At 39.2% G+C, this 69,251-nt stretch overlaps 8 protein-coding genes, 2 non-coding genes and 2 pseudogenes across 15 annotated transcripts in view; 7 read left to right on the forward strand and 5 right to left on the reverse strand.

Moving 5' to 3' along the window:
• Positions 1-380: 380 nt before the first annotated feature.
• Positions 381-4,712, reverse strand: LOC127793494 (uncharacterized). Its single transcript, XM_052324246.1, has 3 exons — positions 4,026-4,712; positions 2,801-3,881; positions 381-919 (listed from the first exon to the last, which is right to left on the reverse strand). The coding sequence occupies exons 1-3, from the start codon at positions 4,433-4,435 to the stop codon at positions 620-622; spliced, it is 1,791 nt and encodes a 596-aa protein (XP_052180206.1). The 5' UTR covers positions 4,436-4,712; the 3' UTR covers positions 381-619.
• Positions 4,713-4,943: 231 nt separating this feature from the next.
• On the forward strand, positions 4,944-5,016 carry TRNAR-CCU (transfer RNA arginine (anticodon CCU)). Its single transcript has one exon. It is a non-coding gene; the product is annotated as a tRNA-Arg (tRNA).
• A 2,622-nt stretch (positions 5,017-7,638) lies between these two features.
• LOC127797753 (protein LIGHT-DEPENDENT SHORT HYPOCOTYLS 6-like) lies at positions 7,639-8,925 on the forward strand. The gene has a single exon (XM_052330894.1). It carries the CDS (start codon positions 8,080-8,082, stop codon positions 8,692-8,694), a length of 615 nt encoding a protein of 204 aa, XP_052186854.1. The 5' UTR covers positions 7,639-8,079; the 3' UTR covers positions 8,695-8,925.
• Positions 8,926-10,315: 1,390 nt separating this feature from the next.
• TRNAS-CGA (transfer RNA serine (anticodon CGA)) lies at positions 10,316-10,397 on the reverse strand. The gene has a single exon. It is a non-coding gene; the product is annotated as a tRNA-Ser (tRNA).
• A 593-nt stretch (positions 10,398-10,990) lies between these two features.
• LOC127792974 (gamma-interferon-responsive lysosomal thiol protein) lies at positions 10,991-22,169 on the reverse strand. The gene is made up of 5 exons (XM_052323683.1): positions 21,728-22,169; positions 21,553-21,618; positions 21,148-21,288; positions 11,936-12,028; positions 10,991-11,692 (listed from the first exon to the last, which is right to left on the reverse strand). Exons 1-5 carry the CDS (start codon positions 21,986-21,988, stop codon positions 11,513-11,515), a joined length of 741 nt encoding a protein of 246 aa, XP_052179643.1. The 5' UTR covers positions 21,989-22,169; the 3' UTR covers positions 10,991-11,512.
• Positions 22,170-23,711: 1,542 nt separating this feature from the next.
• Positions 23,712-28,104, reverse strand: LOC127807804 (cinnamoyl-CoA reductase 1-like; annotated as a pseudogene).
• Positions 28,105-29,587: 1,483 nt separating this feature from the next.
• On the forward strand, positions 29,588-33,086 carry LOC127789589 (40S ribosomal protein S4-like; annotated as a pseudogene).
• A 95-nt stretch (positions 33,087-33,181) lies between these two features.
• Positions 33,182-38,269, reverse strand: LOC127807813 (ferritin-3, chloroplastic-like). 5 transcript variants are annotated; one of them, XR_008024805.1, is made up of 11 exons: positions 37,897-38,269; positions 36,635-36,718; positions 36,476-36,536; positions 36,255-36,342; positions 35,024-35,085; positions 34,800-34,865; positions 34,527-34,590; positions 34,242-34,346; positions 33,943-34,033; positions 33,615-33,676; positions 33,182-33,525 (listed from the first exon to the last, which is right to left on the reverse strand). XR_008024805.1 is itself a non-coding variant. In XM_052345936.1 (8 exons), the coding sequence occupies exons 1-8, from the start codon at positions 38,214-38,216 to the stop codon at positions 34,297-34,299; spliced, it is 795 nt and encodes a 264-aa protein (XP_052201896.1). In that variant the 5' UTR covers positions 38,217-38,269; the 3' UTR covers positions 33,706-34,296. The 5 variants fall into 5 exon arrangements, 1 of the variants encoding a protein (XP_052201896.1); XR_008024804.1 differs by having other exon boundaries at positions 33,943-34,346; XR_008024806.1 differs by lacking the exons at positions 33,615-33,676; positions 33,943-34,033 and having other exon boundaries at positions 33,184-33,525.
• A 2,053-nt stretch (positions 38,270-40,322) lies between these two features.
• Positions 40,323-46,495, forward strand: LOC127807797 (glucan endo-1,3-beta-glucosidase 9). The gene is made up of 2 exons (XM_052345914.1): positions 40,323-40,800; positions 45,048-46,495. Exons 1-2 carry the CDS (start codon positions 40,454-40,456, stop codon positions 46,141-46,143), a joined length of 1,443 nt encoding a protein of 480 aa, XP_052201874.1. The 5' UTR covers positions 40,323-40,453; the 3' UTR covers positions 46,144-46,495.
• A 3,829-nt stretch (positions 46,496-50,324) lies between these two features.
• Positions 50,325-51,413, forward strand: LOC127812182 (LOB domain-containing protein 12). The gene is made up of 2 exons (XM_052352538.1): positions 50,325-50,540; positions 50,756-51,413. Exons 1-2 carry the CDS (start codon positions 50,385-50,387, stop codon positions 51,122-51,124), a joined length of 525 nt encoding a protein of 174 aa, XP_052208498.1. The 5' UTR covers positions 50,325-50,384; the 3' UTR covers positions 51,125-51,413.
• Positions 51,414-53,246: 1,833 nt separating this feature from the next.
• Positions 53,247-54,526, forward strand: LOC127811333 (zinc finger protein CONSTANS-LIKE 16). Its single transcript, XM_052351089.1, has 3 exons — positions 53,247-53,876; positions 54,106-54,255; positions 54,345-54,526. Exons 1-3 carry the CDS (start codon positions 53,337-53,339, stop codon positions 54,384-54,386), a joined length of 732 nt encoding a protein of 243 aa, XP_052207049.1. The 5' UTR covers positions 53,247-53,336; the 3' UTR covers positions 54,387-54,526.
• A 4,341-nt stretch (positions 54,527-58,867) lies between these two features.
• The window catches only part of LOC127790358 (uncharacterized mitochondrial carrier C8C9.12c-like), a 16,297-nt gene continuing 5,913 nt past the window's right edge, over positions 58,868-69,251 (forward strand). The window contains exon 1 of one of the 2 annotated variants that reach the window (XM_052319841.1): positions 58,868-59,911. In XM_052319841.1, coding sequence (XP_052175801.1) covers positions 59,135-59,911 — 777 coding nt within the window. In that variant the 5' untranslated portion in view covers positions 58,868-59,134. The remainder of the gene's footprint in view (positions 59,912-69,251) is intronic. The other variant, XM_052319833.1, reaches the window with a different exon arrangement.

Here is a 69,251-nt window from a genome sequence, read left to right on the forward strand (position 1 = left end):
TAATCCAAAGAAATTGACAGTTAAAAGTTTGAAAGATGGGAAAAAGGAGGGGGGGTGTTCCCTAGTTTCTTCTCATCAACGGGGACAACAAAACAAGAGGGGCCCATCAGAGAGCCACAACAGGAACAAATAGACGAGCTGAAAACAGAACACCCTTAGATTACTCAAAACCTGTAGGGCCTTTAAACCACAGAAAAACTTATTTATTTTGCTTTTTCCTCGCTTTCTTCTAGTTTTATGAATGTTTTCTTGATAACCTTGTAGTGTCCAGTTGTCCAAATGGCATGCATACGAGGAAAAACATATAATTGAATTCCCACCAGTCACATCTTCGCCAAACCATGTAATATACGTGTCGGAAAAGAAATTCCAAGATAGAGAAAAAGGAAACAATCATCCTATAATATTCTTCCCACTTTTTTATGTTCTTCTGCACTCCGGTAAGAAAACGATTAAATGGTAATGCTGAAATAGAAGATTTACATCTTCATTTCTGGACAGAAAATAGAAGAGAACTTCTAGATCTACAAATGGGAATGGTAGCACCTAGTTGATAACGGCTCTTTGTACATAACATTTAGTTTTAGTAGATTAGGTTCTACAGAGATCACAAAAACATTTACTTACTATTGTTGCTGTTGTTGTTGGTGCGCAGCAATATGGACAGAATTTCAGTGAACTGAGGACGCTTTGAGGGGCAATTGTTCCAGCACTTCATCATTAGAGCTCTGAGGATTTGCGGGCAGTCCTTGGGGATTTCAGGTCTAAGCCCGCAAGCAGCTATCCCAACTGCAGCCTGTACAGGGGAAAATGCAGAATAGGCTGCCTCACCTGTCAACATCTCCCAGATTACCATCCCAAAACTATAAACATTGCTCATCCACGTTTCTATAACACTCTCTGGATCACCTGCAATAATCTGTTTACAACCAAACAAGACGGAAAACACTTACTACATAAAATTGACTCAAAACTAAAGGAAGAAAGAAATGTATTCATGATAGAGATAGAGAAGGTTTTTACCCTACCCCCACCCCCCAAAAAAGAAAAAAGAAAAAAAAAGGAAAAGAAAGAAAAAAATTGTGTTCAGACTCAAATCGTTATTCCAAGGTAGACAAACATTAGCCTAAAAACTATATCGAGAGAAAAGTTGAAAATTCTTTTTCTGATATATTTGTTTTTGCAAGAGTGACAGAAAATTTAAGAAAATAAAGCTAAAAAAATGATAAAAGTGCTCCTTTGAGCAATCTCAAAATTTCTTCCAAATGCATTTGCTTTGCAAATACACGCACAGTATCAATCATAAAAAGCAAAAGCCAATAAACATTGGAAAGTGTTGTCCAGCCAAAAGCTCAACAAACAAACATGGAAAAGGCTCTGGTTATTTGAGAAAAAAAGACTAAAAAACAAAAACAACTTTCCGTCAACTGTTGAAAGCTCAGATAATAAAACAAGGAAAAGGCTCTGGTGTTTTCATCCTCTTGATGAAGGATACCCTTTAGCACAGTTCTTGGATGATTTACCTTTTCAGCCCTAGCAGAACCTGGGGTTCCTACTTATTCTTTTGTACAGGGTTTCACCATCTTAAGGCGAACTTCTTTATATATATTAATGCTTTCTTATCACATAAAAAAAAAGTTGGTTGGCATTGATTAGAATAATATTATTGAAACAAAACACCTAACAGGAGAGAGATGAAGCTAGCTGCTCAATGGATTGGAGCACGTACAAGTATAGAAATAAAAGTAAACAACCAATCAAGTGTAAAGCACAACAATTATGAAGCATGATAGGCATGCTCAAGTAATGATGTTAGATAAGTGACATAAAGTTCTACCTGAATAAGACTGGACTCAGAAGCTCTGTTCAGTGTTCACATACATTGTATCCAACTAATGTACTCAAATATGTAGTAAAACTATAATACCTGAAGGAAACTTATTATTGAAATAGCTTCATTTACACAATGATGAAGTAATAAACCTTGATAGAGCAACTAAAGAATGATTCACACACTTTACTATAAGGGCTACAGTAGTTATCATTGCCACAAAATACAGATCACCAGCATGGTAAGTTCAGATTCAATCATGTACTTCTTTTACTTCAATTGCTGAATTGTTAAATTAGTTGACTAAATCATCCATTTATATTTATTTGTACATTATGTATCTAATTTCTAGAAAAGGAAAATCAGAACAACAAAGAAAGGTCTCTGAGGAGTATTAAACACACACCTCTTTCTAAATCTTAAACAACTTCATCTAAATCATAAAATTCTTTTCAGTAATTCTATTAAGTTGAACTATAGCTATTTATTTGACCAAAAAGATATAGAAAAGTAAAAAAACAGTGAAGGTAGACAATATCAATCACAAACTCACGTTAAAACCCAAAAAAAAAAAAAAAATCATGTTTAGCTTTTAGGCAAACCAAAACCAAACAGTTCTGTTTCCTTGCAGGTACCCCCCCCCCCCCCCCTTTTTCCCCTTTAACTTAAATGATATAATGAAACTATGCTAAAACAAATCAACCAATAGTATGCAATTTGACTATCCTTTACAAAAGGAAATCTCATTTCATGCTCTACTGGATTTGAAGAAACAAATCCTCCACAAATTACCAACTTTTAAAAAACTTGTTAGTGCTTACAAAAATGCGTAGGAAACATTTCAAGTAGATGGAAAATGATGGTCAGCCCCTGGCTCATTAATCTCATTGCATCAACAAATTGCTGAATTATTATAAAGCTCAACAAAAATATGCTTTTAAATACTGTAAATGATGTAGGGGAACAAACCTCAGGAGCTAGCCATCTGAATCCATCAGTTTCATACTCCATTGCCTCACCAACACTCTTGCAAGCAGTGATTATGCCCATGTCTCCCAAACAAGCATTCCCATGTCGATCCAACAAGATCCTCTGTGTGTTGAGATCTCTGTATGCTACACCATGGTCGTTCATGAACTTGATCCCTTCTGCAACATCAGCAGCAATCCTTATAACTTCCTTAGTCTGGAGTTTCTTGTTCTTCATCATAAGATCCTGAACTGACCCACCTTCCATGAACTTTGTCACAGCACATAACCCATGAACTTCATCCACACAAACACCATAAAACTGCAAAATATTCCTATGTCCACACGTCATCAGCTCCAGCAAATCTTTTCGAAGCTCAAATTCATATGAATTTCCCTTATCACACCCTTTGAGCTTCTCGATTCCCACCCTCTTGCCCTTATACACTCCCTTGAATGTATTGGGACCAATCTGATCAATAAACTCAAGACTATCAGAGTTCAGCAACCACTTGCCAATCTCATCCCCTCCTGACTGCACTGTCTGCCATTCGTCCACAGAAACAACAAAGGATGAAGAGGGTAAAGGCATCTGAAGCTGAATCTTAGCAGCTAAATTCTCAATCCCATTTCTGTAATTCGGTTCACAGCAATCCTCCTCGATGTCTCCAAGCTCTTTCCATCTAGTATTTTCTTCCTGACACCCACATAAACCAAATGGAAGCTTCATAGTTGTAGATTTAGGCTTCTTCAGGGCAGATTTGAGAGCACTTTCAATCCGGATTTTGAACAATCTCTCTTGCCCAGATTGAACGAGAAGCAGAACAATTCCCAGCGTGAACCCCCTTTTCTCAAAGATTTGAATCTTCTTGCAACAAATCGAAGCGCTATCGAGGGCTCCGGACATGGCTGGCCACGAGATCGATGAGTTACAGGCAAATGTGAGCTTAAAAACAGACCCCTGGACTTCCTCATCGGACACCTCTTGAATCAAAATCGCTGGCTGGTCCTCCACCGACGCCTGTTCTATCAATTTGATATGCACAAACACCTCTTTCATATCAAATCCAGCCTGCGCATAACTGTCAAAAGTAACACCACGAAACAGCATAAGAACCAGCTTAGAAAAAGTAAAATAAGTTGCTGAATCTCTCATGCTGCGTTTGCAAATGTAGACTGATTAGAACAGTTATTAGATTTCGAGTGTGGCCAAAGTAACTACAAACCTGAGTGGCAATGAATCGTAGTGTTTCCGAATATTGGAAACGAGCCTCTCCGGCAGCTGGCTACCGGGATACAGCTGAGTCAAGTTCCGCACAACGCTGCCCCAGACGACCTTCCGACAGCCCTCGGTCCGCGAAGGCGGGGGCGAGTCACGGACCGAGTCGAGATTGAGGGAGTTCTTGAAGGAGGCGATGGCCTCGGACACGTTGCGGCTCAGCCTCTGAAACCGCTTCTGCATGGCCGAGGACTCCTTCAGTCCAGCAGCCGCGGCGGAGGCGGAAGAGGAGGACGAGGAGGAGGTGTCCGGCGGCGGCAAGCCCTCGGATCTGTCGTTGGTGCGCATCAGGACCTGCTCGACCATGTCCTCGTCCGTGCTCGCGCGGCTCGACCAGCATTCGAGCGCCGCAGCCATAGGTCGACAGCGCCGGGCGGACAACCGAAGCGAGGTTGGGTTTGTTAGTTGAGAGCAAATGAATATATGGGGGCGTGGTTTTTATGATCCGCCAGCGTCGTCAGTCGCGTCGCGTGGTTTTCTTCTGGCATGAAAGAGAAGAGAAGAGTGGGGGAGTGATCCGGGGTGATGACGACCAGGATGTGATGGAATGCTCCCTCGCTCTCTACTACTGCACTGCCGTAGCCAGTAGTAGAAGGGATGGACGATGATATGATGATGATGATGACGACGACTTGACGGCGGTGATTGTGATGCGGGTGGCGTTTCTATTGGGTGTTTCCCAGAGCACATTAGGCTTGTTCTTCCGAGAACGCTTGTGGGCCAGCCGGGACTATGATAGTATGATGGGAGGGAGGTGGTGCATGTTGGCCCCACCGGGAATCCCTAGATGCTCTTAGGCCCTTTGGCATGAGCTGACTGGATCATTGTTTATATAATATAATATATACTAATGCACTAAGCGAAGGCGTCTGTAGCTCAGTGGATAGAGCGTCTGTTTCCTAAGCAGAAAGTCGTAGGTTCGACCCCTACCTGACGCGCAGTGACCCTTTTTAACCTTTTCTTCCGCTCCGCCTTCATATTTTCCAATTTTGAACTCTAAATCATTTTATATATGGGTATGGGATGCAACTTTAAGCCTTTGCCCCCCCCCCCCCCCCCCCACCTTTTATTCAGGTAATTAGTGCAGCAACAAATAATAAACTTATAAAGCAACTCGGTATCATGGAGTGCAATTCACCATGCCAGTTTCTTTTCTTTCTTATGCATATTTGAATTGTCTTCGTCGTGCCTCACCTGGCACCAGAAAGCAAAGACACACCCAACTGTAGTGCTCTTTTCCATCTTTTGTTCGTGGGAAAACTAAAGAAGCAAAATAAGGGGGGGAAAAACAAAAAAAAAAAAATCAGAAACAAAAGCTTTGGTTTGGGGAGGAGGAGCTTCGTATTCTGTAAAATCCCAATGTCTCCTCGGGCTTTGGTTTGGGCAAATAAGTTAACAATTCCCGAAGAGACGAGAACAGATGAGTAAAAACAAGGACGTGGCGAGAAAGAGAAGGGGATGAATGGCTGCTTTGGGGCGGACGGACAACCGAACCACCCAGCTCCACCAGCTTTAGGGGGATTCCTTCCCCCCAGTTTCAATTGATTTATGTACAACTTAACTTTCATTTAAATTAATTAATAAATAAATTGTATGACCCCAGCTCGATCGGCATTTAATTTAATAGACCTTAAACATCAATCCAAATTTAAATGGGTGAACTCCCCATTTATAAAATATTAGATAATTATTATACTCGTTAGTAGAAAATATCCATCCATCCATCCTGAGTTCCTATCTAACAGCAATAAAATTAAGTGGTGTTCTAGCCCTTACACCGGCCCGGCCCGGCCCGGCCCAATAGTGGAGTTACCCACAACAACACAATATTATTACACACCTGAAGTAATTTTTACAATAAACCAAATTTGAAGGGTACCCACCCACCCACAACACAATTTTTTGATAAAAATAATATTTAAATTAAGAACAAACAACACCTGTGTGATTAATAATTAAGGATCTGCCTTTAATTTTCCAGGTTCCAAGTTACTACTATTCATGCATGCATCATAAATAGTGAGTTCATTTGATTTAAAACTCATATATATAAATATATATATATATATAGGAATTAGATAAATCAACCACTTTTTTAGTGTAAAGTTAGAGATTTGATTGATGATGAGATTATAATAATAATTAAGATTTTACAAGTAATGAACATATATAGACACTATTAAAACAAATAATTAATTAATTAATTTGATGCACGTACGTATGATGATTTCGGTGACATCCGAACCACCCTTAACTAACAAATTGTATGGAAACGAAATTTTTGTTGCAGTAATTGTTTTGAAAAATAACAATTCTTGTATAAACTTTTTATTTTTATTATTATTATTATTATATATTTTGCAAAGTTGATCCAACGTACAACAAAATAATTGGGTGATTGTTTAATTTGTTTTATGAAATTAGATATTAATTAACTTAATTTAGAATAACGCGTTACGTTGATTGTTGAATGTTAATTTTTATTTTTTTACTATGGCCAATTGTGTTACTCTTTAAGGAAAAAAAAAAATAGATTTGGATCTATCTGGTTTAGATTCATTAATTTGATTTAAATAAATCTATATATATAAGATCACATAATTCAAATATAAATATATATATATATAGATCTAGATTAATTAACCGGATCATCAACAAATAAATCTCGACTTAATGAATTGAAAATCAAATTTAATCCGAATCCAAACTATATATGGAAAGGGTCTAAAATATATATATATATATATATCATAATAATAATAATAATGTCAAAAAAGTGTATGGGAATCTTAAATATTAAACTAATAAAAAGTTGGGAGCTTGCGGAAATGATGAGTGGGCCAGAGTTAGGGGCGTATGGAAAATGGATTGTACGTGCATGAGCATTAGTCTTAAGAAATTAATCGATTCTTAAGTGTGAATGTGGGGACAAATTTAAATGCAACGATTGGTACGTATTTCATTTACAAGACTACTAAACTAACCTGAGATGCGACATTATTATTATTATTATTATTATTATTATTATTATTATTATTATGAGTGGAAGCTGCTGCTGCTGCTTTAAAATACCAATATCCTACCCGACCACCACCACCACTTGTTGTATTGTAGTGTACTCTCGATTACATGGCATTTTAGGTTTTATTTTAACTTAAAAAGTATATATATGATGGACAGTCACTTAAATTGTAATTAATTAATTAAAGCCTAGCTAATATATATAGTTGAAGTCGAGAAAATTTTAATCTGCATTTGAAGCCGCCACTAATTAACATTTTCAAGAGTGAAATTAAAGATTAGTAGGTATTAATATATAATTAAAGTGGGAAGGGAAATTAAGATGAATTAGCAACTTATACGTACCGTGTGATATTGCCCCCACAAATTAAAAGACAAAAAAGATTTGTACGAATGGAGTTGGCATTTGGCATAATAATATGTAAGGCATTATTATTATTATTATGAGGTGAGGTGAGGTGTAGGTAGGTATAATTAATTAATTTTACGTCTCTAAGCTTTTCTTCAAGAATTGGATTTTCCAGATCATCTCTTCACCTCGATCGATCCATTAATTTTCCATATCTTTGGCTTCATTAATTGTCTCTCTAGCTGCAATTCTTTCCTTAATTTGTTCTTTCTTCTGGCAACAGTACGTGCACACTGTAGCTAGGAGGAGGAGGATCTCTACTCTATCTGTTTCATTCATTCATTCAGATATATACGTTTCTTTCTTTCTTTCTTTCCCTCTAATTAATTAGTCTTATGAAAGCGCTCCTCTTAATTCCCAGAGGGTAAAAGAAAGAAACCTGAAATCAAAGATATATCCTCGATCGGCTTCGGATACACTCACTATATATATATATATACCCAGCAACTCGATTGAATTCAGTGAGAGGTTAAGGTTCGAGAACAATAATATTTAAACAAAACCCAAAAAGTAATATATATATATATATATATCTGGGATCCAGACGTACGGAAGAGAAGAGAATTGATCGATGGATTCAATATCAGGAGCCGAAGCACCGGATCCAGATGGCGGGGAGGGTCCATCTTCAGCACAAACAGCCGCCGGAGGCTATGGAGGGTCCAATACTGCAGCGTCGCCACCCAGCAGATACGAGTCGCAGAAGCGCAGGGACTGGACCACTTTCTTGCAGTACCTGAAGAACCACAAGCCGCCATTGACGCTGGCCAGGTGCAGCGGCGCCCACGTGATCGAGTTCCTCAAGTACCTCGACCAATTCGGGAAGACCAAGGTTCATGCCGCCGTTTGCCCTTACTTCGGCGACCCGAATCCGCCGGCGCCTTGTGCATGTCCGCTGAAGCAGGCGTGGGGCAGCCTGGACGCCCTCATCGGCCGACTCCGCGCCGCCTACGAGGAGAACGGCGGCGCCCCGGAATCCAACCCCTTTGGACACAAAGCGGTGAGGATTTACCTGAGGGAGGTGAGAGAAGGCCAGGCCAAGGCCAGAGGGATTGCGTACGAGAAGAAGAAGCGGAAACGGCCTGACACGGTCGCCTCCGCGGAGGTGGAAGCAACCACTGCGGCTGCCGGCGAAGAGAGTAGTGGCTGTGCTGCTACTACCATTCCTACAACTACAGTAGTATAGCTCCTACTACTGATGATGATCTTTAATCAAGTTCAGAATCTGTTCTTAACAAGCTACGATTAGGAGATCATTGAAATGTCGATCGATGCTCTGCTTGTGTACGTAATTGGATCAATCCTCTTGCTTCTTGTTTAGTTATTATACATACTCTGTCTCTGTCAATATACATACATACATATATATATATAAATAGAGCGAGGCAGAGAGAGAGAGAGAGAGAGAGAGTACTGGAGAGAGCAGACTTGACATGAGATGATGATCAAGATATGTCCGATGTTGTGGATCATAAAAATGAGCAGATTCGATCGAGATTGGGCAGGAGTACGTACTGCTCTTCAACCAAAATTTCTTTCTTTTATTGGCGATGTAATTACTTCAGCAACTCAACTGCAGACAACTCGACCCCACCCCCAGCACAGACAGACAGCGGCCTCTCTAGCATCTTCTTCTTCTTCTTCTTCTCGCCACTTGCATTTAATTTACTAATAATTAATATGTAGAAAAAAAAATATCCCCACTTAATGGCATTATTATTATTAATTAATTAATTGATGAGGGTTTGATTTGTTATTCTAGCTAGAATAAAGGGCTCATTTTACTTTCTATTACATATGATTATTACTACTCTTAATCATACAACAAGGTAGACTAGCTAGCTAGATTATTTTAATTTTTATTATAAAATAATGTATAAGGCTAAGATCAAGTTAAATAAAAACTTGATCCCGGTGAGGTGAAGAAATATTTGAGTGTGAAATCATTGTCCTCTATAGAAAAGAAAAGATGGCTCCCTGCCCTTGATATTATGTATGTATGTATTTTGTGCAACCACCATCACCATCACCATCACCTCACCTTGAAAAGGACATGGCAGCAAACCCTTCAAATCCATTCTATAATATATTCTCATTAATTAATCAGTCATAATAATTACATTTCACTTTGGTGCTTTGCCTTCAATTATTATACCCATCGCCCACCCACCATTTCCAAGGCCCATTTGGATTTAGGTACCACAATTTCAAACCAAATCTAAAAGATATATCATTTAAATGGTTTGCTTTCTTATTAGCATTTGTTTGTCGTGGTTTGAAGCAAATTTATGAATATTTTTAACAAGTTTCTTTAACAATAATTGGTACAATAATAATATTATTAAAAGTTATTTATTAATAAACTAAATTTTTACTTAAAAATAACTAATAATTTTATAAAATGTGTTGTTAATTTTTTTTTTAAATATTTATAATTTCTAAATGTTAAAACGCAATATTAAAATAACGTTTACAAATAAGATTATAGAAAAAATTATTGTGGACGGATGGCGTTGAAAGGAACGTAGGCCGTTGAATTTAGCACGTGCTAAATTGGGTCTGCTGTCAATCTTACAACTGCAGGCTGCAGCAGTGGTAGCAGGGTGGTGCCAAATAGCCAAAGGACACTTTGGAAAGCATGCCCGAGTCTACAGGAACGTTCAGGTAACTGGAGAACACGGTAACACGTGGGGGATGTACATACTGCTCTCTCTCCCCCTTTGCATTTGCATGCGTCATAGTAGTAACTTGTACGACGATGGTGAGGTGAAGGTAAAATGGAGATGCCTATTTAGACAAAAAGCGACCGTCGACAGCAGGATTCGAACCTGCGCAGGCGGAGCCCAACAGATTTCGAGTCTGTCTCCTTAACCACTCGGACATATCGACGTTGCTCCCGAGGTCTCAAAAGAAACAATAAAACAACACAAATTGAAGAAACGGGAAGCGTTCTACTGTACAATTTTACATCTGCTACTTGAAATGGTTGCAAACTTAAAAGGAATAAATAATCAGAACATTTGCCAGGCCAAATAAGTGTCGTTTGGGTGTTTGTGTTTTGGATTCTCGAGTTTCATGTTCGAAATTTGATAAAAAAAAAAAAAAAATTAATAGATAAGAACTATTCTAAAAATTAAAAAATACCAAACCGTTTTTACGTAAGTGAAAAAAAATTAAAGATAAAAATTAACGGTTAGGTTTCCTAATTTATATCTCTTACTAAAATTATAAGACCGAACAGTAAGGAAACGTTCGTGATGATGTGTTAACTTAAAAAAAATAATAATAATCAAAACATTTTGTTAATGCCACGAAAAGCCTAAAGTGGAGCATACGGACACCGTTCAACACGTAAAAATGTTGTTTCCCATTTCAGCTTTGCACCATTACTTTCTTTCTCTCTTCCCCCTTTTTTATGTTAGTGGTGTTCCATTCCCTAGTAATCTTTCTTCGAATTAATAGTCGAAGCTGGGGAGCCAAGATAAAATAAATGTTCCTATACAGAAATAAGTGTACATAAATTACATCATCTCTTTGGTAAAAAAAAACTTTCCTCCAAACATAAGCATACAAATCAATCGTTGCCGCATTAGGCGCCAAATCTTCAATGCTTTTAAAGTTTGCAAACGTTTGCTTCCTTGACTCATTTGCCATGCAGGTACTGCCTTTACCCAAATTCAACAGCAGCTCACATGTTAACTTAATAATGCATGAGTTACTGGTAATGCTAGCTGTACAAATGTACAATTCTAAGGCCTACATAATAAAAAAACATTTTGATCAACTCCTCCTAGCACCACCATGTATACTGTGACCAAAAGTAGCATCCACAAGTTTTAGAGACTCTGCTTAACTAGGACACTAAACATTAAGAAACCAACTACAAAACATTTATTAAACAGCAGGGGAGACAGGACACCACATTGTTTATTTAGTACTACATGAAAGGCATTTGTTTACCATGAAGTTGCAATATCAACTTCGTCCAATCATGACATTATATCTTATTTTATCCTTGACAGGATTGACTTTGATTCTACTACTACTACTTCTTCTTCTCTATAGCAGACCGCAGGAAGAGAAGGGCCAGCCCTACCGATAGTGAGGGTAACTTCACTGCAAGCTTTAGGCACATCCGTGCCTTTATAAGCTTTACAGATGTAGCTCATAAAGTTTTCATAGTCCTGCAAAGCAAGACAGAAGAGTCAATTTATGCACTACCAATTTTCTTCACCATATTTGCAATTATTCGTGCTTGTTGAACTTGGGACAAAGTGACTAATAACATCATTTACTAAAGAATTTAGAGCAAACCATATATATTGCACCAGAAAATTGTAACTTAAATGAGTCCTGACTCGGTGGCAAACACCAGGAAATTGTGAAACAGGTGACACTAGTAGAAGAAAACACCATCAGGAACTAACCTCATAAAGGGGTTGCCCATCAACAACCACCCAAGGTACATATTCGTGGGGAGGCTGAAGGGCATTTGTCTCTGCGGCATACTGTAGTTCAAGCTGCAAAAATGTTAAACTTCACAATCAAAAAGTCTTTACAGAAGAAACATTTTCACTGTTCTAAAAAACCATGCACACAAATAAAGGAAAGATCATCATAGTTGATTTAGATAATTTCATATAGATGTTGTACTAAAAACACAAAATATTGTATCTGCCACCCATGTTCCAAATAATCTAATACCTTGCTTGATCCACATTTTGTCCATATTCAATCACTTGTCACTTTATACTCCATACAACCATTCTCGAGTTAAAGAGAGGCACATACACCAATATATAGGAGATAATATAAATGTGGGAGGTGATACTAGAAACACATCCATCAACATCGATCAACAATTATAGTAGTCACAAGCCAAAAATTGCATGTAACTGCAGCTAGTCTTGGGGGAAAACAGCCAACCGGATATCATGGAACCACATCAGTACCAATAAAGAGGTTTATAGTACTGAAGATTGAACATATTTGTTGATACAAATGCCCTGTTTCTTAGCCACCAGTTCCTTTCTTTATATATGTTTGAACAATTGGCAGTTTCCATGTAGCCGCAAGTATTGTTGTTGAGACTGGATGCCCCCTCTTCTGGGATTGGACTTCATAGTTTTTCCCACCAAATATAACATTTAGTTCTTGAAAGACCATTTTTGGAAGATGGGGTTGTACAAGTGCTCAGTAGTAGAGTAATTACATGTTCTATAGATGCAGGGGCGAATCCAGAAATCTATGTAAGGGGAGGCTGAAATTTTTTTTTGAGGTGTAGAACCGCACATCACAAATTTTGGGATGAATTGTAATTTTTTTTTTTTTACTGAGTTATTATTAAAAAATATTTTTCATATTAAAAATTTTATTTTAATAGTGGGTTGCCCTGGGCTTCAGCCCAGGACAGCTCACATGTGCATCCACCCCTGTATAGATGTATGTGTCTAAATGAAATAAAACAAGCATTGAAAAAGATAAAAGAATGAAATAAGTTTTTACCAAAAGAGATAGAGAAAGAATAAGAAAACTCGGTGAAAGACTCTTAAGTATGATGTGAGTTATACAAGTTTTACAAAAGATAAGGTCATGGATAAAAACGAAAAATTAAAATTCATCTAGTTGGCCCCACATTAGGATTAAGGCTTGAAATGTTATTGTATATTTAATCATTTTTGTTGTGCCATTGAAATTGAGGGAAAAAAAATAATAATAAAATGATGAAGGTTGGCCGCAAGGGCCAGCCCCACCAGCGAAAGCTCGCGGCAAGATAGCCGCGAGCTGGCCACTAGGGCCCACCTCGCGACACCATGCCGTGAGGCGCAGCCTAGTGGCTGCTAGCCGCGAGGCTCGCGGCCGTGTGGCCCGCGAGAAGCAGCCTCGCGGCTGCTAGTCGCGAGAAGGAGGCTCACGGCATGCAACCGCGAGCTGCCTCGCGGCAGCCCTTGCCGCGAGGCCTAGCTACCTCACGGCAGCTCGTAATAATAACCCCCCCCCCCCCATTTTCTGTTAAATCCAACCCCTTTAGTAATCGCCACCTGTCGGCTCCAGACACCCTTGAGAACTATGCCCTATAAATACCCAGCTACAGGACATTGATGGGGACCTCCAACTTCGGTAAATCTTATCACTTTGAATACACTTTTACTATTTTTTCGTGAATATTCATCGGGATTCGGGACTGATTTTGGCATCGGAGGGTCTTCGCGAGGAAGATTCCCGCGAGCCTTCTAACCCATTTTTTAACATTAACAGGGCCGAATCATTGCGGCGAACCTAACGGCGAGAGAAAAGTCTTGCAGCGAACCTAGCGGCGAAGGTAAAGTCTTGCGACGAACCTAGTGGCGAAAGCTAGTGGCAAGACCTAGCGGCGAGAGCTAGTGGCAAGACCTAGCGACGAGAGTTAGTGGCAAGACCTAGCGGCGAGAGCTAGTGGCAAGAGCTAGTGGCGAGAGCTAATGGCAAGACCTTGCGGCAAGAGCTAGTGGCAAAACCTTGTGGCGAGAGCTAGTGGCAAGAGCTAGCGACGAGAGCTAGTGGCAAGAGCTAGCGGCGAGAGCTAGTGGCAAGACCTTGCGGCAAGAGCTAGTGACAAGAGCTAGTGGCAAAACCTTGTGGCGAGAGCTAATGGTGAAAGCTAGTGGCGAGAGCTAGCGGCAAATCCTTGCGGCGAGCATCCTAACGGCAATCTCCCTTGAAGCAACATCTCTTACGGCAACCTAACTTCACCCGACACCGAGTTCGAGTGGACTCCACATCACAAATTTTAATTGTTGTATTTTGGCAACAACAATTTGACGCCATCTGTGGGAAACGCAACAAATAGCCAATTTCAGCACAAAATGCCGAGAGGGACAAGATCAACCAGTTGGACGAGCCTGCCTGACCCCACCCGAAGGAGCACTCGTACCAGGACGGGAGCCACGAAAAGCTCCCACCAGGTGCACTCTACAGTACCAGAATTTTCAGTAGATCACCCTAACAACGAAGTGCGTTCCGGGAACTTCCCTGTACTCGAATGCAACCATACCACCGGACTAGGGGGCATGGAGCATTCAGAGCAAGGAGAAGCACACATAGCTGGATTGAGGAGATACGTGACAGGGCGAGAGGAACAAGTCCCCCATGCAGTGCCCGCCAGTCAGGAACCACGCTCATTTGGACAATCTTCAATTCCAAATGGAAAACTCGCGGAAACTTCAAGAATAGCTCCACCCACGGTCTTACTCTCAGATTATGAACTATTGCGAAAGAATTTTGAGGAGCTGAAGAAACAGAATGACGAACTCAAAATGTCCAATGAGGAGAATATGAGAAGACTACAGGAAGTCATTACTTTGTTACGTGAACTAAGGCCGGACATTCACATGCCCCACATGGGACAAATCGATACAAGGGTAGAACATCGGAGATCCCAAGGCAACCCTTCAAGAGTTCCTCAACAGGGGATAAGAATCAGAACTCCAAGAACGAATAGTCAAGTCCCGGAAGTAACAGAATCAAGAAGAAAAAATAGCAGGAGGGCAAGAAAAGCTCCCATGTATAGAGAGACAACAGAAAATACCTACTCGGGAGCGCCTTATGACCCATCTCTCGGCCAAAAGAAAGGGAAGCAAGAAACACTTAGCGTGTTCGACATTAAATGCCTCATAGAGGAGGTGCTAGAACAGAAACAGGTAATGATGATATCAAAGGTAACTCCCTCGAAAGGGTTCCCTCTATCTGAGGAACTCCAGAGGCGACTCGTGCAACCAGGGTTTGAACTACCATAACTCTCGATATACTCAGGAAAGGAGGACCCCGAGAAACACTTACAACATTTTGTCACAGTGGCCGTGTTACATGGATGGAACGAAGTCACTAGGTGCAGGGCTTTCCCACTCTCCCTGGCAAGACAAGCTCAGCAGTGGTTCACTGAATTACCGACAGGACATATACGATCATTCGAACAGTTGAAGAAAGAATTTCTAGATGCATTCTCCGTCTATCTTCCAAAGAAGAAAAGTGCAATATATCTAATAAGTTTACAGCAGAAGTCGGATGAATCCCTAAAGTAATACATCGAGCGGTTTAGAGTTGCGACGCAGGAAGTAAGGGATCTCCCAATCGGATTGGCAGCGTCAGCCCTGCTAAACGGAACTACCTACGCCCCGCTTAGAAGATCCTTAGCCTTCTTCGAGCCAAATTCAGTGACTGAGTTGTTCTACCGAGCAGAACAGTTTGTCACCCAAATAGAAATTTTGGACGCAGGGGAAGGTAATAGAAGAGGAAGGGAAACTCAGCCCGAAGTGCGAAAGACCTTACAAAATCCAGAAGATGGTAGACACCAACAGGTACACACTACCGACACCACAAAGCAAGGCGATAGGAAAAGCTCGGAACACCGTGCACCTCGAGAGGTACTTCCCAACTTTAGCCCCAAGGGAAAGGACGAAGCACGAGACATAGAGTCAAGCCTATCGTCAAAAGCGTTCCTCGACCCGGTTAGAGGCCGGAATTATCTTTGAATTTTCCATTGTAATGACATCCCCCGATAAATAAAAGAATATATCACATGTATTCCCGTGGAGTAGGCAAAACTATAAGCCGAACCACATAAAATCTACAGGAGCCCATATTATTTGTATGTGTCTTGCAGGTATGGCGGCTCAAGCACAGCTCGCTTCCAATAGGTCAAGTCGCCTAGCTACAATCTGGTGCCGATGACCACGGGATGGCCCGGGATTACCAGAACATCCGACGCCTATGCCCGCAGACTCACCCGAATCCCTCGTTTGAGTTCGGTGCTATGCCTTTTTGGCTACACCCGACTCCTTGGTAGATCTGGCGCCTAGGTCTCCCGGCAAATTCGAATGTCTGGTAGGAATCCCGTGCTGGACCACTGGCCAAACCCAGATTCCCTGAGGTAGACTGGCCCTAGGAAGGCGGAAAAGAAGTGATCACCTAATAGCTCCAGCATAAGACCGCTCCCGAAGGTCAAGTCGCCTAGTGGCAATCTGGTGCCGATAACCACGAGCTGGCCCGGGATCACTAGAGGATCTGATGCCTATGTCCGCAGACTCACCCAGATCCCTCATTTGAGTTCGATGCTATGCCTTTTTGGCTAAACCCGACTCCTTGGTTGATCTGGCGCCTAGGTCTCCCGGCAAACTCGGATGTCCGGTAGGAATCCCGTGCTGGACCACTGGCCAAACCCAGATTCCCTGAGGTAAACTGGTCCAAGGAAGACATGAAAAGACAACAACCCTGTGACAACTCTGTCATGACCCCGCTTATCAGAGTTGAGCCATCCAGGTGGAATCTTGTGCCTATGACCACGAGTTGGCCCGGGATCACTAGAACATCCGATGTCTATGCCCGTAGACTCACCCAGATCCCTCGCTTGAGTTAGGTGCTACGCCCTTTTGGCTAAACCCAACTCCTTGGTAGATCTGGTGCCTAGGTCTCCCGGAAAACTTGGATGTCTGGCCGGAATCTCGTGCCGAACAACTGGCCAAACCTGGATTCCCTGAAATAGGCTAACCCTGAAAGACAGACATGGAGAACACAATAGCCAGAGCGCTATGACCCATTATGGTATCATCGAATGCTCCGGAGACTGTGCCCGTGGGCTCGTTGGGATCCATTAATTGAGTCCGGTGCTATGCTCCCGAGCTAGACCCAACTCCTTAGCTGATCCGACGCCTAGACCTCTCGGCAAGCTCGGACACCCGACTAGAATTCCATAGTGAAGTCTATCTACCAGGGGTATGGTTGCCCAGAGATAATTTGGTACTTCAACCCCTGGTCAAGGTAAGATCTTTTTGGGCATTCTGAAACACTTGGTTGAGTCAAAGTGCCAGACCCGACTCCTTGGCTAATATTTTTTACTCTTCAATTTTGTCTAAAGACAAAACAGAAGAGTGGGGGGCAATTGTTGTGCCATCGAAATTAAGGGAAAAAAATAATAATAAAATTATGAAGGCTGGCCGCAAGGGCTAGCCCCACCAGCGAAAGCTCGCGGCAAGATAGTCGCGAGCTGGCCACTAGGGCCCACCTCGCAGCACCATGCCGCGAGGCGCAGCCTAGCGACTGCTAGCCGCGATGCTCGCGGCCGTGTGGCCCGCAAGAAGCAACCTCGCAGCTGCTAGCCGCGAGAAGGAGGCTCGCGGCATGCAGCCGCGAGCTGCCCCGCGGCAGCATTTGCCACGAGGCACAAGTTGCCTCGCGACAGCCCTTGCCGCGAGGCCCAGCTGCCTCACAGCAGCTTCGTAATAATAACCCCCCCCCCCCCCCATTTTCTATTAAATCCAACCCCTTTAGTAATCGCCACGTGTCAGCTCCAGACACCCTTGAGAACCGTGCCCTATAAATACCCAACTACAGGACATTGATGGGGACCTCCAACTTCGGTAAATCTTATCACTTTGAATACACTTTTACTATTTTTTCGTGAATATTTATCGGGATTCAGGACTGATTTTGTCATCAGAGGGTCTTCGCGGGGAAGATTCCCGCGAGCCTTCTAACCCATTTCTCAGCATTAACAGGGCCGAATCATTGCGGCGAATCTAATGGCGAGGGAAAAGTCTTGCAACGAACCTAGCGGCGAAGGTAAGGTCTTGCGACAAAAGCTAGTGGCAAGACCTTGTGGCGAGAGCTAGCAGCGAGAGCTAGTGGCAAGAGCTAGCGGCGAGAGCTAGTGGCAAGAGCTAACGGCGAGAGTTAATGGCCAGACCTTGCGGTGAGAGCTAGCGACGAGAGCTAGTGGCAAGAGCTAGCGGCGAGAGCTAATGGCAAGACCTTGCGGCGAGAGCTAATGGCAAGACCTTGCGGCAAAACCTTGTGGCGAGAGCTAGTGGCGAGACCTTGTGGCAAGAGCTAGTGGCGAAAGCTAGCGACGAAAGCTAGTGACGAGAGCTAGTGGCGAAAGCTAGTGGCGAGAGCTAGTGGCAAATCCTTGCGGCGAGCATCCTAACGGCAATCTCCCTTGAAGCAACATCTCTTACGGCAACCTAGCTTCACCCGACACCGAGCTTGAGTGGACCCCACATCACAAATTTTAATTGTTGTATTTTGGCAACAACAATTTTATAAAATACACAACATTTTTCATCAAACATATTTTTAGTTTTTATTTTTAAAATTTTGAAAAGCAACAAAACAAATAAAAATGAACACATGAAAATTAATAGCAAAATCGAACAGGCCTCAAGAAAGTGATATCTGATTCTCAAATGACTTTGCAATAGGTAGACAAATTTTGGATGCACTGCTGGTTGCAAATGAATGCTGGGATTGTAATTTGAAAGATAAAATCCCCAAGTCTCATTTGCAAAGTGAATGTTGCAAGAGCTTACTACCATGTTTCTTGGGATTTCTTTCAGATTTTGGAAGGAATGGGGTTTTGAGGTAAACGGAGATCATAGATCAAGTGTAGCATTTCCTAATTATATTTCATTTAGTCAATAGGATTTCTTAAGGTTTTTTCGCATAGTTCTAGAGGTCTTAAGCGAGGTGAGCCCCTATTCCCTTTCCTCTTTATCATAGCTATGAAGGTGCTTAGTTAATTATTCTTAGAATGAAAGATTGGGCTAGTTTAGTGGTTTTAAGGTGGCGTCCAGAGAAGATACCTATATCAAGGTCTCTTCACATTTTAAGTGTTGACAATGCTAATCAAGTGTTAGGCTTTTAGGAGTTATTTTTTATGCTTTGAAGCAGTGTTGGGCCTTAAAATTAAACTAGCTAAGAGCCAGGTTGCCCCAGTGGGTGAGTTTAGTAAAATCCATAGCATAACAGATTTTTTAGATTGTAAGGCAGGTCTTTCACCAAATACTTAGGGCTCGCAATTGGACTCAGCCTTTAAAACCTAACCAGTGTTTGATGGGGTTATTGGGTGTTGAAAGTCTAGAAAGTCTAGAATTGCTTCCTAGAGGAGGTAGTATAGCTAAAGACTACAGAGTGACCCACATAAAGAGCACCCTCTCTAGAATCCCTACTTGCTTCCTCAGTGAGTAGACTTGAGAAATTGCAAAGGGATTTCTTTTGAGGGGCTTGGGACATGATATGAGCTCATGTAGCATCTAGTTGGGTGAAATCAGGTGTGCTCTCCAATACATGGGAATGGTTTGGGAATTAGGAAGTTGTGGGTCTTCATAAGTGGCCATGGAAGTTTGTTTGTGAGTGGATTAGATTTTAGAGGTCAAAGACAGTATCCTCTAAAGGGTGCACAGTCGAAGAGGATTAAGGAATTTTTGGTGATATTCTTTATCTTGTTTAAGGTAGGAAGTGGATAGAGTTTTTGGTTTTAGCTAGAGTGTTGTTATGGCCATCAGACATCGTGTGATTGTTTCTCGACCTCCTTATGTTTTGCAAGTGATAGGTTGGCTTCAATTACTGATTTGCTTTTCAATTTTTCGGGTATAGTTGTTTGGTCCCAACAATTCAGGCGTAATTTTCTGGACTAAAAAATTGAGTCCATAATAGCTTCTTTGACATTCTTCATTCTCAATTTGTCAGTCTAGGATGATGCAGGAGAAAGATAAATGGGTTTGGTGTCTATCAAAAGAACGAACTTTTTTGTTTGATCATTCTGTGGAAGATCTTGTGGAAGTCAAAAGTCTCCCAGGGCGGCTTTTTACTAGACAGTATTGCTTGGTTCTGTGTAGAAATGTGAGAATTTGTGAAAGACACCTCTGCTTGTAACTGAGTGTTGTCTTATGTGTAGAAAAGGGGGATAGTCAGCCCACCATCTTCTTATTCATTGCCCAGTGACCTGCGATATCCAGATAATCGTTTCATCATTTTTAGCATATAGTGAGTAATGCGAACTTCTAGAATGGAGTTTTGGTACTTGCAGGGGTGGGCTTGCTTAAGTAGGATTTGTTATTAGGGCATATTTAGTAGAACAAGGATATTAGAACATTCAAGAGAACCATGCTCATTTCCCATTTTCTTATGGGTGAGCGAGGACTTCCTCTTCTCCCTAGACTTCTTTCTTCCTTTTGTTTTATGATCATTTTTGTAAGTAGTGTCGTGATTTCTTTTATATATGGTTCACTCCACTAACACAATTCTTTCTAAGTAAAAACTCTTGTCAAAAAAAGAATCGTGCATATAAAAAAGGAAAATTTTGCCAATTAGATAAAACTTTCCAGGCAGGAACATATTGGTAGAGAAAAAAATTTGAACAAGCTCAATAAGGTATGCTTAAGCAGATTTGAAAAGCCTCCCTATGTCATGAATGATAATTATAGGGAAAACATTCAAGTACATGCAGAAAGGTTATTCATGAGATCATCAAACAAGAATTATGTTGCAAATTACTAGCTGAAGGAGATGTGCACACATTGGAAGAGGAGGAATATAAAATTCCAGCAAGTGCATAAAGAGGTTAGTCATCAAGAACAAAAAGGGAATTCTATGCAAATTACTTAATGAGGTATCTGCATATTAATTACCGAAAAAAGATATATGCACGTATTTGAACAGTGAAAGTATAATTACAGCAGAATTTGAAAATACTAGGTCATTAGAGGCAATCTGGAAGAAAAAATAACCACAATGCTAAAATTGCTATAATAATATAATATTATACAAGCTAGTATCACTTCTAGTAAACATTGTAAAACCTAAATGTACAAAATAGAGCCGTTACCTCTTTCCCAAGCCCACTATTGCAGCATTCAGCAACTGGAGATAAGTCCAAACCCAATTTGTCAAAACAATCTTCCCACTGGGAAGACATGCGCCTATAGACCAGATCTTCGATGCAAAATATGACCGAGAAGTGCTTGTTCTGCAAAAGAGCTCATGACCTTGTTAAGAGTACTAGGAAATGAACAAACACGCCTTTTTGTCTAGTCTACCTATTCAATTTACTATTTTCCAATACCTAACTACTCGGAGAAAACAAAAAACTCAATCTAACACAGGTTGCAGGTTTCTGAGAAGAATTAATTAGGATATGTCGCTGGAATAGATGTTCAGATATATTGAATGATATCTATAGACAGGCAGATACTATTCCGCGCCCTATATGCACAGGACAAGAGATCATTACCAGATCAGGCCAGGTTTCAATTGCACAGGCCTCGACGGTGTTCAGCAAGCATTCTAACGCGCCGTGCTGCATCAACCATTACAAGCAATTAGCAATGCTACTGATTATAAGGTAATAAGAGTCAAGATACGGTTGAAACCATTTACAAAAAAATAAAAAAAGATACAGTTGAAACCTGGCAAACGAAGGTGTCGTTGCCGCGGATCCTGGCGTTGCCCCAAGGGACGAGGTGGAGACGGACGATGGAAATAATGCCGTTCCGGAAGATATTGAACAGGTGATTGACGATGAAGTTGGCGCTGTAGGGGCAAAGGCTCTCGTAGTAGAGGTCGAGCGCGACTCGATCGGAGGAAGCGGAAGCCGAAGTGGAAGGCGGAGTGAAAGCGGGGCAGAGGAGGAGGAAGAGAGTGATCAGTAGGAGATTGGGAGAAGCCATGGCCGAAGCTTTTGACTTGGGGATTGAATGGAGGTTTCGTGAGTTTGAGAGCAGGAGGTGGAGGAAGGAAGTCCACGGACCACGGAGGTGACGCGGATAGGGAAGCACGTGGCGTGGAAGGATGCGCAGTGGCAGCTTGCTGGAGCTTGAACTTGGCTAGGCTTGACAATTGGGGGACGAAGAAGAAAATAGGGGTTACTTTGGTTAGGCTTTTATTTCTGTAGTTTTTAAATTAGATAGTGTTTAAATTAATAATGTGTCTTTTAAGTTATTAGTTAGTAATTATATGTTTGGTTTGAAATAATTGATAAGCTATTAGACATTGATAAAAAGATAAAAATAAATATGTTATTAAAAAATATATAAAATATTAATTTTATTAATTTATTTTATAAATTAATGTTTAATTGATAAAATTTTACTATTAAAAAATATATACATTAATTTTACTATTATAAATTAACATTGTATTAGCATAATTACTAAAAAATATGTTTTATTAAAATTAATATATATTATATGTTATATACAAAATTATTATACGTGTTATATATATATATATATATATACAATGAAGAATAAGATTGATAACAGAAGAAATAGGCGACGACGAGAGAAAGTAAAGTAGGCAACAAGAGATGCAATGGTGTTAGGTGGCTTGTGGGGACATATCTGGAAGCAGAGGTGGGTGGCGATGGCAGTAGTGGGATTGAAGCGGCCGAATTGGACTTGCGATAACGGTGAAGAAGCCGACTTGCGACGATCAAGCTAGGCAAAAACGACAGTGGTAATGGAGGAAGGGCTACAACAGTTATGGCAAATGCAAAAGATAGGAAAAAGAGATAGTAGGGATAAGGGTGTTGATAGCTTTTTGGAAAAGCAAAAAAGCTGGAGATCAAAAACTTTTCTCAAATATTGTTGTATTAACATTTAAGCTACATAGCTTAAAAGTTATGTAGAATTCTCACGTTATGTAACTTATAATCTACATAGCTAACTTAGACTATCTCCGACAAGGTTTCTTATTTCACTCCCTACTATATTTTAAATAATTCACTCTATATTCTAATTTTTTCTTAAAAATTATGCCTACTCCAACAACAATCCCTATTATCTTTTTTATTTGACTCTCTATTTCATTTCTTTATCAATGAATTTCAATTTTATTTATTTTACTTTACATATATGTTTAACTACTATAAAATTTTATTATTTATTTTATAATTTAATAATCAATATGATGATATTAAATATTAATATTATTTAATATATTTTTAAATCAATTTAATAATTTTTTAAAAATAATTATTTAATAAAATATAATTTAATAACAAAATTAACCATATACAACTTAATAACCAAATACACAACTCAAATAAACAATATACAACATCAATCATATAATAATACAAAATATACAAATTTAATCACAAATCACCAAGAAGACATTGTGAAGAAGACTCCATGAGGAAGACGTTAAAGTTGCTCATTGTTGTTGCTGTTCGTGGTTGTCGTTGCCGAATTTGGTGTGTGCTGCCACATCTCTTGCTGCCATTATTGTCCTATAACTCATCTTCACCTTTCTCTCATCTAGTTCTCTTCTCGTCTTGAGCAATTGGGGGTGAGGGAGATATAACGAGAATAATTCACTTATCAACATTGACGAGGCATTTGAAAATTATCAAATTTTTAGTAAAAAAATATAGCTACAGTGAACCTTACTAGAGCTCATTTTGGATAACATTCTCACTACAAATACCTTTGAGAAGCTAAAATTGACTCTGCTGGAGATAGCCTAAGAGATCAAACCGCATAGCCAAACGGCTATAGGATAGGTTACATGTTGCTATGCTCCGACATTTAGCTCATAAGCTCCACTTACTATCGTCATGTGGGACTAGAATGCATTTTGATTATTATTTTGCTTTTGTGTTTTGAATTTGGTTATCACTTACTCAACCACCATTTTGGGCCTATTCGGGCCCAGTACCATCATTCATTCACAGGGTACCAGTAAGGGCTTTTATTATTTTTTTTTTCTGTGGCTAAATATGAGTAAAGAATTTGTTTTTCTAATTTTCAGTCTGCTTTAATTTGGAAAGAGCTTTTTATTGAATTGGCAGTTGCTTGATTGAATTGCAAAAGTGGTTGACATTCATTAACCCCGTATCACCAACTAACTTGACCGACTATAAAGTGAAAAAGTGAAAAGCCCATTGATGATAGGGTTCTAATTCAAGAAATATATACTCTGCTCTTCAAACTCTCCACGGAATCCTTGATAATTTGTTCTACAGGACTGAATTGCAAACCCAAGTCCATCAGCTTCTTAGATGCATCCTTCGACCTCAGCATTCCGCGTTGAGTATCCCTTGGCAGTCTAAAGAGGAAAATTGAGTTCATTAGATCAACTAATATACCCAATTGTTAGTTTTATGTAATGGCAAAAATATTCAAGAGGGGTGAATTGAGATTTGGGTGATTTTAGACAAACTTGACGAATTTTAGCTAAGCAAGATACCAGGTTTCGAAACCTGAAGAAGTATGTTTCGAAACCTTGTTTTCTGATTAGCTTATTTTGAAACTTCTTTTATTTTTGAAAAACGATTCTTTTAAGTGCACTGATAGCACCAATAAATCAATAGGACGAACAAGACACGAACACACGAGATTTATAGTGGTTCGGCACCCGCCTACTCCACTACCTTCAAGCTTACCCACTTGAAGGATTTTCAACCAGAATCACTTTTACTTAGTGATCAACACACCAAAAGTTTTACCACAGTTCACCCTAAAACCTTACACAGTGAGTTTTTATGGCTTAACTCAAACCTTTACCACAATAAACTTTTTCGGGATAAACTCGAACCTTACAACTTGTGAGTTTTAAACTCAACTCAAACCTTTACAACTTTAAATGAGATAAGTAAAATTGATCTCTTACAGCCCAATGGATTTGCGTAATGAAAACGACTTACCAAAACTCGGCTATACAAACCTCTTTGGTTAAAGATTGGAGAGTATAGATGAAAGAATACTTGTAGCTTGCTTCTTTTTCACTTCACACAGCACACTTTGAAGATGGATACAAAGGATCTTCGTAGAAACCCTTCTAAATTGTTTTCGTTCACATGTACTTGTGAGTGCAACTTGTGTCTCTTTTGAGTATAGATAGATAAGTGCTCGGCTCTTTCTTGTCTTGAGTGTGGTGTTTATCTTTGCATTTTGAGGATCTGCTATGTATGTGTTGGAAAGCAAAGTTCTGACTTAAAATAGCCATTAGAGACAAGTTCAGGAAAGTAGATTTTGAAACATACATACTGTATTTCGAAACATCAAAGAACTAGACCAAGATTTCGAAACATCACAGCTGGACAAATTAAGCACTTAGAGACATAGACAAGTGGGAGACAAGATTCTTAAGGAATCTTATGGACATTAGAATATAAAATAGGTCTCCACTCAACCATTTAATAAATCAATTTGCAGGGCATGGAGAAAATATTTTAAAATGAATTTAAAGCCTTTTTATTTAAGTAAATGTTCAGCTCCCATGCTGCATTGTTTTGAAAAGATTCTACTGACATATAGTTAGAAGTTTCGAAACATAGATGAGAGGTTTCGAAACATGCTTAAAAAAAACTTCTTTGAAAAACATTAAGCAACTTATAAACGATTAAATGTTCTGCAGGCAGAGACTTAGATTTCGAAACATGCTTCTTAAAATCAGTATAGGTTTCGAAACATGATATGTAGATTTTGCAAACAATGAAACTTATAAGAACAGTGTTTTGAAACATGGACACTTGGTTTCGAAACATCAGGCATTTGGATTCTTTCAAACATGCAAGGTTTCGCGCCTAAAATTTCTTTATGCATTGTTTTGAAATATGACAACCTATTTCGAAATATGATTTTCTTCAAAGACAAATTTCACAACAAACACTTTTTCTCATATACCAAAAAAATGATACAACACCAATATCTCCTTGATAAACTATTAAAGTAAGATTGGGCGGTCATGAACAACAACAATTAATATACAGCAAGAAGTTCGGCTGGCTATCAGTCACTTGTTACCAAACTGAATTAAGGTACTCCTCACTCAACGATTGGCTACAAATACTTGAAAATGAACGGCTATAGCGTCAGAATTGAGAGATGTTTACAGCTAAATTCAGGAGATCATGATTCATGAAATACCTGGGGACCTTGTACTGGGGATAAAGTTCAGCAACCTTGGCTGCAAAGTCACCAAAATGAGATATAGCTTCCACACATAAGTGCCTTCCAGTGGCTGTTTTGCTTTCATAAAGCAATATCTGTGCTAGAGCCACATCCTTAACATGGACCACTTCCCCAAAGAAGTCCTCTAATGTATCAGTGCAGCCTGGCAGAGACAATCTAGAACAATTAAATTTGCCATCAATTCTAAGAGTTCAAAGCTCTATATAATTAGTTCACGGTTGTACCTAGTGTGAGAGCTTAGCAAGACCAGAAAGGAAAAACCTGATTAAAAGTCACAACTCAATTTCATATTCATAATCTATTAAGGAGGTCTTAGATATACATATTAGTTGAAGTGTTTTTGCAACATGCCATTAGTGTCTTACAATGACAGCCCTTTCACGTCTTTAACGTTGTGGATATACATAATTGAAATCGTCAACCTTGCGGTGCTAGTGCCAAAAATAGAAAATAACATTAGCAGTAAGGAAGGCAATACACAGGAACTATACACCAACTCATTCTTTCATGGCAGGTGTTTGAAGTAACTATTTTCCTAATTCTAGTTCTGGAACTGGTAACATGCTGAAGTTTACAAACTAGAGTTCATTTGAACTGGCCTAAAAATGGAGCTCTGGAACAACTAAAAGCAGAGAATGCCCCCAAGCGCCTACTCAATTGTGCTCAAACTGAAACAGATTTCGAGAACATATGTTAGTTTATGACAAGATAATTACCCTGAAGAAGACGAACGAGCATTGACATGCTTGAGTTAATGGTTGGGGGAAGAATAGGACAGTAAAACAGTTCCTGGAATCACCACAACCACATCCAAACTTTGCTCTTTGGCAAATTCCCAAGCAGCCTTTTCAGCAAGGTTTTTAGACACTGAATACCATAACTGGACCACAACAACATTCCACACACACACAGAAGTGTCAGAATTCAAACTTATCAACAGCAACTGACGAATGAGTGTATACATGAGGATACATGAGGAAAAGCATAATGCATGTTCAACTTCAATGATGAGAACATCAAAATGAAAATCAAAGAGAAGCAAAAACAGAGCAGTTCTTATACAAGTCATTCACATTGATATTAAGAAAGAATTCAACAAAAACATTGTTTCAGTTTCAAGAACATTAGTTAGTGAGCGCAAAGGAAGAAAGAGAGAGCTTCAGGAATTTAATTTTTCACCCCTTTGTGGCGGCAGCAGTCCACGTCGCTCCAGCAATCCTCATTCAGGATGACGCCGGCTGGCCACTGGTAGTTAGGAATTATGGTGGAGAAGGACGAAGTCACCACCACACGCCCAACGCCAAGCTCTTTGGCCGCTCTAAGCACATTCTTGGTGCCCTCAATCGCCGGGGCCAATATTTCCTTCTTTCAGATTAAAACACAATCGTTAGTAATCAGTCTAAATACAGGCAAAATTGGCAGATAATCAAGTAGGGATCACAGGCTTGAGAGCTAGTAGGTAGTACTGGTATGGACCTCGGGATTCTGAGATTGAAGAATGCAAGGGGATGCGACATGGAAGACGCCAGCGACGCCGTTGACGGCGGCGAAAATGGAGTCGTAGTCGAGGAGGTCCATCTGAAACAGACGTAGCCCCAATTCTGCTCCTTCTAGGGCTTCCAGATGCTTCGTTTCTTTTTCATTCTCTTTCATAAGAAGAGAAGAGAACAGTTAGCATACAGATACAGTATCAATACATGAACTAATACTGCAAAGAAAGAGTGAGGTGAGGGAGAAGAGGAGTTGTAACCGAGATCCTCGACTGTGGCGTGGACGATGTAACCGCGGCGGAGGAGTTGCCAGACGAGCTCCGAACCGATGAAGCCGCTCCCTCCGGTGACGCACACCACCTTTTGGTCTTCCTACATAGCCTCCTCCGGTGCACTGTAGCCTCGTATGATATGAAATCGAAGGAAGCAAGCAAGCAAAATATAGCTGATTTGACAAATTAATTGTTGGGAGTGGTGGAAGGAAGAAGGAGATACACAAGTTATATTAGGGAATGCTGCTTGGCCCTCCGGAAAGCCACCCTCAATCAAATTACTCTCTCATTCACCCACTGCCGCCCAAACTTCACCCGTTCTCTCTCTCTCTCTCTCTCTCTCTCTCTCTGTATCTCTCTCATTCACCCACTGCCGCCCAAACTTCACCCGTTCTCTCTCTCTCTCTCTGCCTGTATCTCTCTCATTCACCCACTGCCGCCAAAACTTCACCCGTTCTCTCTCTCCCTCTCTGCCTGTATCACTCATGGGTACCGATTGGTAATTTGATTGAGGGTGGCTTTCCGGAGGGCCCAGCAGCATTATCCCCTGTTTCATTTGCTGGAAAAGTCTTGACAGCCCAACAACCTTGACGGGCTTATCGAATGAAAGTAAAATGACGAAATTATGTCTGCTCATTTTGTAAATTAGACCACTGCCCAGCTCCCTTGTATCATGTTACAGTGTAACGAAAATATTTTATAGGCGTTATTTTTCTGTTTTTGAAATATTTTTTATTTTTGTTTTAGATCTTATTTATGTTTATTTTTTTAAAAGAATATTTATTTCTACATTTTTATTTTTTATCAAAAATTTTTCTATTTCCGTTTCCGTGCAACATAACCCTCATCTCCCCTTTTATAATCAGCGCCTCGCCGCTGCCTACGCCTCACCTTATCGATGCTGGTAGCGAGGTGAGGTGGTGACGACATGATAACGAGGCCCGACGGCAAAGCGAAGGCAACGGCAAGATAGTAGTCATGGGAAGAGAGACAAGGGAGCAGAACAGTGAGCCACTTTACAAATTTACAAAATTAGCGAGGCAATTTTATTATTTTTCCGCTATTCGAGAAGCCCCGTCCTCGTCGCCATTGCTACTCGTCGCTGCATGCATTGAATTTATTAACACATCGAGGTATCGCCAGGTCCCGTAACTTGACCGATCCCTTGAGCCTTACAACATCCAGGCCCACAGTCAGGTCTGCTATTGCCTATTAGTGGAGGGCCGGGCCGGGCCGAACCGAATGGCCTTACTAGCCTGTTGTCATGGCTGTAGAAAGCGGTTGCGGAGTTCACTGGTTAAACTGTAAAATCTGGAAATTATTTGAGGTGATTTCCTGATTGCTGAACCTTCAATTTGGTGGTGGTGGTTTACAGTCTAGAGGATTGAAGAAACATTTGAAGATGCGTAATGCCCCCAAAGCACTGGGCGCTCGATAAGCTTTGCTTGGTGGAGCATTTGTAAGTATATTTGACCATGTTTACGCTTTGCAGTAGTTCGTTCTTTTCTTTCACTGTAATTATAAAACATAGCTGTCTAGTCTAGGGGGTGCCTCCCATTGATCCTTATCCTGCGCGCGGAACAGGTTGAAGTCTAATGCAACGGCGCGTTGTTTTGGTTGATGGGAATAAGACTTACCCAGCACAGCAGGCTTTCATGGCATGGGGCACCATCAAATTCCTCAATTTTATTATTTTCGCATTCATCTGTTAAATGTTATAATGCAAAATATGAGATGGTAGTTGGGAAGTTGGATTTGCTTAAAATATGAGATCAACATAAATCCAAATACATGCGAACCATTATTCTCTTGCAGATGTTCTTGGAGTTGTATCCCTTCTTGCCTATGTATTGCCAGATATTGTGTCAATTCCAAAAACAAATCATAACTTCCGTCCTGTAAAACCAAGGGTCGATTTCGCCTTCACTCAGTTAGGGATGAAGAGGCATTTCTTGATTGTATGTGGATTCTTACTTAATTTCTTGGTGACTCTTTATGGTTGGTTGATGTTAAAATTGTAAATTTTGATCTTCTGATTTTATGTATGGCCAAATTACTGATGATTGGTTGACCAGTCATTGCGATTAATGATAGGATGGTAATGTTGCATTCTTGAAAAGTAATGCTAGCCTAGAGGGCGGGCAAGTGAAATGTGAATTATTTTTCTGCTTTGGAATCGCCTTTTATGGCATACCTCATTTCAGGTGTATGTTTTGTGAATGTGTGCAAGGTTTTAGTTTCTAGCTAATGGATTTGATTTGTTAGTGTTGTTACCAAAAATATAACAATTAAAATTTTGATAATGCGGGAGAAGTCAGTGTGTAAAGCCAAAATGGGATTGCCATTGAAAAGGACTCCACCAAAATAGATGCTACGAAAAGGATTATTGTCGAGAGGAATTGTTCCCGAGAGGGTTGTCTTCAAAAGTCTTGAGTGCGTGTTACGGATTTGATCTCTCGAAAAAAAAAGACGTGTGCTGCTAAAGGGATCTCTTGGAAAGAGAGATGATCTCTCGGAGGAGAAAGATGGGGATTTCGAAAGAGTTGATGTCTTGGGTGACCAAACGCGTCAGATGGCTCTCGAAAAGGGTCTGGAGCACCTTTTCGGGAGGTGGATCCCGACTTCTAGAAAGAGACCGAAGCTTCTTTTAGGAAGGTGTTTGGAAAGGCCTAGATAGGATTAGGGTCCTTAGGGAAAGGAATAAGCTTCCAAAAAAGATTGTAAGGGTGGAACAAAAGGTTAGAGGCTCATGGGTAGGATCACTCCGAAGATCTTCCGACGCTTAACTCAATCTCTCAAAGAAAAGAGTTGCAGAAAGAACAAAAATAGTGTTTCCAAAAAGAAAATGAGAGTTAGGTTACCAATGGTCGAAAAGTTATTTTCTCATCACTATAGTTTGGCTTTTATATGAGCTAGAATCTCAAGACTTCACTCTAACACATGGTGAAAAGTCAAAGTTGCCAGATGTGTTTTCTATTGGCTCTTTTGGGAAGACATGTTTTCGAAATGATCATTTGGACGTTCTCCCAAAAGGATTCTTCCGGGTCACTCCAAAACGTCTCTTTTTGAGAGAGGCGACCTTTGACTTCAGTAAACTTAAACTTTGATTTAGACGACTTGTTCTCAAGGGCCCCTTTTCACAACATATCTCTCCGAGAGGGATGGTATAATAATTGTCCCCCACTCTTCGTTTTTATCTTTAGATAAATACAAAAAGTAATCCTATAACTGGTTGTTTCCGCAAGAAACGTTTCCGCAACTCGTGCCAATTTGTCTTCCCAACAGCCTACTATAAATATGTTGTTACTACAGTAATTTCCTTCACGCTTACCGCATTCCCAACGAAACCCTTGCTTTCTCACCAATTTTCTCTTTTAGGGGGCGTTTGGTACGGGAGAAGTTTTTAAATTCCTAGAATTCATGATTCTTAGAAATGCTTATGGAAATCTTTGATTCCTAGGATTTATGCAATTTTATGTTTGGATAGATTTAAACATTCTAAGGAATGTTGAGTATTCTTTTCTGAGAATCTTACATTGCTATGTTTGGTTTAAATGTAACATTCTTGGGAATTCATGTTCTTTTTTCAAAATTACCCTTATTTAATTTTTTATTTAAAAATGATAAATTTTTTCTACTATATAAAATATTGGGACCTACAATATTTTTAAAAAATAAAAAAATGTTATTTTTTTACACATTATATATATTTATATGCATGTGTATATATATACAATATATATATGTTTGTATGTATGAATATCTATTTTAATATATATAATATTTTATAATAAATAATATAAATATATTATAATATATTTTTATATTTAATATATAATATGTTTGTATGGGATTATAAAAGAGTAATGGGTGTTTTAGTCTTTTTATTTGTTAAAAATATTCCAAGTCTATGGAAAACTTGGATTCCCAACCCCCCATGGAAATCTTTTTGTGAAAAAATTACTTAAAAATCATTCTCGAAAATTCTATTTTTTAGTATTCATTTTATAAAAAAGTTATACCAAATATGGGAATACAGATTTCCAATCTAACATTCTCAGAAATCTTAAAATTTCTCCCCAAATGCCCCGTAGAGAAATTCTTCACCACCTCATCTTTCCAAAAAGAAAACGAGTCTCTCTCCGGAAGGATTTGTATCATTTTCCCCGAACTAAGTTTTCCTTCCGAGACAACCTCTCTTTTCTTTTCGAAAGAAATTTTATTATTTTCAAAACGTCAATTTTCCTTTCGAAACAGAAACTCGATGTCTTCCCGAAAGGATACGTAGGTTTCTTCTTCCAAAACGTTTATTACCGTTTTAGTGTGTCTTATGCTTTCCGAGAGAAACTGTCCCTTCCGAAGACCAATCTTTCCGAGACATTTCTTTCCGTGAGGGATTTCTTCCAGAGAGAAATCTTCCTCCTTCTCTAGGGGTTTATCAGCTCCTTTCATTCTTTTCTTTTCTCAAGGGTCATGGCAAGTAACAAAATATACCACCGCAAGACCGACCGTACTGGGTCGTTCGGGTTTTCTTTTCTTAAGGATCATGGCATATTTTTTAGTTGTTACAGTTTAAGCTCTGCAAGGTTCGGTCTTTGTAATTTGGGCAAAAAGATATTCCTTAATTAAAACACACACCTACGATGGCCTAATCATCCGCTACCCAGATCCCCTCATAAAGGCCAATGACACCATCAAGTTGGACTTGGAGACCAACAAGATAACGGCTTCATAAAGTTTGATGTTAGGAACGGCTTGATGGTGACTGGTGGAAGAAACAGGGGACGAGTTGGAGTCATTAAGAACAGGGAGAAGCACAGGGGAAGCTTCGAGACCATACACATGCAGGATGCTACTGGTCAGGAGTTTGCAACCCGAGTGGGGAATGTCTTCACTACTGGAAAAGGAACAAAGCCTTGGGTGTCCCTACCCAAGGGAAAAGGTATCAAGTTTATTGAAGGGGCGCGGAGGGGACTTGCAGCTGGAGCAGCTTCTACTGCTAAATCCTTACTATTGCATGTATGTCGGGCTGCTCTGCTTGTTATAAAGGAGGAAAAATCTGGATGGGATATAGTCTCGGGAGTTTGATCTCATTTTCTTAGGTCTACCTGGGGGTTTCATAGTTAATCTTAGCTTGTTACTATTTAAGTGTGATTACACTGGGGTAATGCTGTTTTGGAATAGGAAACATGCAAGTTTTTAAGCAGTTTAAAAGTCATGAACTGTGCGGAATTCAAATTTCTTTTACACATTCAAAGCCATCAGAAGCAAGGGACTTCATTCTAGCTGCGGTGCGCAAAGGGAATAACATTTCTCAATCTTTTATGCCACTATTTATTGTGAGATGGATGTTGAAGCTAATCATCTAGTTCAACAGAAAAAAGCTCCTAAAACTGGTGAATGCTCAAGACTCTTTGCTGTTGCTTCCCAGTGGCTTCGTATTGTTGACCAATGATAGAGTTACTTTGACAGATGAATCTGTTATTAGGAGCATGCATATGTGATGATGTTGAAGCTCTTTCTGGGCCTACAAAGAAAGGGGATTTTGAGAACTTCCATAGCGTCACATTATCCGACGTTCAAGCATGCCAAATATTTACCCGTTCCAAGCATTACCTTCTAATGAAGAATGTGTCTTCTGAGAAGTTAAAAAAATTGAGTGAAATATATACACAGCGCTTTTATGAAGATATTTGCAATGCACCAAGGAAAAAAAAAGAACAAAGAAAAAGAGTCGCTTTAGTATTATAGTCAGGCAACACTCTTATTTTAGTCACGTAAATATTTTATAAACTGAAGTTTCTAGCATAGTAATATAGCATACAATCATTACTTCATTATGGCCATGCCATCATGTTGATAGTCATATAATATATAAAAATAAAAATAAAAACTCAACAGTACTTATGGCTAGCTGGCACTATCTAGCATGAATTGAGCATACCAGTTGTGAACTAGCTATTACTATCTAGCACACGGTCCCCATTCTATGTTCGTTGGCTAAAATCCAAGTGATTACTTATTTGCACAATGCCCTGCACACAGCCTCACGTATATTACTGATTATCATAGTAATTCAGCAAGTTCAGCTTATTACGAGAAGTGCAGAGTCTTATTTCTGGTCGCATTTAATAATAAAGGTCCAGATTGCGTTTTATAGGTGCAGAAACTGGGATGAGAAATGTGACTATATGACATTGCTCAAACCCAAGAACCAGTTCAAGTTTACCAGTTGATCCATACAGTTTACTAGGGCAAAGGAATGACTGCCTGCATTAAAAATTCCAAGCCATCGCCCTCATGCAGCAATCTCACTGTTCAGGAGCATCTGATCAAAGTGCCAAACACCTGCAAGTTGGGAATTGAATAATAAATGTAATTATGTAAAGCCAAACCGCAGATGTTAATTCAGAAAGAAAGTATAGAAAACCAATGGGCAACACATGCTGCAAATCAGTACATATATTTGCTTAGAGACTAGGATTTATCACATGGTTAGTTGGGGTGGGGGGGGAGATGAGCAATTACCGTGTCCTTTGCCAACCCTCCGAAGCTGAGCGACATACTGTGACATCGTCTTTATAGCTTCCACCTACGTATAAAAGAAAATGTTCGTAAAAAAATAAATAAATGATCTAAAGCATGTCCTTGAGAGCCCCAAACCAAGAGAAAACAAAAATGAAAGGATTAAAAATAGAGGATTTAAATGTGTTTGTGCCTATAAGAATTCCTCTTACTGGTTAAAGATTTCCTGAAATCAATAACAGAGGAGAATTAGACAACAGAAAGAAGTAGTTTCACCTGCTCCTCTAAGAACTCGCTCTCAACAAAATCCACCAATTGCACATCATTATTCTGACTGGCCACCTGTCTTGCAGGAAAGAGCACATGAAAGAACATAGTAGAGTTAGGAATGGAGTATCAATAATGGCCATTCCAAGCATCATTTGTTGAAGAAATGTGGCATTACACTTGCAATACACAGGAGGAGAGGAAAAAAGATGAATGGGAGGAAGACATTTTACCCTGTGTAAATTCAGAAGCTTCTCGTTTGTTAACTTCTCAAGGGACAATGTTAGCTCCATTGCTGAATTAAAAATTGCAAACAGTTAGTACCATAGAGATAAAGACACGTCAGCAAAGTGTTGGACTAAGGGTGCCATTACCAAGAGAAGAACTTCGTGCATGTGGCAAGAACAACCAACTAATGAAAAGAACCTCTCACAAGCAGTTGCTCTAAGCACACAAAATCTTCGAATCTTCAAGTATCCATTCAAATAAGAAAAAATGATAATTTTCTTTTGCTGAATAAAATTCGAATAATTAAATTTCTAGCAGTAGTGTGGGCTAAGCATGTCAAACAAAAAATTCCTTGTGAAGGGAAGAATGTGGATTTTTAAATCTCTGAGCAGGGAAAATCCACTGCAAAAACATTACGGGGAAAAGGGTAAAGCACTTGGAAACAAAAAGTATAAGTCCCAGAAGTCCGACAAGGAAGGATGCAATGTAAAAGGACTTCTTGCTTTGCCTCATGCAGTAATTGAGACACCAAAACTGGCAAAGTGGTATAGGTGGCAAGAATTGTTTTACATAATAATTTGGATCGTTTCCTGTCATTAAGTTCATACCATCCCCAGTGATTGCATTTTTTCCTTTTTAATTTTTAGTGTATCCACTCATTTACCTACACGGTCATCCTAGGTAGTCTCATATAAACATGGGATTGACAAATGACAAGTAAAACAAAAGATTGCCAACAATATATATCGGCAAAATTAAAATTTGGTTATTACCAGAGGAAATAACTAGAATTCAGTGTGGCAGACAAGAGCTGTGTGGCATAGAAGCCCCTAATGCTATACAATTTTTATCAGTGTCTGCACGGCACTCCAGTAAATTGCCACTGGGCCAGTCAAAATTAGGTATCACCAAATGCATATACAATAAAGTTCATGTAATGAATCCCCCTAGAAAGTACTGACAAACAGATATTGTCAGATGGATCTATCTAGAGACGTATAAGAGCACCCAGCATCTGAATTTTTCAACAGCAGCAGCAATCACAAGCCTTTATCCTAATAGGCAAGATCAGCTACATGAATTTTAAACCTCCAACAATCTCCTTGTCTAGAATTCATGATATTCGATCCAATGAGCCTTACACCGACTATTGGCTAGAGCATCTGAATTTTTCATTACGCAAATGTTCAGCATGGCACTATCATTTATTTCCAGAAAGTAAGCTGTTGAACATACCATATAATGCATCTCCCTTCTCGATGTTCTCAAATTCATCTGCTGGCATCAGAATAGACTGTAGCTTAACTTTTCCTCCTCTTTTATTCTGAATATAATGGAAATTTGGTGTTCATAAAATAAGATACAAAACTACTAGATAAGGAAAAAGATTTAAGTGGCAGGTCCAAAACAGGAAACTTTACAGATGGCAGAGGAAGTAACTGTATTTTGGAAAATACCTGATATTCCATGAATTTTTCCGCATGTTGCCTTTCCTCTAAGCTTGATTCCTTGAAGAATCTGTTGACAATCAACAGTTTTGTAAACATTGAGAACTTGGACAAAAAAAAAGTCAAAAAAAAAGAAAGAAGAAGAAGATGATGGCAGTTAAGGATTACTTAGCAAGGCCTTTGAGAGCAACATTATCTCTATCAAAATAGGCGTACAGGGCATGATAGATGTAGGAGACATTGTACTCCACGCTGTTTATTCATCAAATTGAAATGTAAGCATAATGTAAATGAATTTTTGAAATAAAAAAAAGCATAATGTCAGAAGGACCTAAAAAATCAGATAAAAATTTTCTTTGAAAAGCTAACAAAGCTAACTTTAAGATAAACTGCAAAAAAGACAGAACGTATGTAATAAAGAGAGGAAACGGATACATACAAGAACATGAACAATCTGAAAAGGACTCGCCATTATTGAAGGAATGCATCTAGTCGTCAGGTCAGAGCATACATTTTTTAAGCATGGGCAAGGAGAGACCAAAAACAGAAGAAACTGAAGCCTAAAGGAAAAACCAGGCATTACTTAACAGTGTTCTGACCTACTACTCCCTCTATCTCGTCATTCAATCCATATCGTAACACATATATATTGGTTTAAAATAAAAAAAGAATATCATAAAAATCTATAATTTCAAAAAATCACTGGTAACTCGTTGTTGTAAGCATTTTTTATCTACATATTCTGTAACAAATGGCATTTTATAAATTCAGACAAATAGTTGTCGTAGATCAGAGATCATTTTCACATCTTATCCTTGCAGTTTCAGTTTAGAATTGATCTTAAATTTTCTCCTCCCTTTCTGCATGCTGCCATATAGTTCTATTGAAATGCTTAATATGGTATCCGTAGTCCAAACCGACCCTACCGGAGAAATTCTTACCGAAAAAACTCTACCGGAGTACCATATCTCCAAGAAATTGTTATGGATAAGGGACTTATTTTGAATCATCCATTGATGTTTCTTCAACCAACAAAGAAAAAAAAATGAACCAAATTGTACGTCTTGTGCAAAGAATAAGGAAACAGAACATATAGTATCTGATCTTATCCCCTTGGGACATCGTGTATATATGTACTACGCCTAACGCGAATTTGTAGGTAAAATTTGGTGGTGCTTTGTTGTTTTCCTTTTCTGTCATTCAAAAAATATAAGAAGATTTCCATAGGTCTTTCTTTAATATTTTTCCTACTATTTTCTAAACCAAACAGATGAAACAAAAATCACCGACGTAGTGCGAACTATATAATATACAATATACACCAATCTTTCCAGGACTAATGTCCTATGGAATTGATCCGAGAAGCATATTAACATGAAAATATATGCCCGGTATATGTATACATAGACAGGAGAGAAACAGAAATGTACTTGATCTGCTCGTTAATGGCGGCCTCGCACTGGTCGGGGAAGAACTGACGAGCAAGCGACGCTTGAGGCACGGTCGGGACGAGAAGCAGCTCCTTCTTCACTTCTTCGAACGGCTCGAACACGACATCCAAATTCGGACGACTATTCGCGCTAATCACAAACCTTCCACTCGCGTTTCTCGCCGACGGTCTCAGCACCGTCGACGAACCGAACGAAATCTTCACATCACTGCGCGAAGAGAAGAGAGAAACGCCGTGGCTATCTGCCTTTCTCTCTAGGGTTACGAGAGACAACGACGGAGGCGGCGACCTGAGGAGCATTGTTTCACTTCTGATGATGGGAGCGTTAGAATTTGAATAGGGGATGTGGAGCGGAGAGGATGGTGGGTGGAGACTTATATGAAGAAGAGAAGAGGGAAACCCTGTGCGTGTGAAAAAATGCCAACCTGGCTAGGAGCATGTTCAGCCGTTGATGAAGGGACACGTGGTGGGCGAGGATCGATTGGTGCCGAGGAAGCGCGTGTCTGACTCGTGGTTCTTGTGAGAAGGATGTCCGTCGTTATGCGTCTGTCGCGCAGCCCGTGATTCTCTCAGGCGAGCCGTTTAAAACCCCATTTTTTTTGTTTTGTTTTGTTTTCCCTTTTCTTTTCGTATTTTATGGACTAATTTATCCGGCCGTTAAAATTGTTCATTATATTTATTATTTATTTATAACTAAGAGATGAAGCATATTTATTATTTATACTGGTCTATGTTAGATATGATGTAGTATTTAGTTTTCCTCTACCAGTTCATTTTTTTAAAATAAATGGAAGAATGATATATAAACATAACTTAAAAAAAAAAATTATATAGATTGTATAATGCTTTAGTGTGAACTGTAATGATATATTTTCTGAACTACTATATATTCAAAAATATGTTTAAGAATATTATTGTCACATCATAGAAATAAACATTATGCATGACGTTTAATTGGATATATATTTTGTGGTCTAACTTATATAAGTAGTGCAAATTATAGATATCTCTCATGTTAAATCACTTGACCCAACATAATTTGTGGTGGTGCCTAGCATGACATTTTACTACATGCGGGGGGGGGGGGGAATAATTTGGTAGTTGTTGACAACCAGTGGATATCCATCAGTGGTGTCAAATTGAACCTCAACACCATCGAGGTGTGTTTATGTGCGAACACCAATACTTTCATCTTATTTTTTTATTTCTGTTGGCAATTTCTTTGTTTTATCAAAATATTAAATACATTCACTGTCAAAATTAAAATTATTGACTACTCTATTGTAATACCTATCATATTAGGATTTCAAAAAAATTTCACATGATTGAGTTTATTTTGAAATTTTATTGTTTAATGATGGTCGACTCAGTTGTTATCTAAATTTTGTTAGAATTTTAAAAAAAAATTCACACTATAAAATTTCTTTAAAACTTATTTTTCAACAATAGGTGATTTGACTTTTGGCAAACCTTTGCTATAAAGAAAAAAAAAAAGGAAATGAGGATAGAAATTGGAATGGACAAAAATTAAGAGTATTTTTATTATTTTTAAAGTTGTAAAATCAGTAAATTAAGGAGAAAAATATAAAAGTAAAAAAATTAAGGAGTGTCTTTGTAATTTGTAAATATTAAAAATGTCATATATTTGAGAATGTCTATTATCTCTCACATGTGTGGGTGTAATTTAAAAAATTAAATGAGATTGTAAGAATAAGTTCATGTTACTGAGACTATCTCTAATGATGCGAAAATCTTTGTCGAGCCAAATTTTGAAGGATTAAATCAAAATTTTCAATTTCAACAAGCTCATCATAGCTAATTTCTCTTGTAAAAAAATTGGCAACCTTGAAAAGTCTTATCATAATTGGTGATCGAAATTTCCTCGACATCTCTTCCCCATACCTCAATGGCCATCAATGTGAGAAGAGAAAGAACTAAATGCGAAAAAAGCTAAATCAACCAAAAAAAATGAGTTGCATACGAAGGTGGTGAGCAGCAACAATGGCAAAAAAAGTCCGACTATGGCAACTAGCAACAACAATGGTGGCATGTCTTCTTCATTGAACATATTGAACATTGATATGTGATTTTGGGGTATTTTATATTTATTTTTGCATTGGATAAGAGATATTGTATATTTATGTATTTGATTATTGAGTTTGTATATATGTGTATTTGATTATTTTGTATAATGAAAAATATTTTATATATTTAATTATTAAAAATTATAAGTAAGATAAAATAAATATAATTTAAGTTTATTAATAAATAAATAAAATAAAAGAGTGAAATAGAAAAGAGAGTTGGGGGTGTAAAATAAAAAAATATATTTATAATATAATAAAAAATGGAATAAGTAGCTGATAATATAATTATTGCCAATAGTTAATTTATTGTCAGCTTTATTCTCCTGTTAACATTCACTCGACAGTCGCCACACACTTGACCAGTAGTTTATACGCAGGCGTAGAATGAACTATGGAGCGCGGGCCGCTCCGGCACTGCAGTAGCACTTGCAGCGGAGAGAGCTCCCATCAATGGCCTCGAATCTTTGCCGCATCCTAGCCCTTGTGCTGGCCGTTTCGAGCCTGTGTCCGGCTAGGGTTCGAGCCGTAGGGGTGAACTGGGGCACGGCGGCCTCGCACCCGCTGCCACCGCCCAAGGTGGTAGAGTTGCTGAAATCGAACAACATCACCAAGGTCAAGCTCTTCGATGCCGACCCAAGCGTCCTCCAGTCTCTCTCCGGTTCTCATATCTACGTGACCGTCGGCATTCCCAATTCGATGCTCAAGAGCCTGAACTCATCCAAGAAGGCGGCGGAGAGTTGGGTACACGATAATCTCACCCGTTACTTCTCTGATGGAGGCGGTGGAGTTCGAATCGAGTACGTCATTCACTCTATTTTCATCCAATGCATGTAAATTTGATACTTTGTTTATCCATGCGTTTGCCTATGTTGAAAGTTATTTTTTGGGGGGTGGGGGGTGGGGAGGGGGGTTGTTGTTGTTCCTGAAGAGATAATGTCGGTTCTTGAATGGAGGAGTTTCGAGCCCTGTGGGTTCTGTGCGCCTTTTTCCTTTTCTTCTATCATTTTCCTATTTTAAATTGCAAAGCTCAAACTATCAACTGAAATAAAGCAATTCAAACTAGAAAGTGCCTAAAATTATAAGGTAGAATAAAAATTGCTAAGTGATGAAACTTAATTTAGGAATACAGTACATTTGCATATATTCTTCTTGGTTGTGTTAGTTTCATAGGCTTGCATGTGTTGTGAATAAGTATATATTATTTTCTTAATTTGGTTAATTGGGATGGAGCAAGTATCATCACTCATATCCTGGCCAATCTATTTGTTCCATCTGGGTGAAATTTAGTCATCAACATGTATGACAAACCTTGCGATCAAGCTGTCAATGTTTAATTTGTTTGTTGTGGGGAAGGTAGGGGATGTCAAAAACATTAACATCGAAATTTGGAGAGGTTGGGGATTTCGATGTCCAAAATGTTATTTATGTTGGAATAGACCATTCCTGAGGTCTTCCTTCTCCACATCAGGTTAGCCAAGCACAAGGAGGTTGCTATTGATGATTGCCTTTCCTTATCTCTTGAAGGTATCTCTTTGTTTCTGTAGTTTAGACGTAGCCCCCTAGTAAATTTGATAGTGGTCTTTTTACTTGATTGTGATTACCATCTGTCAAGGCAGTGAAAGGACAAGTGAATCTGGCATACACGATGCAGGGAGACTTGATTTTTCCTAACTAGTTGCAGGGACAAAATCTGCCAAAGACTGGCCTTCTTTGTTTGATGCCTATTTGGGTTCCATATTCATCTACCAAGGTTGGGGGCCCAATTGGTTGCTTCACTTATATGTTATGATGTAGAGAGGGCTAGATTTGGTGCCCTTTTCTTTCTTTCTTTCTTTTGTTTTTTTTTTTTTTAGGTTTTGGGTGATGTCAATATTTGTTTTTGATGTCTTGTCATATTGAGCCTGTAATTGTGTGACTTGTGGATTAACTACTAAGACATGCCACTCACTTATATTATGCAGTTCCTCTAGTGGGGAAGAAAGAGTAGGGCTTTTTATTGTATGGAGCATTTGGTTCTTTTTCCTTTAAAAAAAAAAATTAAGGGAACCATCCTCATTTGATGCTTTGTGCTCCCTCTCTACCATTTTTTTTTTTTTTGTTTGTTGGGGAGGCCGGGGTGGGGTGGGGTGGGGTGGGGGTGTATTCCAAGGGGTATCAGTTGAGAGTGTCAATTTTGGCACAGCTTTGGGTTTGACTGTTGGTGAAATTGAGCACAACCTGGCTGGTTTTTATAGTTTAGATGCTTTGTTAAGATTGTGGTGCTTCTATCCCAACACAGTGAAATGGTGCTTCAAGCATGAATTGAGGTCAAATCTAAATGGTGTTCCAGGGAAAATAAATAAAGTAAAAGAAGTATTTCCGATACATGTAGTTGTTTATTTGTTATAGTTAGATGCTTTGATTAGATTGTGGTTTGTATGCACTGCAGGAAGTATCAATCCCAACATAGCATTGGTTGATTTTTTTATTTTTGAGTTCACTTTATGCTTTTAATAATCTGCTTCAGGGATTGCTAGGGATTTGCTACATATGCTCAAGTTGATGTTACATTTGAGCAAATATCTTCTTGAAATATACAAATGGATTGTTAACATTCTTTATTTTCTTTTATTTATTTTTTAATAAATATACAAATGAGTTTCTGGGTATTTGCTAAATATGCTCAAGTGATGTTACATGGGAGCAAATATTAACTTGAAATATAGGAATAGTTTATTAATTCTTTGTTTTATTTTATTTTTTAATTGTTTTTCTGATGCTTTAATTTGTCCTTGTTTATCTTTATTTTTTCTCTCCTCTCTCATTTTTTTCTTTTGTCTTTTTTGGCTGGTCAGAAAATGTTAGGAGAAGAGTTTGTGATAACATTTGACTGCATTTAACCAAACCGTGGCCTTTAGGTTACTTTGCCATGCTTAATAATCAATGGATCATTTTCTCATTTTAAAGATTTTCTTTTAAGTTGTGAGATCCCTTATCTAGATGCTTTTAGAAGTGTTGGATTTTTCCTTTTTGTGTCCATGTTCTTGGGCTTAATAGTCTAATCATTCTAATATATTTTATGAGAATTTTGTGAACCTCCAAATGTAAGTGGAAATTTGGATTTCACAAATATTTTCTAGTTACAATTGAACAAAATATTGAACTTTGAATTCTGTGCACATGCCCTTGTTTGAAGGTTCACAAAATTCTAAATGCCGTAAGACAATGGAAGGTGACTTATATGTGCATATTTAAATTTTCATTAAGTTGTCGTGCCTTAGAATTTTTTTGATTATGAAACCCGTTTCACGCATTTGCTGATTTTTACTAGTGGCCATCAACGATAAGGCATGCAGGCATGGATGGTGGTGAATTTTGTGAATATTGGCATTTACTGGTTTTGGAAACCTTTGCCTTTGCAAGTGTCTGTTTTTAATCAGCCTTAAATTTCTGCTTCCCCAGATTTCATTTTTGTTTTCCTTTTTACAAGTTGAGAAGTATATGATTTTTAAATTCAAGTCCTTAGCTTGATCTTGGTTTTGTTTATTAAAAGTCCTAATATTGAAGACAGCTGATACCAAATCAATTTGATAGACTTTATAGTTCTAACCTTGTTTATTCTATCATTTCTAGTCCGGTTTGTTATCTTTAAAATAGAATCGCTTACTCTCAGGCCATATCAAGCTCTGTACTATTTCAATATCTGCTTACCCTCGTTAAGTTCTCTTTTCTTTCTGGTAATTCTTCATGAAAATTTATCCGATTAATATCTATTTAGCTACTTGACATAGATGTATATTATTCTGGTTTTCTTCAGTTTCAAACTAAACACCAAACATGAAACATTGCACTAGTAGGCTACTGGTAGTGTGCCTATATTAACGTTATGGACTATGTCATTTAGCTTCTTTTTTCTTTAAACAATAACTTTACACATCCATTTGTTTTCTTGATCATTTTTAGACTTTCCATGATCTTTTTGTATGGTTTTTGGTTCAGGAAAATCAAATAATAAGTGACTGTTACTGAAATTGAGTGTCAGGATGGATGAATAGCATTCTAGGGAAAGAATAATGAACAAATTCATTCAGAAGTTTAAAAGTGACATTAAGATGGTCTGGTGGCATCTAATGGTTGCAATACTTTGTACTTCCAATGATTTAACATGCTTTAGACAAAGCTACTAAATCAAATTTATTTATTCTGCAAAGCTCTTGGGATTTCTAGGTTCATCATTTTTGGGAAAGCTATTGAGCTGAATTTGCTAATATGGCAACAATATCCTTTTTTGAAACTGCATTTAGCAATCATGTCAGTGTTCTCGAGTACTTAATTCTGTTAGTCATCGTGGGCAACTACAAATGGCCAGTAGTGTATGATATGTGCCTTTACTTTTGTATCATGCTATTTTTGGAACTGGAGTGGGTCTTGAAAGTCTAGATATTCTTAGTGAAGTTGATAGCTGTTGTGGGCTTGGAAAGAGAATGAATGTTACTTCTAAGGAACATGATACTGATTTTTGAGTGGTCATTTAGGTTGACAGCAGAGCAAGCTCCAGCTTAATCTGCTTATTTACCTTAACATCATCTGTGAAGTTGCTTTGATTTGGGAACATTGTATTTGCTTGAGGTTGATTCTTCAGTGGAGCTTGCATTCTTCTGCATATGTGAAATTATATTACCTAAACTGTTCGTTTTCTTGATTTACAAGGCTGCATTTCAACACACAAGCTGCTGACAGTGGACTGCCATTATGTTATAATCAAATGAATGGTGTCTGTTGCTCAGGCACATAAAGAAAATGTTGTATTCCAGTGAAGTATCAACTTCACTATGGGATGGAAGATCACCTTTAGTCTTTTGTTGCATTAGCAAACAGTGAACCCTGAAGATATAAAAATGCAAAAGTTAATTAAGGTTTAACTATGAATTCTTTTAGGGAAGAATGTAGAATCTGAAAATCCGCTTTGGCATGGTAATGTTTTTGTTCTTTCTTTTTCATTTGTGTTAATAGAAACAACTAGAGTGTTTTCTGTTCCTGTTCATAATAACTAGCCTATTTACAGGTATGTTGCCATAGGCAATGAGCCATTCCTCCAAAGTTATGGTGAGCAATTCTCCCCCTTCGTTGTTGGTGCAGCCATCAATGTCCAAACTGCTCTTGCTCGTGCCAAGTTGGCAGACCAGGTCAAAGTTGTGGTTCCTTGCAGTTTTGACACTTTCATATCAGAGTCTGGTCTGCCTTCTAAAGGGCATTTTAGGCCCGACCTCAATAAAACCATGATTGAACTCCTCACATTTCTCAACAGACATCATTCTCCTTTCTTTTCAAGTATTTCACCTTTCATAAGTTTCCATCATAGCAAGAACATCTCCCTTGACTTCGCCCTATTCAAAGAAAATGCACGCCCTCACAGTGACAGCCATAAAACCTACCAAAACAGCTTTGACTTGAGCTATGATACCCTTGTTACAGCATTAGCCACTGCTGGGTTTCCTGCAATGGAGATCGTCATTGGGCAAATTGGCTGGCCTACAGATGGGGCCGCCAATGCCACTTCATCCGTTGCTGAGACATTCATGAAAGGCCTGATGCAGCACCTTCACAGCAAATCAGGGACACCGCTAAGACCTCACAAACCACCAACTGAGACTTACTTATTTAGCCTGCTGGATGAGGACCAAAGAAGCATAACAACAGGAAATTTTGAGAGACACTGGGGAATATTTACTTTTGACGGCCAGGCCAAGTACCGTGTCGATTTTGGGCAGGGCTCTAGAAACCTGGTGAACGCACAGAATGTGGAATACCTTGCTTCCAAATGGTGTGTTGTGAACAACAACAGGGACTTGTCCAATGCCACTGCTACTGCTTCAGATGCATGCTCTGTTGCGGACTGCACTGCGCTTGCTGCAGGTGGTTCTTGTTTCAACATTAGTTGGCCTGGGAACATATCGTACGCGTTCAACAGCTTCTACCAGCAGCACGGTCAAAGGGCCAATAGCTGCGATTTTAGTGGGTTGGGTCTGATTACTACTGTCGACCCTTCGGTGGGGAACTGCAGATTTTCAGTTGGATTGCGGACATCTGATTCAGCTCCTCGGCACAGGTCCTTTGTCATTCACTTGATAGTTCTGCTGATGGCAACTGTTTTATTATGACAACAATTTGATGTCATAAGAAATCTGGTGTTAGAAGACGAATTTCTGAGGATAATTTTGGCCCCCTTCAAATGAGTTTCTTCTTACTATGTTATTTTAGATGTTCCATGTTGTAAAACAGTTTACTTCGTTTTCTTTTTCCCTCAACCCTGCTTCATATCTTGTATCGATGATTTATTTGTTCTGGAAAAGTGGCATATGTTTGTGAGTTACAGTGTCTGATCTGATGGATTGGCTTTATGCTCATGCTGAGTGTTATCCCGCAGGTGTCCTTGCTTCGATTTTATTAAGGCACTTTGGTCCGTAGCCACTCATTTCGTATTGGTAACAAACATTTTATAATATATATATATGAATTCAAATTGAGGATGTATTCAAACTGAGTTTTTCACTGCAATGTGGAGGGAAAAGGGAATGCAGAGACGGGAACGGAAGAATAGGTACCCACCCAGTTGGCCAGTTCAAATTCAACCCATTAACATTCTTATGTCTGAAATGCAATTATTGGTTCATCCTATTTTGATAATGATAAGAATTATTCAAATTACCACCAATAAAATGTGACATTGATCATCCCTCGTCTAATCTTTTAGTTAGAAAAAAAACCATGACTTTTTATTCTTCAAACAGTTAATAAAGTGAGTATATTTAAGTTGGCCTTTTTACATATCTTTGTCTACTTATTTGATAATTTTGGTTAGTTCCATTTAATTAAATTTTGCTCATCTCTAATATTATATGTCTCTCTTGTATTTAAATTATGAGTGTCTAGTGATGAATTTATTTTATAGTGTGAGCTGAAGAACAACAAACACTTGACTTAAAAACCAACAATCTAACATAATCTTACTAAGTATAAATTGAAATAATACTACAAAAAAATTAGAAGACAAATTTTTGGACTTCTTTCATATAAATGGGCTCATAATTTATGAAAAGCCAACTACTATCTATTGATATATACAAGATAATATTTATGACAAGTGTTGTTCATTAGATACAATAATAAAATTTATATATCAAGAAATTGTCTTAAACTGATAAATTTTTATAAGGAAAAACACTATCAGAAAACATAAGATAATTTTTGAACAACCACTAAGGTTTTTAAATAGTACTAGGAGTATATTTTTTTAAAATGAGAGTTTTTCTATTTATATAAAAATTTAATAAAATTTGGTACTTTCTTTTATTATAAAATATATAAAAAAAAATCTGCATACATGTACGCCATACATTTCATTTTCAACGGCGCCTCTTCACTTCTTCTACAAGCAGGGAGCTACGTACCTCAGCCTCGGACTCAGACTCGGGAATCTGTAATTAATTCTAAGTTAAACAAGCTGTTTCTGCAGCAACAATTTAGCCCTGTCCTCACTCACGTGCCTGTGCCTACCGCCATCCTTTACCAATATCATCGATTTGGACAGCAAAAATCAAGTCTCATAATTATTAAAATTACATTATCTATTGATAATCGAAGTAAATTACTATATCAATTCAATTTAAGAAAAAAAAAAAAAAAAAAGGGGCGCAGATCAAAATAGTCAAAATTGACGGGTCTTAATTTACTCTTTTTGTAAGTGGATAAAACTAAATTAATCAATTTGTTTTAAGTTTTATTATCTAAAAGTATTAAAAAGTTTATTGTTTTTGAAGATTTTTTTAATAATAATAAATAGATATATTAATTAGCTGTGTATCTGACTTTTTAAGAATATGAAATAAAGAAATTAATTTAGAATGATAGGGTGATGATTATTGAAGCAAGACCAAAATTGTATGGATCGAGTTTATGGGTAATGAAATTTCAAAGGCCTTAATTAATTAGTAATATTGAAGCAGCTGATGATAAGAGGGGGAGGGAGATGGAGATGGAGATGGTAACAATAGTCCATCGTCAAAGATTGCTCTGCTCCTACCGTACCTACGTTGTAATCTTCACCGTTTCCACCCGTTTGAAAAACATACACATCTCAAGAGGGAATATTGGAATCTTCCATATTACACCGATCGAGCGCCAAGCGCGAATTCAATGCCATTTTGCATCGGAGGTATAGCCAGCCCTCTTAATTATTTATTTTCTCCAGGACGGTGGTGAGAAATTAAGATGTCTGTTTTTCTTCTTATTCTATTCTATTACCCCTATAATTTCATTAATTACTTAATTTGCACCACACAACACAACACCACACGTCTATATTATATATATACATCATATTATATTATAGCTTTAAAATATTACCCTAAAAAATGTATTCATATATATATATATATATATATAATTGCCATGCATGAAACTGGGGAAGAATCAGGGCTGTTTTCCTCGAAACACAAGATTAGAAGCTTGGAATCATGTGGAGTGCATTCAATGCAATTAGAAGCAGGAATCCGTCTTAGGGTTCTGTTCTGCAACTATATATATATATAACTATTAATTTAGTCTAGTCGTAGAGGCCTCCAGAGGGTTCTTCATCCATTAATTAGTATTCAAACCCACTATTAATTTATTTAAATACATTTTTTACCTTTATAAATGAAGAACATTAAATAAATACATAAAAGTTTATATATATATATGTATATATGTACATGTGAACTTGTTTTTAATGAAATTTAATTTAACCTTAATTATATAGAGATGACGATCATAATTTCTAGTTTTATACCATTAATTCAATTTAAACCCTCTCATCTTCATTAAGTACTCCAAGCTTTATATATATATATATATATAATAAATAAGGGAATAAATAAGGGTGCATGCATGTGGATGTGAGGTCAATTTGCTCGCATGCAACCAAACAGTAGAGAACCAGATGATGACTATATAGCATGTGACTGTATGTTTATTGCATTACAACCCTTCATTAATTACTTCCTTCTTTAATTATTTTTTTATGCCACAGCTTCGTGTCAGATGTCATCAACATTAATTTCTTCATAAAATAAATAATGATTTTCTTTTAAACAATATAAGAGAAAATAAATAAATAATTGTTATTTGATTAGAAACAATATTAAAAACCCACCATAAACTAATCATTCGTTATAAAATAATAATAATAATGCAACGGATGACTGTGTTACATGAGAACGTACGTCAATGACATAATTAGTGCATGTGTTTATATTTCCCAAAGTGACCCTACACTTGGACTTGGAGGGCTAATCGAGTCTTCCTGCGAGGTGCGGGCTTCTTCAGTAATCTGGTTCTGGTGTTTATAATTCGTGGCAATGCGTGACCGTTGATCACATCACGAGACAGAGATCAGATCAATTTATGTTTCCACGTGAATGTTTAATGTTTGGACGCCCAACAAACATTCACATAGAGCCCATTTCTTTCGGGCTAGGGCCTCGCATTTCCTAAAATAATAATATATTGACAAAATTATTTTACACATATCCTTAACTTTTACTAAATTACAGTAACAAGACATTAAGCATATAGTTTTCGAAACATGAAAATTAGACTCTGCCTTTATTTATATTATACCTCAACATAACTCTTATGTGAAAATGATCATCTACATATATTCAAGTAAAACTAATACTTTTGTAATTATAAAATATTCTGATGAATGCATTTTGATATATAATTATTAATTAATTAATTAATTAATATAAAAATAAAAAACTTAAACGTTGGTTGGTGTGAAATGGAAGAAGGGTCAAAGAAGAACTTTGGAGACTTCCTTCATACGCACTGCATGGCATTGCCAGGCTATCACGCGCCGGGGCGGTGGTCAACCCTCGCCTCGCCTCGCCGAACGTTCAAGTAACTGTGCTCGTGCTCTAATGACCAAATTAGCCCCCCTGTCAAACCTAATAACGGTGATATATATTGTTCTAAATTTTAATTAGTATTTGTAATCAATTAATTAGAGCATGTACAAACGTAAATTATACGTCGTTCTTCCATCTTCATGGACTGCCTGCCATCTCTCTCTCTCTCTCTCTCTCTCTCTCTCTCACATTCCAGTTCTATTTGTTAATTACGATTTTTCCATTTCTATCCCAATATTTAAATGCTATTAATTAGATCCATTCTACGACCTTCACGCCCATTATAAATAGAAATCCCAACCCCATCATTTCCTTAACACCTCGCTCGTGTGTACGTATTCACCTTCCTTCAAACCCTCTCCTCCCCCCGCCCCTCCCCCCCCCCCCCCTCTCTCTCTCTCTCTCTATATCTATAATATACCAATCTCTGCTCTTTCCAAGCTAGGACAAAAATGGGGGGAAACTCGCCGTGCGCATCCTGCAAGCTGCTGAGACGCCGCTGCACCAAAGACTGCATCTTCGCTCCTTACTTCCAGCCGGACGATCCCCAAAAGTTCGCCATTGTTCACAAGGTCTTCGGCGCTAGCAATGTCAGCAAGATGTTGCATGTCCGTCTCTCTCTCTCTCTCTCTCTCTCTCTCCATACACACACACACACACACAGACCCTCATTATATGTATAAGTAGATTTCTACGTGCTTATTATTACATTTAGTTTGCAGGTTACAATGCATGTTGATGCTGGTTCTCTTTGTCCACAAAAAAAATATAAAATATATGTATGTAAATCTAACGTTTGTGGTTGGTGTGTTATTGAAAACAGGAGCTTCCGGTTCATCAGAGAGCAGATGCAGTGAGCAGTTTAGTTTACGAAGCGAATGCTCGAATGCGAGACCCGGTTTACGGCTGCGTCGGGGCGATTTCCTATCTCCAGGACCGGGTGTCAGAGCTGCAAATGCAGCTGGCGGTGGCGCAGGCGGAGATACTTTGCATCCAGATGCAGCAGGAGCCGACGGGCTTGCCGATGACGGCGATGCAGATGGAGCCCGGTGATGATAAATCATCGCTTCTTTTATCCCGTACTAGTAGCAGTAGCTTCAATAATAATAGCCTGTGTCCTCAGTACCTCAGCTTTGCTTCTTCTAGCAGTGAAGTCCAAGATCCTCTCAAGAGAGAGTCTCTTTGGACGTGATCGATTTTGCTAATATATCTTTCATCACTGTTTGAGATTTTCTCTCCAATTCTTGCCGATTCAAACATATATTTTCTGAGATTCCTGCTGTATCAGAGACAGAGAGAGAGAGAGACAGGGGAGGGGGGTGGAAATAATGAAAGGGAATGGATTAGGGAAAATTAAATCATGGAGGTCAACCCTAGCATGTGATCTATGGAGTAAAACTAAAGCTGGCCGGGTTGAAGTTTCTCCTACTTTTTCTTAAATTACATAAAAGTAATGATTCTTTCTCACCCGACAAAAAAAAAAAAAAATAGAAAGTCATATTGATTAATATGGTAAAATATCGTTAAATTCCACTTGAAGCTTTTGATCATATAACCAAATTATTATATATGATTGCTTCAAAAGTACTACATGATATTCATTATAATTTGGGGCAATGATCAACTGATAATGATTATAATTAAACATTAACAAAATTAAAAACAATTATTTATGGTTATATCCATCAAATAAGAAGTTGAATTAGAGGAAAATCTTGCAAGTACAATAACTCCAAGAATATCTTATCTTCACTAGTTTCTAAACAATATTCATATCGTGAAACCCTTTAAGAACACAAATCTACGTAATTCATTTACTAATCAACCCATATATATATATATATGTATATTGAAGTTTAAATTAATTAGAGAATCCTGGATTTATGCTACCTAATATGATCTGCCTGTTGGAAAGCTCCGACTCGGCCACTGCTCGACGCTCAAGCTTCTTAATGTGTGTGTGTGGGGGGGGGGGGGGGGGATCGGTTAGATGATCAAGTACATACTGCTTCACATGATTAACTGTGATCAGTCTGCTCTTATGTTTTTTTTTTTTTTAATTCTATAAACGACAAGTTAATTACATTCCAAACTGATCTACCTTCTTGTTTGGAAGCGTCTCCTCGAGCCCCCTCAAAAGAGAAGGAGCCATAAAGAGCCGAAGAGGCTTTTGACCAAATTAGAAGATTATATATTATATATGCCTCTATAAGTGCCCTAGACTAGTCTCTTGGTATGTATGTCTTTTTTCCATTTTTTTCAAGTTTCTTGTCTAAATTAAATTGTTGTATTTTTCCAATGCCAAAATGGAAAAGATCGCAGTTGGTCTTGGTTTTAGTAAAATCCCATATACGAGACCACTTGTGTTTAAGATTTTTTTATCATTTCAAACATAAAAAGGTTCTATATAATTAAAAGAGATATTTTTGCAGTTATGGGGTTTTTCCCCCCCTTGTTTATGATAGTATTAACGAGATATGCCATTTTATATATAAAAGTCAATTTGTGTAACATAATATTAAATTAGTATTATCAAATACAAGTTTTGTAATTTATTTGCTCTTTCGGGTTGTAAAATATATTCATGTTTAAAAGTCCAATTGTAGGGCCCAAATGGTCAAAACTCTTACACTTGGTCTGCAAAGGACGGATATTTTTACTCTTGTAGCCCAAACCAATTAAAATATAAACTGGGCCTGACCCATAAATGGTTGGAACCCAACTAAAAAGCCATGTTACAAAAAAAGTAGTATAGTAGTTACGGAGTACGAATTTTTAGGGATGTATTTAAGACTTAATCTGTGCCCACCAAAAACTACATTGGCCTGTACTAGCTTGGTATCTTGAAATAGTCATTAAGATATAAGTAGACTTCTGTTTGATAAAAGCAAAATTATCTTTTGCAACAAACAAACTTCATGATGATTTAGATGAATGAAAATATATATGTGTTTTTTGGAACAAAATGATGCCTTTTCCAAAAAGTTAGTGGCTTTAATTACTGAATAATCATAATAATATCACCAACCTATCTTAAGTAGTTAATTACTTACATTAAGCTATAAAAATGCATGCGATCAGCTGTATAGGAAAACGCACTACCAGAAGTTCACAAGCTAAACTGCTAAAGCGGATGGATGGGTGTCAAAACATCTCTATTCGGACAAAGGAGAGTGAAAGCTTTTCCACTTTTCTCGAGAAGAGTATACCCAACCCCACAAATGCAACAGGTGAGACGAGGTGTCGACCAATCACAAGAGGATAAGACGCCACCCGAGCAACCAAAAACTTACCCTTTAATAATTCCCACTGCTCTTGTACATATATTCTCATGCAGACATCCAACGCGCACACAGTTTACTTCAATTTAATTAGAATAAGATAAGAGAGTGCGCCCAGAGAGGATGAGGCATAGCTCTTTACCAGGAAGCCCCAAGAAGGAAGAACAAGAAGTGCCTGCTCAAACAAGTACAGTTTCCGAATTCTCCAGTCTCATAGATGATTTGGATCATGATCAGGGCATTTTGAGTGTCGAAGGTGAGGAAGAGAAGTCATCAGGTCAGGGCAATAAGGATATGTGCGGTCAAGTTCAACTAGGCTGGAAGTACTTCATGGACTGGGAAGGATTTTCAGTCGGAGACGAAGAAGAAGAAGAAGAAGAAGAAGATGATGATGATGATGATGATGAAGAAGGCGACCAGAAGGTAGCAGAAACGAGCATGTGCTTGCAAGGAGATAGCCGCCGCCACTGCAGCACCGCGAAGAGAGAAAGCTACGGATTTTGGGATGATTATGATCATGACTACGTCGACAATGGGTTTTCCTTGAATCTGAGCTTAAATTATCAAGGGGTCTTGGATGCTTGGTCCGACCGCCGGACTCTTTTGGCCGACGGCCATTATTGTTCTTCGCTCACGATCCCCAACAACAACAACGGCGCCTATGTCAGTACTTTTCAAACAATTACTAGTAATTAATCCTTACAGTTGATTTCTTTCCTTAACATACGCCCAACATATATATAAGTAGACTAGATTGCGTTGAATCAAATCCATTCCCGGGCGTAAGTAATTATACATACTCTTAACTCTTCTCTTCTCTCTCTCTGTATATATATGATGATGATAATAATGATGATTTGGAAATACTTTTGGTGGTGTTCAATTGATTTAGATAGGAGAGGTGCCGGTAATGGAGGAAGAAAGAGCAAGAAGGGAAGCAAGTGTACAGAGGTACAAGGAAAAACGTCAGACCAGATTGTTCTCCAAGAAGATAAGATATCAAGTCCGCAAGCTCAATGCAGAAAAAAGACCCAGGCTCAAGGTTGCTTATTATTATTATTTTTATTATCCTCTCTCTCATAGTCATGGATGGTTAATTAATTTGTGGATTGTGGTGTTTGGATGTTGCAGGGTCGATTTGTGAAGAGGGGCTCCTCCCGGGAAGATACATAGATATGAGGTTCTTCTTTGAAATGTCTCAAAAAAATATCTTATCCGGCTACTGCTCTCTCTCTCTCTCTCTCTCTCTCAACTTTTTCCACATGTACTTTTTCTGTTTGTCTCCAAAGAAAATGCTGAAATATCTTCCTCAACTCTTGGGTATATTTGTACGTGTTTCTTAACATGGGCCCAACGCCCATGATCACCTTAAATTTGGAGATTTTTTCCTCTTTTAAGTTGATTGATTGAACACTATTTTAGAATAAATAAAAATATAAACTTTAATTGACTATTCTGAGGTAGTAGGTAATATCATATAATTAAACTTTAATTGAACACTATTTTAATGTACGTACTCGCCCTTCACTCTTGTGTTTAATTAAATTATTATTATGGGTAAAACGTAATTACATCTCTTATAATTTTAATCATTTGTATATATTTTTTTATAATTTAAATATATTTATAGAGATACTTGTAATTTATTTATATTTTACTCAAATATCTCATTTATCATTTTAATATCTTAAAAATAATAATAATTAATATAATCCTATATATAAACGCACAATTCATTCTACTTGTACTTGATGGTTGGTTAGTGTTATATGCATTTCCCGCATCATTCTTCATGGGCCAGACTCAGTCAAATGGGTTGGCCCAATCGCTCGAAGCCCAGAAGACCCAGGCGACATCACCAAAAAAAGTCCATACACCATCGAAATTCGAAACTTGTAAAGCGAGCACCTTATAAGCTCCCGGCAAAGCCCCTAGTAATCTCTTAGTAATCGACTAACAAGCTCCCGGCAAAGCCCTTAATTCGCTGGACTATCCAGATCGCTTGTCTAAAACCTCCAGCTCGCATAAGTGGCAAACCTGTTGAGAAGTCAGGGATATGGTCCATTTACTTTACTTGCAACAGCCTATGCTCCTCATAATGAGGATCCCACTCCCGATTTTGTGTAGATGATAAGGGTTGTTTGTCTCCCAAAATGTCATCTTTATATTTCTATATGTTATCCAAATTGTAAAGGCCCCTCATTATAAATAAGAGTCAGAGATACCATGAGGGGTACAAGAAGAATAATCAGACATCGCCATTCTGAAAGAATAATCAGAGTGCGGTCGTGGAGTAGGCATCGTTCTAGCCGAATCATGTGAAAATCGCTTGTGTTGACTCACATTTGGGATCTTTGTTTTCCCTCTCTTGGCATTTTTGGACTCACTCACTGCGGCCTAAAACGAATCACGGTCGACTAAAATTAAACGTCGACATTTTGGCGTTAGAGGAAGGGGGAGGCGTTGCTTTGGTTCTCGCTGTCTTTGGCTGTGTTGTTGCTGCTGGGTTTGTTGTGGGTGTTGTTATTGTTAAGGCTGCAACGATGGCCACGACTGCTCCGACCTCTCTTCCTGCGAACTAGAGCTCGGGGTCACGGGCGAAGTGGCACCAGATCTGGCCCTAGACCTTCTTGGTTGAATGAGCTCAAGATCTACCATACCTCCGGCTTGGCTACTGGGCTCAAGCACTTGGAAGGCGGACGAGAGGACATTTGCACGCAGGACCCCAACGTGGTCCCCATTTATAACCTCGATGTCGAGGGAAAGAGCAAGCTCATGGTTTCTCAGCAGCTCGTCGGTTATCTTGAAGCTCTCCGAGCCTAAGCTCGCAGCAACGAGCTTGTCCAGAACCTCGGTTTCTTTGGCCGATAGGAGTGGTTTTCTGCCTCTAAGGTCTGCACGACAAAGCTAAATATTAGAAACATTAGGCGAAACACAGCAACCTAAGCCAACTAGCGTGCCTTTACCTAGAGTAAGCACGAAGCTAAAGTTGTTAAGCAACGAAAATGAAGGGTAGGAGACAAAGAACCAACTGGACTTGTAGTCACCCATGTTGGATTTCCCTTTTGCCCTATCTTGAGGAATGACGGCTTTATATTACGAAGGATGAGCTGTCAAGTAATACAACCCGTCCTTGGCATTCTTGAAGAAAAAGAGAAATCTAACTAATTTCGGGGATGGAGGGGGAAGACCGTTCCCAAGAAACAAAATGGTTAACGAGGTGAGTTGGGCGTATGGATTCAGTGTCCATTGGAAGGGGCGAGTTTGATATTGTTCAGAAGGGCAATAAAGTATGGAGCTATGGGAAACCTAAGGCCAGACTCATGGTGCTGGGGGCTAATGGTTACGAAATTAGATGGTGGATAGGCCGTGTGGGAGCTCGAAGAAGGAACATATACAAGGCAGTTCCTGGGGAGGCGAAACTCCTGAATACAAGACGCCACCTCATGATATTTCGCCTTGGATGGAAATCTTTTGAAAATCTTGCGCCCCAAACTTCCCTCAGCGACCTGATCTTGAACCTCCAGGTCGGCTTCAGAAGAAGTCACGTCAATGACCTCCTGAGATCGCGAGCTCATGCCCTCAAGATCTTGACCTCCTATCACAAGGCAATCTTCGGAGTTCGAGGTATTGTTTTCTCCTACGATATGGTTGCAGTGCTTTTGACATGAATTTTCGCAGTATTGGTCAGGCATCTACAAAGAAAAAGAAAGGACAGTCAGGTTGCAAGTCGGGAGCCAGACCTCAAAGAACTAGAAAAGCCCTAAAAATTTCCCCTATTTTTTAGGCCAAACGCTTTGCAACAAGGTGCTGCCTAAGGCGGAGGGGCTGCAACTGCGAGCCTGATATTCCATAAGAAACTAACCCTAAGGTCATTGACTCAGTAGATGCCGAACCAACCGATTCGAGTCGTTTCCTAGGAAAAAAGAGATGACACCGATGAAATCGGCAAGACTGGAAAAACCACTGACGGCTAACCGACGATGGACAACCTCACAAAAAAAAAAAAAAAAGAAGAAGAAAGAAGAAGAAAAATAAAGAAAGTCGCAGCAAACTTACCAAACACTAAGCTTGATGTCTATATGAAGACTCGAATTGAGCACCGGACGGTAACGGTTAGCATCTGAAAGCATGACAACAATGGAAGTCTCGAGAGAAGAAGGCAAAAGCTAGAAGAGATTTCAACATGGCGTGAAAGAGGGAAATGGGGGACCCTACTATTTATACCTCTGGCCTGATCAATCCCAATCGTCAAATCGAGGAACGACTTACCGCATGCTCCACATCCAGCGGCCGCACGATAGCTTGTAGGTCCCACGGGCATAATCATGTGCAGTAAGATGAGTTAACAGTTGGCACACATCAACTCCCAGTGCGAAGATCACACCGCGAGCTGGGGGCTTATGTTATACGCATTTCCCGTATCATTCCTCATGGGCCAAACTTAGTCCAATGGCCCGCCTTAATCGCCCGAAGCCCAAAAAGCCCAGGAGGCCTCGCCAAAGAAAACCCATACACTATCAAAATTCGAAACTCGTAAAGCGAGCACCTTGCGAGCTCCCAACAAAGCCCCTGGTGAGCTCTCAGCGATCGACTAACGAGCTCCCGGCAAAGCCTTCAGTTCGCTGGACCATCCAGATCGCTGGCCTAAAACCTCTAGTTTGCATAAATGGCAAAGCTGCTAAGAAGTCAGGGGTAGGGTCCATTTACTTTACCTGCAACAGCTCATGCTCCTCATAATAAGGATCTCATTCTCGATTTTGTGTAGATGATAAGGGCTATTTGTCCCCCAAAATGTCATATTTATATTTTTATATGTTATCCAAATTGTAAAGGTCCTTCATTATAAATAGGAGTCAGAGATACCATGAGGGGTATAAGAAGAATAATCAGATACCGTCATTCTGAAAGAATAATTAAAGTGTGGTCGTAGAGTAAGTATCGTTCTGGTCGAACTACGTGAAAATCGCTTGTGTTGATTCATATCTGAAATTTTTGTTTTTCCCTTCTTAGTATTTTTAAACTCACTTATCGCAGTTCAAAATGAATCACGATCGACTGAAACTGAACATAAAAAAGTAATAATTAATTATATTTTATCCTATACTGTACTAGAGCTATCATCGATCTCCGTACCAATTAGTTGAAATTGTGTCTTGACTCTTCACTGGGTGAGTCTTAGTCAAATGAATTCATCTTAATACCCATATATATTTTAATCAAAAAGTTAAAAGACATATTTACTTTAAACACCCATTATTTATGGGACGACACATAAATATCTTTCAATTATATTTTACAATGAATGTTATTAAAATTTTTAAATCATTATAAGAGAAAAAATTAACCATAATTACATCACGAAATAGATTAGATATGAAGAAAGCAGTCATATATAAGACTTAATTTTGTTCATCCCCCCATCCATCCCTCGGCCTCGGGGTAATACTTATTAGAAGCACAGAGTTGGTTTACGAATTTGGGGGATTTAAAGTTAGTCTTCATTAGTTTCAGGGATCAAACGTAAACTGTGGGGGAAATTAATTAACGAAAAATGAATTCCTAAGTTCCTGACTACTACGCAGGCAGGTTTAGCTGTAATAAAATATAAGAATTTGTTAATTTGGCATTGTTACTATTGATTGAACTTAAACCCCACGGACTTTGGAAACCCTAATCACGTGTTGAAATTGAAAGCCAGGGCAGCAGCAGGGGCTGGCTGCAACGGCATCGCGGAATCTTCTTGCAATTGATTTCCTCTTCCAATCTTGTCATCCAATGCTTCACTTTCTAGATCCATTATTAATCTATCACTAGAGCGCTAAACCTTGTATGGCGACAACCCACTTCAACTCACAGCGAGAACCTAACTTCTCAATCTCAAACCCTAATTGTTCACTGTCTCGATCGAACGATTACCTATGGCCACTGACGCAACGCCCAAATTTAAAAAACCCGACCTGTTGCCGGTCCCACAGCCTCCTGATTTCCACCCAGAGATAACCGTGGCTCCTTCTCACGACGGCCTGCACTTCTGGCAGTTCATGATCGCCGGTTCGATCGCTGGCTCCGTGGAGCACCTGGCCATGTTTCCGGTCGACACCATCAAGACACGTATGCAAGCCCTAGGGTCTTGTCCGATCAAGTCCGCCGGCGTCCGCCAGGCCCTCGGCTCCATCCTCAGAACAGAAGGGCCGGCCGGTCTGTACCGCGGCATCGGCGCGATGGGCCTGGGCGCCGGGCCGGCACACGCCGTGTACTTCTCAGTCTACGAGTTCTGCAAGAAGGCGTTTTCCGGCGGGAACCCGAACAACTCCGCTGCCCACGCGGTGTCGGGGGTGTGCGCTACTGTGGCGAGCGATGCCGTGTTCACGCCGATGGATGTCGTAAAGCAGAGGCTGCAATTGAGTGATAGTCCGTACAAGGGAGTGTTGGATTGTGTGACGAGGGTATTGAGGGAAGAGGGATTTAGGGCTTTTTACGCGTCTTATAGAACTACGGTTTTGATGAATGCGCCGTTCACTGCTGTGCATTTTGCGACGTATGAGGCAACGAAGAGGGGCTTGATGGAGATTTCTCCGGAGAGCGCGAGTGATGAGCGGTTGGTGGTTCATGCTACTGCCGGAGCAGCTGCTGGGGCGCTGGGGGCTGCCATTACAACGCCACTTGACGTAGTGAAGACTCAGCTGCAATGTCAGGTAAAAGCACTTATACTGATCAAATTTATAGACTGTATATTGGCTGTGAAAAATTAGCGTAGATAATCTATATCCCCTCTTGAAATCTCAAAATCAATGCTGCTATGCTGCAGCTTATCAAAATTGACGTGTGATAGTTACTTTCTTTAGGTATCCCCTGATGAAATTCTGAAATCGATTATGCTATTCTGCAGCTTATCAAAATTGTTATGTGATAGTTAATTTCTCTCTATATATCCGCTCTTGAAATTCTGAAACCGATGCTGCTAGGCTACAACATATCAAAGTTGATACGTGATAGTTAATTGCTTTTATACCTCCTTTCTTTTTATGGGTCCACTGTGGGAATTTTGCAAATTTTGTATCTCATTGGTTGTCTAATTAATTTTGTTCATTGGTGTGTATTGTTTTCCTTTTTTTTTTTGTTTCTTTTACTCAATATATGCACCTTACAACTATGCGTTTATACGGACCTGCCGAGTGTGTGCATATATGCATATGTGTATGTATGGGTTCACACTGCCAGTATGTTTTCATTTGTGATATTTGGTTATCAAAAAATAAACTTATCTACTTCATATTTATGCACTTAACTTAAATCCTTATGCAACTATAAATGCATGCTCATAACGTGCAAAAGTACACTTACACCAGAATGCACGTCAGCACTCGCAATTATGTGCACATAAGTATTGGCTGCCATAGGTAGTGTTACTCTTACTCACAAAAACTCAAATGGAGGCACTTCCCTGCATTGTAATTGTTTCTGAGCTAGCCAAACAAACTTTTTATGGACCCAATGTTGTGAAAGTAAGACACTTCCTGACCTTATATTATTTCCACCCATGACAGCATGGATTAGGATTTATTAGAAGGCTCTATATCCTGTGATGATACTGTCTTGACGGTGCTCATTTAAACACCTTTTGTTGACATCCAAAACAACATTCCGGATAAGAGAACCAGTCAGTCTTTCCTAGTGCAAGAGAATTCAGTTAAAACTGCCAGTTGCAGATGCTTGCTGATGCCACCATCATAAGATGCTGTCGTGTTAGCTGTGGATCTAACACTTCTTAGCTAATAGGCCTGTTTAGTATAATTGTAAAATTTCTACTGTTGCAAGAATCATTTTTGTAAAAAAGGGGGGGGGGGGGATTTTGATTAATCTGAAAAATAAGATTGGCATGCAATGTGCATGCCAGCAGGCACATATTGAATGTGTAAAGATTCTACCATTTCCCAAATTAGTTTGGTTTCTTTGGACTATAAATACTCCCCTCTTCCCCTCCAGTGGGAATATGAGAAGAAAATATGACGGCAGGTATGCTCATCAATTTCCTTTTATGAAATTGCTATCTATTTTATCATGCTTTCTAATGAACCAAGAGCTCATTTGATTCCCTAACTCTTCCTAATGTATGAAGTTAAATTTTGTGCTAGAAACAGAGTGAAATTTTGACAGGCCTAAAAAAGAAATAGCTTCAAAATCGTGCAGATTAGGTGGGTTAGTAATTATGCATCATAAATTCATGTGGCATTAGTAAGAATGAGGGAGAGATTAGAAGAAGTGTTAGGGGGATTAGAAGAACAGAAAAGAAGGAGATGAAGATCAAGAAAGGGGAGAGAATTCGGAGGAGGAGAAAACAGATTCAATTCATTAATTTCTGGATGAGAAACAAACCCATTACAGCAACCTTATATAGGCATGTTTGCCTTCTAACAGCCTAGCACATGCTCCCATGTGCTTCTAACATCTAGCCTAACTGCCTATAGAATAAGACAAAGCCCTATAACAGAAAAAAGGAAAAGCAATTATAATTATTGTATATTGCATGCCAACTCCTACTATTATATTTACTAAACTATCCTTGGGGTCATGACAATCTTGTCCACCATGGGCTTTAAAGTTGCTAGACTGTCCAATACTGCAATTGTGCCATATCCTTGGGGTCATGACAATCTTGTCCACCATGGGCTTTAAAGTTGCTAGACTGTCCAATACTACAATTGTGCCATATGCTATGCCCCATGTGTCTTTGGTCACTGATGGCTTTGTTTTGTCATATAAGCCAGGCTTTGAAGGATTCATAACTTTCAATTGGGTTTTTGAAAGATTCCAGATAACATACACCAAAAAGAAGAGAATTTTGTGTCTCTGGTATTCTTATGGGATCAATATTTAAGGTTTTTAAACTTGGACCAGTCCATAAAGAAAACATATACTTTTATGACAAGTGTTGAGAAATGTGTACATTATCTGTTTGATTGACAAGCTCTTAGGGGTTATCTTGAATTGAATAACCTTTCTCTTGGGGTAAAGAAAATCTAGGAAAGTTTACTTGGGATGAGGCCCTAGCAGTGGGGTGACATTTTGTATTGGTGTTTCTATTTCTTTTGATGATACCATGTTACTTTTCACAATTTTTAGAACTATTTTAAGTTTATGCATTAATTGGATAAATGGTTGGTGACTGGTTCTAGTCACACCGTTTAGTTCTTTTATTTTTTTTGGTGAGCCACATAGTTTTTGATACACGATGGCAATCACAAGCATTATTCTTACTGGGTGGAGTTGGCTTCATAAATTCTAGCTTTCCAACAATTTCTATCCATGGCCATATCTTTTGGGATGCCACTAGACCCATGTTAATTTAAGTGTTTCTTAGTCTTCCCCTACCTCTTTTGCTACATGCTTTTTCCTTTCCATTCACTCACCATTTAAGTTCACCTCTTGGTCTTCTTCTCATGTCTCTAGAATTCATGATATAAAAATCTGATGATTTTTACATACCTTGTTAGCTCCCTAATACATTCCTCATCCTTTATCCAAACTTTGGGATTGGCTGCGCATAGAAGGAATGCCTTGAACGCTAGAATTGATGAAGGGATGACTGAATCAACAATTAGAGTTTTACAAAGTCTATGATGTGACTTGTCATGTCCCTAGGTGCAATAGAGGGGCAATATTGTAATAAGGATATAATACTTGTTAGGATTACAATTGTATGGCACATGGGTGCAATGGTTGTGAGGCTATAAATAAACCATTACTGTAGGAAGGTAATCATGTTTGAATTGTTGAATGAATTCTCTCATTTCTCTCTCTTGAATTCTCTCAATCTTCCTCCTATTTCCTTCTAATCTCTCTCTCAATTTCCCTCTTTGTTCTGCTCTTCCCTAATTTTCTCCCATTTCTTCCTATCTAACTTCCCCAATTCCTTCCAATTACCTTTTAAACCTGTCATGAATGCTAGATTCATGACAATTGATATCAGAGCAGTCACTCCTTGACTGTAATTTCAATCGATTCTAGACGTAAAGACGAGGCAGAGGCGTTTACGGAAACCAGTAGTAGCAGATGAGTTCGAGTGGTGATTTTCTTTCCGCATTTTAGATCTTAGTTGGAAGGAAACAAGGATTGATTGAAACCGAGATTCACTAGTGAATTTTGGCGTTCGGGACATAAGCAACTAGGCCATTTTTGGTTGAATCTTGAAATTTGATTCTGCAGCCCGAGGTGGAAGTTGTCGCAATAGGTTTGGCTCAAAGAGGAACAACACTTGCAATTTGCCACTCCTATAATCAAAGTTTGGAGGCAAGTTAGGTTGCTGAAGGCGACTTTGAAGGATCGAGGGAATCACAGGAAGTTGATTCCTAGCAAATCGATTGCCAACGATTGCCACAGCGTTCAATCCAGGTAGAGTCGCTTGAATTCCAAAGCAGAGCTAGGGTCCTCTAGCCATTGGACGGTGATTGGGGTGTGGGTCGTGGCTGTGTAAGTCTCGATTGGTGTGAAGTGCAACGATTCTTAGGCTGCTAATTTCCGATCGAAGTAAAGTAGTTTCAACTCGAAACTGTAGGTGAATTCCGTTCAGAGAGACGGATTCCTCCGACTTCTTTCGCTCATGAGATTCGACACCCTAGGCTGCTAATTTCTGATCACCTCACGGTCCGAATCAGAAGGCGTTTGAGGCGTGTGTAGGAGACTTTTTGCAGTAGGTGAGCCAAGAGGTGGAGTCAGACCTATTGCCTAGTAGTTCTTTTTGCTAGGGAATTGAAGATCACTGATCCATAGTGTCACAATTGTCCCTTAGTAGCAGGGATTTTAAATTTCTTTTGCATTGTAATTTTCTATTTTGCTTTACTGCTTTCATTTTTTGGTTATTATTGTAATTCCTAGAATTAGTTTGTTAGCTAAGATTCCCCACGTGGGGGGGGGGGGGGCAGGATAGGACAAAACTTTTGGTTACAACCGTTGGGGGGGTAAGGATCGCCTGTGCTCACGGCCACCCAACTACATCAGCCTCCTGGACTCTCTTGGAGAGGCATGGAATATGAATTCTAAATTCTGATTTCTCTCTATATTTCTTCTTGCTCTTCTTTCTAACTCTCTCTCTCAATCTCTCCCAATTCTCTGTTACACCGATTACATCACTTCAATTCAATCAAAATTGAGAGTGTAATTCTATTGTCACCCACAATCGTGACATTAATTGGTATCAGGGCCACCGGTTCTCGGTCGAGACTTTGTTGTATTTGGAGCTATGGCGGATGGTACCCACATGAAGAGCCTGGAGACGCAACTCCAACAAGTCAACTCGACTGTGGCAGATTTCCAGAACCGAGCCGATCAACTAGAGTTTGGAGCTACCAGGAATCATGTGGCGATGGTAACAATGGATCGCAAGTTGGAGAGTTCCATAGAGGGATTAGAACGAAGGTTGGATGTTTCGATCGCAAGGGTGTGAGATGAACTGGGAGCTTAAATGCAGCAGTTCATGGTGATGTTTACTCGCTAAAACTTGGTAAGATTATCCCCTGACTTTCCTCCTAGGGAGAGAAATGAACCAATTATGCAAGGAAATAGAATAAATCGGGGAATTGGGACCTCTGGAATTGTGGTAGACCTAGAGGAGGAGTTGGAGATGTTGGGTAGGGACAGGGTATAACTACTCAATCATCATCATCCGGGGTACCCCTATGCCTCGGATAGAGATTCTGACATTTGAGGGAGTTAATCCCCGTTGGTGGCTAAGGAAATGTGAGAGGCTGTTTGAGTGGTACAACATATCGAGGGTACAGAGGGTATCCTTGGCTACTGCTTATTTCAATGAAACAGTGGATGCGTGGTTCCAAGTGTGTCTTAGTGTGAGGAGGGAGTATACATGGGAGGAGTTCTTTGAAAAGCTATGCGAGAGATTTGGAGAAAGGAGCATGATGGACACCATAGAGGAATTCAACAAACTCAAGAAAGTAGGAAGTGTAGAATCTTATTTGCAAAAGTTTGAGGAGTTACGGTCATTCATGATCTGCCACAATCCCCACCTCTCGGAAGCTTATTTTGTGTCAAGTTTCATGAGTGGCCTTAGTGAAAAGTTGCAGCCAATGATGAAAATGATGAGGCCAAGAACAATGGAGTAGGCCTCGGAGAGTGCCTGATTACAAGAAACATTGGTAGAGGTGATGATGAAGAAACAAAGGCAGTAACAGTGAGGAATAGTTTTGGGCACATCTAATGCAGGGGGAAAGAACTACAACCGGGAAGTGATGAAGGGAAAATAGGTAGGGGGATCAAGTTCAGTACCATACGGGGAACAACTAAGAGAACAAAGGAGGTTGGCGGGCCTCTGTTTTCGTTGTGGAGATGAATACTATTAGGGACACCAATGTAAAAGGCAGATCCTCCTATTAGAAGGTGATGAGGAGGAGGATCAAAGGGAAGTGAACCCCAAGGAGGACGATAGGGAGGACAATGGGGAAATTTGATTCATGCTCTGAAAGGGGTAGCTAGTAATAAGATTATGAAGGTGGAGGGTTGAGCTAATGGGTGTAACATGATGATCTTAATCGACGGTGGGAGTACCCACAACTTTCTTGATGAAATTGAAAGCACGACCAAAAGACTTGAATGTCAACTCACGGGAACCCCACTCTTGAGTGTGATAGTGGCAAATGGGGATGGGGTGTTGAGCAAATCGGCTTGTAATGGTTTTGGCTGGGAAATGCAAGGAGAGAGGTTTGAAGCAGACCTAAGACTCTTGCAACTAGGGGGTTGTGATGTTGTCCTAGGTGTGGATTGGATGAAAGGGGTGAGCCTTATAAGGTTTGATTTTAATAAAATGGAGGTTTCCTTAAAAAATGAAGGGAAAATGATGACTTTGACAAGAGGGAAAGAAACGAGTAGTTGCAAAATGATCCATGGAAGGAGGCTGCAAAGGATGTTTAAAGGAAAGTGGATCCAATTGGCACACTTATGGCCATCGAGGAGGCCAAAGAAGGACATAAGGCGCAAGGAGAGATGTTCTTGATAGTTAGCACACCTCAAGATATGGCTGACCAGGTACATTACTTAGACCTTCTTACTACATTGCTGGCAGAGTATAAGGATCTATTCTTGGAACTTACATCAGTACATCCCTTCCCCCATCAGAGTTCATGACCACACAATCAACCTAAAACCTAACATAGAACTAGTTAATATCTGGTCTTATTGTTGAAATGTTGTCTCGAGTATATGGTATAAGAAGATGATGGTAGTAGCAGTGAATGATGACAGTGTGCTAGAGGGTCATTGAAGAATTAGATAGAAGTTTATAACTCAAACTGTAAGTAATGGAAATTGGGGGGGGGGGGGGGGGGGGTTAAACTGTAAATATCTAGTGTCTTCTTTAGGGATAACCGCCCACTCTATAAATCGAGGTGCTCTTTGAAGGCTGGATGTAGGTTTCCTCAAAGGAAACTGAACCAGGATAAATCTTGGCATTTGTGTGGTTTGTTTTCTCTTTCTTGTTATTATTTTCATTCTGTTTTGATTGCTTAAGTTTTATGTTTTCAATTCCTATTTACACCGAGAGGATTTGTGAGTGTTGAGAGAGGCCTATATCATCTAAGGGTAATTCCGCATAGTCCTAGGTTAACACTTATCATTAACCCTCGGTCCAAAAGAATGAAATTGAAAAAATGATTAGGGATATACTTCAACAATCCATAATCCGTCTTAGCCAAAGTCCTTTTGCTTTTCCAGTTTTATTAGTAAAAAAGAAGGATGGAACATGGCGGTTGTGTGTGGATTATCGCCAACTAAATGCCTTAACCATCGAAAATAAATTTCCCATACCCCTTGTTGAGGACCTTTTGGATGAATTGCACAATGCCCAATTCTTTTCAATGCTGGACCTACGCTCGAGGTATCACCAAATTCAAATGAACCATATCTCTCATGAACCATATCTTCGAGCCTTACCTTCACAAGTTCATACTTATATTCTTTGATGATATACTCATCTATAGCCCCACCTTCGATCAACACCTAACTCACCTAAAAACCACTTTTGATATCCTCAGATCTAACCAACTTTTTATTAAGAAGTCTAAGTGTGCTTTTGGTCAAGGGCAAGTTGAGTATTTGGACCATATCATATCTAAAGAAAGGGCCAGCACTAACCCAAGGAAGGTAGAGGCTATGGTAGCTTGGACAAGGCCTAATTCAATAAAGGCTCTGAGGGGATTTTTAGGATTAACTAGGTACTACCGTCAGTTTGTGAAGGGTTATGGGGCCATTAGCAAGCCTTTGATAGACTTATTAAGGAAGGGAGGGTTTGAGTGGGGACAATCTGCTGAGGAAGCTTTTACCAAGTTGAAAGAAGCTATGAGTAATGGTGCCGGTCTTAGGGCTACCAGACTTTAGCAAACCCTTCATCCTAGAGACAGATGCAAGTGGAACAAGTATTGGGGCAGTGTTAGCTCAAGAGGGAAGGCCCTTGGCTTTTTTGAGTCAGGCCTTGTGCCCTAAGCATTTGGGGCTTAGTATCTATGAAAGGGAGTTTATAGCTGTTTTGATGGCGGTGGACAAGTGGAGGCATTACTTGGAAGAGGGAAAATTCATAATTAAAACAAACCATAAAAGCCGAAAGTTCTTATTGTAGCAGAAACTTCAAACCCAGCTGCAAAAAAAGGGTATGTCCAAACTAATGGGGCTGGATTATACCATACAATATAGGAAGGGGAAGGAGAATATAGTTGCTGACGCACTATCAAGGTGCCACGAGGAAGGAAGTGTGGCAGCCATATCCCAAGTGGTGCCGGAATGGTACAATGAGGTGATTGATAGCTATGGGGGAGATAAAAAAAATATACCCTAAGTGGGGGACTATTGAGATATCACGGGAGATTGGTGATTGGGGATGATACTAGGCTTAAGAAGAAGATCATGCAATCCTTGCATGAATCTCTATTAGGGGGGCACTCCGGGGTGCAGAACACTTACTTGCATGTTAAAAGGTTGTTTCATTGGCCAGGGATGAAGGCTGAAATCGAAAGATATGTGTTGTCCTATGACACTTGCAAGAGGTGCAAGTCAGAAAACATAGCCTATCTCGGACTGCTACAACCACTACCCATCCCCATCCAAGCTTGGACAATTGTGTCAATGGATTTTGTGGAAGGGCTACCGAAATCGGAGGGAAAGGATAGTATACTAGTAGTAGTAGACCAGCTGATCAAATTTGCTCATTTCATAGGGTTAACTCATCCTTATACTGCTCAAGAAGTGGCCAGGGTCCGTCTTCCTGGATCGAGTAATTAAGTTGCATGGGACCCCCCTAAGTACATTATCTCAGACATGGCTAGGATTTTTACAAGTCTGATGTGGCAAGAACTCATGAAGGCCTTGGGAACCAAGCTAAGCATGTCTACCGCCTACCACCCTCAATCAGACGAGCAAACGAAGAGGGTAAACCAAAGTCTGGAAACCTATCTGAGGTGTGTTTGCCTCTTACAACCCAAGGAGTGGGGCACCGGTGGTTGTCCCTAGCTAGCCCAATGCTGGTATAATACCAACCACCATTCCTCTATCAAAATGTCACCATTCAAGGCCCTATTTGGATACCAACCACCAACCTTGCTGGCTGTTGAAAGGGAATCCAACGTGGCCATAGTAGAAGAATACCTACAGCAACGAAGACGGGTAACTCAACAGCTTAAGCAAGAGTTGGCATCAGCTAGGAATAAGATGAAGCAAGTAGCCGATCAAAAGAGAAGTGAGAGAGAGTTTGTTGTGGGAGATAAGGTGTATTTGAGGCTGAGGTATCCACATCTCAAGTCAATCACTAAGGGGAAGGTGACTAAACTCAGTCCTAAGTACTTTGGTCCTTTTGCCATAGAAGCTAAGGTAGGACAAGTGGCATATCGTCTATAGCTACCAGAAGGGACCCAGATTCATCTAGTATTTCATGTGTCCCTCTTCAAGGAATCCGTGGGAACCCAATCAGTAAGCAAAGCCCTACCTACATTCCCTAAAGAAGCTACTGGTGTGGTGGAACCAAAGACGAGAGGAGGGTGG

Source organism: Diospyros lotus, chromosome 1 (assembly GCF_014633365.1).
Source record: "Diospyros lotus cultivar Yz01 chromosome 1, ASM1463336v1, whole genome shotgun sequence".
In the NCBI taxonomy this organism is placed as follows: Eukaryota; Viridiplantae; Streptophyta; class Magnoliopsida; order Ericales; family Ebenaceae; genus Diospyros; species Diospyros lotus.

What these genes read in the sequence shown, in the direction of transcription:
- LOC127793494 (XM_052324246.1), bottom strand. Translation starts at nt 4,435, where the DNA reads ATGGCTGCGGCGCTCGAATGCTGGTCGAGCCGCGCGAGCACGGACGAG. An exon ending in TACGATTCATTGCCACTCAG is followed by an intron (nt 3,882 to 4,025) that starts GTTTGTAGTTAC and finishes TACTTTTGACAG; the next exon opens with TTATGCGCAGGCTGGATTTG. An exon ending in TCAGATGGCTAGCTCCTGAG is followed by an intron (nt 920 to 2,800) that starts GTTTGTTCCCCT and finishes GGTTGTAAACAG; the next exon opens with ATTATTGCAGGTGATCCAGA.
- LOC127797753 (XM_052330894.1), top strand. Translation starts at nt 8,080, where the DNA reads ATGGATTCAATATCAGGAGCCGAAGCACCGGATCCAGATGGCGGGGAG.
- LOC127792974 (XM_052323683.1), bottom strand. Translation starts at nt 21,988, where the DNA reads ATGGCTTCTCCCAATCTCCTACTGATCACTCTCTTCCTCCTCCTCTGC. An exon ending in ATAGTGGGCTTGGGAAAGAG is followed by an intron (nt 12,029 to 21,147) that starts GTAACGGCTCTA and finishes ACATTTTTGCAG; the next exon opens with CTTGAACTACAGTATGCCGC. An exon ending in ATGGGCAACCCCTTTATGAG is followed by an intron (nt 11,693 to 11,935) that starts GTTAGTTCCTGA and finishes CTTGCTTTGCAG; the next exon opens with GACTATGAAAACTTTATGAG.
- LOC127807813 (XM_052345936.1), bottom strand. Translation starts at nt 38,216, where the DNA reads ATGCTCCTCAGGTCGCCGCCTCCGTCGTTGTCTCTCGTAACCCTAGAG. An exon ending in AAAAATTCATGGAATATCAG is followed by an intron (nt 36,343 to 36,475) that starts GTATTTTCCAAA and finishes CATTATATTCAG; the next exon opens with AATAAAAGAGGAGGAAAAGT. An exon ending in GCGAGTTCTTAGAGGAGCAG is followed by an intron (nt 34,591 to 34,799) that starts GTGAAACTACTT and finishes TTTTATACGTAG; the next exon opens with GTGGAAGCTATAAAGACGAT.
- LOC127807797 (XM_052345914.1), top strand. Translation starts at nt 40,454, where the DNA reads ATGGCCTCGAATCTTTGCCGCATCCTAGCCCTTGTGCTGGCCGTTTCG. An exon ending in GGCGGTGGAGTTCGAATCGA is followed by an intron (nt 40,801 to 45,047) that starts GTACGTCATTCA and finishes GCCTATTTACAG; the next exon opens with GTATGTTGCCATAGGCAATG.
- LOC127812182 (XM_052352538.1), top strand. Translation starts at nt 50,385, where the DNA reads ATGGGGGGAAACTCGCCGTGCGCATCCTGCAAGCTGCTGAGACGCCGC. An exon ending in ATGTCAGCAAGATGTTGCAT is followed by an intron (nt 50,541 to 50,755) that starts GTCCGTCTCTCT and finishes TATTGAAAACAG; the next exon opens with GAGCTTCCGGTTCATCAGAG.
- LOC127811333 (XM_052351089.1), top strand. Translation starts at nt 53,337, where the DNA reads ATGAGGCATAGCTCTTTACCAGGAAGCCCCAAGAAGGAAGAACAAGAA. An exon ending in ACAACAACAACGGCGCCTAT is followed by an intron (nt 53,877 to 54,105) that starts GTCAGTACTTTT and finishes CAATTGATTTAG; the next exon opens with ATAGGAGAGGTGCCGGTAAT. An exon ending in AAAAAAGACCCAGGCTCAAG is followed by an intron (nt 54,256 to 54,344) that starts GTTGCTTATTAT and finishes TGGATGTTGCAG; the next exon opens with GGTCGATTTGTGAAGAGGGG.